Source organism: Callorhinchus milii, unplaced genomic scaffold, assembly GCF_018977255.1.
Source record: "Callorhinchus milii isolate IMCB2004 unplaced genomic scaffold, IMCB_Cmil_1.0 Scaffold9, whole genome shotgun sequence".
Lineage (NCBI taxonomy): Eukaryota > Metazoa > Chordata > Chondrichthyes > Chimaeriformes > Callorhinchidae > Callorhinchus > Callorhinchus milii.
The window spans coordinates 4,716,864-4,780,922 of NW_024704750.1; the positions used below are offsets into that span (position 1 = coordinate 4,716,864).

Below are 64,059 nucleotides of genomic sequence, written 5' to 3' on the forward strand. Positions count from 1 at the left end.
TGCAGGGTGGAAATTGCCACATAAAGCTAATGATGATTAATGCCATCATGAAGACTAAATTGCTGAAAGTCTGACATTTATTGCTCGTCACAGACCAGCTATTACAGTGCCATCCATTTATATACACTATATATATAAAAATATATATAGAATAACAGTTGGGTTAGAGTGTGTTCCAAGGCTATAACACAATAGAAGGGTTATGGCAGTGTCATGATATAGCTACGAAAACCCTGAGGTCGTGTTACAGCCTGTAACTCAATCCAGTCCAACTTTTTTTTATATAACAGGAAAATATAGCTTATTATCATTCGTCACTTCGCTTTTCAATGCTGTGATAGTGCTTTGGTATTCTGCAGAAGTTTATTTCATGAAACGAACAAAAAGAAATGGAGTTTATTGCTAAAGTCCTCCTCGCAGACTGGGTCAGTCATACAGGGAAACATTACACAGTGCAACGCAGAATTTCAGAGTGCGTTCTTCGAGTATCTATGATATGTTAATAACAAAACAACACAAAAGTTGTTATCAATGCTTTTTCAAAGCCTAATGCTTTATTATGAATTTTTTTGTTGCTCAATCCCTTTACATTCATCATCTATCTTGCCTACAACCCTACCAACCAGGCCGCTCCCTTCACTCAACAAGAATCAGTCTTCCTTCCCTATGTTCAAAGCACGCCTCAAAATCTACGTCCTTGACTGTGTTTTTTGTCACCTTTCTTCTTTTCACCCTCTTCAGCTTCCACCCCAAGCTCAGGTACCCAGCCAGCAGCGAAAAGCACTTTGAGATGTTCTCCCAAAGCAAAATGTGCTGTAAAGATGTGCATTGTATGGTTCTGCATTGCTTGTACACAACTTCCAGGTCATTAGTTGGAGGCTGGTATATGGAGGGTGAGAGAGAGAGAGATTCAGGCTTTGCAGAAGTTCTAACATTTTATGAATTGTGTGGGGGTTACAAAAAAAGTGATGTTTGCTTGTCAATATCACATTAGATTTGTTCACTCACATTAATTCTCTCGTTGCATTTTGGTGCAGCTGACTTTTAATTTGCATCAGGATGAATCTATTTATCTGGTTGTTTTTTTTGTTAGACTCTTTTGCTAAACTGCTGAACGTTAAAAAAAATACTAGTGTCAGCAACATAGTAACATCCAGTCTGTACTGGCTCGACAATAGGAGGGATCTGAGCAAGAGGCAACTTAGCACAGTCAGCAAAAGGATAGGTAACATCACTGAGCATGATTGTTACTCATGGTATTTTCTTCCCCAGGGGAGACTGCCACCTCTGAAAGCTACCACTATATCATTCCCACGGGAAGATGGCAAGAAACTAAACGGTGGCAGTGTTCATCCAGTGTTTTTCTAGGTGGGTTATTCCATCACTACACTCATGAGCAGCGGAGGGAATTAATTCCTTTCAAGGTATCTTCTTGCCCTTATTTGCACCATTGTAGGACATGAATAAGAGCAGCTTTTAGAAGCTTTGCCGAGTGCTGTGACACCATTCATCACCATGACTGCCACCTGTCTCTTCCCCTAGCTGCCTGGTTCTTCTTAAAGGAAAAACATGAGCCCTGCTGATATAAGAATATCATTAAAATGCTACACACTTTCCTTTTGTCCTAATTTTTTTTTAAACAAACAAGGTTGTAAGAAAAACAAACTTTTACTGCTTTTTCCCCCAGGACGAAAGCAGCAGATTTATAATCAGTTCGGCACATCGCTCATATAAATCTTATACAAAGGTTCACGGTTTGTAAACTCAACACTGCTTTGAAAGTTTTTCTTACCTTGTATGGCTAGATTACTGTCCCACTGAGGCCATCATGGCTATACAAAGATCCATAGTGCAGAGTTCCTGGGAGATATCAGGCATCATTGCAGATCTCCACCAGCAGTGCAGCCTATTTGTGCAATTACTTTAACTGAAATGCATGGCTTGTATTAAGATGGTTTCATTGAGCAAAAGAATAGAATTCTACCTTGGATGTTGCAAAAAAAACAATAGCGATCTCAGTCTCATCTCCTTTTTTTTTCCTGGAGATACAGACAAGAGACACAGACCACCCTGATTGGCAGTTACTGAGAATTCCAAGTAAAAATGAGCCCTGAGAGTTAGTTTAATTGACAAACCCAGTTAGAAAAAAACACACAGTGGCCATTTGGATACAGGTTCACTGGGTATGGACAGCCAGATATTAATTGGAGATCCATTTCATTCTTAATAAATAGGAGCCTCTTTGCTCACTTTGGACACAGATCCGATTTCGCATCAGAAAACCTTGTTTAATTCAGCAGTTCAGGGACAAGACATACACTATGTTTAAGGAATAGCAATGCCTCTTGGTACAGCAGAAGCAAACAGATTGGAATAGCAGCTGTCACATTGAGGCAGTGTATAATGTGATTATTCATTCCAACTGACTGATTTGGGGGTCTAATATGTTCTAATTCCAACAGAATTCCTTAACGGGAAAACCAGAGGTACACTTCCATGCTTTGTGGATTCTGCTGCAACCAATCCAGGATCGGAGCAGAGTTCCCATGACTCAGAAGGCATCTCCCACTCAGTTTCCTTATTTAAGGAATTCCATTGGGAATTGAAGCATATTGGATCTCACTGTGATGCTGGGAAAAACAAACAGGAAAATACTCAGCACTTTAGATAGTTTTGCGTATGGAAAAATCACAAATATATTTGTGTTGATCTGAATTTTAAACAAAAAATGAAAAAGAAACAGTGTCTAAAAAGAGAGTCTCATTTTTGTCGCTCCAGGTTTCCCAGCACCAATCACCATCTGCAGTCTCAGCCTTGCTGCTGCCTAACGTTTCTGGTTCTTCAAATATTTACCGCATTTACAATATTTAATAGGCAAAGCGGAATGAACAAATTCTGCTTCTAATCCAACCCGACACGTTCAATGTCCAACAGCCCATACTCTGTATGGGCAGATCTGACATCCTAATGGCCATAGAGAATTGAAACAGAGTCTTTGGTTTTATGTCCACGGTACAAAAGTAAAATTGTAAGCTTATCTGTGCTTGTGCACCTTCCAGCAGAGGTCACTGAGTTGTGATCCCTGCCTTAATTAATCTATTTCCTACCAGTGGGGAGGAGGAGAGAACTCGTGAGTCCTCCGTTGTCCTTCTCCAATTCTTCCCCAGCTGAGATCAGCACATTCTCAGCACAGACCAGGATCCAATCCTGTGACCTCTGGTCTCTGTATGAATTATTGGTATTGAAGGCAATGCCTTTGTGTTAGTGTCAGGCACTGCCTTTCTTCAAACCACTGGAGAAAACTCTAAAGAATTGAAATGGGTTATTGAGCACACAAATCTAAACGCGTTACTTATGTGCATGTGGGTTAGTTCATGGCAATAAAATATATGTTAGCTCTTTCTCCCCAACTCTTCCGGTAGTTAACACAGTAACTCTTTAAGTAATTATATTTCAAGTCATTGTTATAGACTTTGCATGATAATCTCACTTTATTTTACTTCAATTGAAATCACAAAGCTTTTGTAGTCACATATTTTGCCAATCTACCAAATGTTTCTCTTTATTCACCAGAGGATCATAGTGACTGAGCTTCACATGTCGATTAGCAAACAGTTCCTTGGGACTCCATTCGCTGCTTGACTAACAGCTGCCCTACATATGGACGTATTTATTGAAAAAATAGATTCCTCAAATCTGCAATAAATTCACTTTATCATGTCATTTATTGTCACACTAGAAAAAAGGTAGCCTTTAATCTTCATCTTCGTAGAATGAATTGGTATAAATAAACATGATTGCAGCAGAATTTTGGTAACATCTGTCATTTTTGCAGTAGGAGAAACAGATGTGCTTTCAACACAAGAAAAGCTATGTTTCTGTCCAACTTGTTCCCTGATGGAGCAGCATATGCGACATTTATGTGAAAGAGCAGTGAATTACTGAGGCAAATTTCAGGTAGCCTATTCCAACTGTACCAGCACAGCAATCATTTGATTGAAAAAATAAAAAAACATTAATGCAATAGAAGGCCATCTGTGTTTTCTTCTTCCTGTGCTCTACTGGCATCATCATAAAATCATACAGAGCAAAGGGTCAGCATGGCACCTTTTAAGTGCTGCATAATGTAATTACGTGGGAAGTCAATGGAGACGATAGTACAATCTATGCTTCTCAAAGTCTTAAATCTACTCATTTATGAAGCAGTGAATTTTTGTTAGTCTTCTCTCAGTCCAACATTTGGGCTAATTCACACCTGGGTTTGGAACAGGATTATGGTCAGTGTGGTTCTGTGGTGTTTAGGCCTCAATGCTATGAATTATGAAGGATTGGAATCTAGAATTTCATGTTCATTTCCCCGAGAACGAGTTTCTGGCTTTAGACCTGCAGTCATGGGAGGTACTGGGCAGAGGTACAGGTGCCTTCCCACAGAGGGCGGGAGGTTCACACTGAGCAGCTCTTGAGCAGCTTCCAATATCTAGATATAGAGTGGTGATGGCAGACATTTAGGGACAGTTCAACTCTTTTCTTAAGAAAGAAATATTAAAAGCTGTGGGGAACAAGCAAGTGTTGGGAATAGAATAGATAGCTCACCTGGAGGAGCGGCCACTAACAGAGACATGATAGATTAAATGTCCTTCTGTTTTATAGCCATTCTGTGGATGTACCCTTTAGCAAGGGTGCATGACATTGGGCAAGCAACTGGGATGAATCCCTTCTAAAAAGCAAAGTGCTCGTTTATCAATCTGAGGATGTGACAAAGATGAAAAGGTTATAGTTTAACAAGGAATCTAATCAGAATCTAACTGAGAACAAGAGGCCAAGAAGAGAACCTGGCCAGTATTTCCCTTCCCCCAACTCAATAGCTGTGCCAGTGTTAATCTAGCGCAGATCAGAAAGTCAGTAAAAATCATGGATTGAACATGGGACCATCTGCTCTCTGGGACTTAGCGCTGCATTGGTGTTGTGTCTACTCATTAGGGTGTTACGAGCAGCTCTTTTATAAATGGGGTCCTACCAGATCTTGAAGTGATTTGGCACAAACCAATGTTTCCACTGTAGTTCTGGCATCAGTTTTGCAAGGTTCCCACCAGATCTTCATATATGCCATCAGTAAAAAGATGGCCTCTGTTAAGGCTCTGTTAAGAGTAAACATCTCTGTGTTAAACACAGTACATGATCATTTGGGCTTATCGCCACTGATTGCAAATGGCTAAATCCGTTTCTGTAAAAGGTTTCCTAACCCATATACGTCCTTGCCATTTATGGACACTATTCAGGGCTTTCCATCAACTAATTTACATTCAGTATCAAACTTGATTTGGCAGTGGATGTAATAGATTGGTACATGGGAATCCCATGGTTATAGGGCGAAGTCGTAAAGTTATGTCATGTGCTGGAAAAAAAATTTCACTTTTTTTTTCACTTCATTTTATGTTATATCAGCTCATCAACCTGCAAATGACACAGGATCCTATAGGGTGTGTTGGATCGATGCACCTCACACACAAGTAGCACACATTGCTGCAGTTTGTAGGCTATTCAACTGAGGGAGACATAAAAGCCAATTGTGTCCTCACCTGCCATCCACACTTGCACACCTTCCAGCAGGGGCTCGTTGTGGAGTGATCAGGAAGGGTCAGGTGCTATCACAGGCAACTGAGACCAATTCATTAAGATCCACCATCTGAGATCAGCCAACTCAGCACTGACAGAGAAACAAATCTTAGGCTTTCTCGGTTTATTGCTCAAAACCAATGTTCAGAATATTTTTAAAGATTGTCTGTGCAGATCTGTTGTCAAGATTTTACCATGTACATTACTCTGGCGCCTTGTTCTTTACGATTCAATTTTAGGTGACATGACAGAGATTTTTTAGTAGCACCTGTGATAATGAATACTATTTACATTTTCTCAGTATAGTACATAGATTGAAAAATGCAATGTTCACAGATTTACCACATGGAATCAGTTATGAAACTTTGCATTTTCGTCCCAATTTTATTTTACTTCAAATTTACTTTTTCTTTCTCTCAAATTAAGCTTTAGCTGTGCAATTTGCAATAGTCTCTTCCTAGAATGTCATCGTCGTTTCTCATTTACCTTTACGAATAACCACACATTTTCTTTACATGTTGTAAAATTGTTTGGGACAAGTGCATAGTTCTTGTAACCAATTCCTATTATTCTTTATTACCCTCAGTGTTCCAATTGCCTGCCTCCTGTCTAGTGTTAAATATTTAACACTGAATATGAAGCGTCTTTTGATTCTCCCTTTCTTCAGGACAAACCATCTATTCATTTTCAAGCAATTAAATGAGCCCCAGACCAATGGTTTAGGCTTCTTCTCTCAAAATTTTTTATTAAGATGAATACTCTTCCATGCCTCAATTATCTCCTAAGTAAGCTTCCCTTGATTCGCCCACAGATTTACAGTTAAAATCATAAATCAATTGATTTTCCACTTCAAATGGTCTGGCTGGCCTCTCATTATCAAACTGTCACGTTATTAAAATGATTTTTTTTTAAAACTTTAGATTGCCTCGGAGGAGCGTCTGTGTTGCAGGAACCAGATATTCAACTGTCGAGACAACTAGAATGAAGTTTGAAACTTGATACTCTACGCTCTCCTTACCAGCTCAACCCTCCACAAGATCCATCCTATCCAGAGCCCTGCATCCTTTCCCGCACCAGGCTCCATGCAACCATCATTCCATCCTTGCAAAGCTCCACTTACTCCAAATTTTTCAGTGGATTGAGTTTAAAATCTCTGGTTTCACTTCCAAACACCTATTCTGTGATCTGCTCCACTCCCACTCTGCTCGTGCCCTCTGTTCTGCTGACTCGAACCTGCTGCACATCACCCACCCCTCAACTGGTGGCTGAGCTTTCACCTACGATACTGTCGCTCTCTGGAATTCTCTCCATCTCCCTCTTTGCTTTCAAACAACAACTTTCACTGATGTAGCACCTTCCACGCAGGGTAGTGTCTCAGAGCGCTTAGTAATAAAACCCTTCTAAAAACCGATTTCTTCATTTAGCCCCTCATAGAGCGGTAATGGAGCTGAATTTTAAATAAGGAGTTGCTCTTACTATTTTACAGTTATTATTCTTGATGAAAGTGAAAACTATTGTCATTCAGTAGCATCTATATCTGTTACAATCTGTATGGTTTTAATAGTAATAGTTGCACTTGATAACAGTGCCTTATTAGATTATCGAGTTGTCTCGGAGTGCTTCGCAGTATTGTTACTGTGTGTATTTGGGGACAAAATATTTTGTGTATTTTGCCTAATTCCTTTCACGTAGGATAATATTTTGCACTGTTTTAGAGGCAGGAATGGAAACCTCAGCAATTGGGGTGGGGCAATTCACTTAGCAATCTATGAAAAATCTGTGGTGAACACCACAGGATTTCAAAGGTCCACTGCTTCATTTTCATAGCTTTTCACTAATAAATGCTCATTATCTTCCAAAATGTGGTATTGTGAGGTTTCTGGAAGTACAGCATCTAAAAATTCAAAACAAAAATCACAAGTTACAGACCACATAAAAAAAACTTTACTGGAGTTCTGAGCAACTCCTCAGAGAATACGGTTATTTTATCTGAAACCATTTTTGAGCGTATCTACTTTCGTGGTTCAATCCAATAAATGCCAGAAAGAAATAAAGGGAAATAAAGAGAAAGAAATCTATAAACTCCTGTGGGAGGCAGAACATGACCGCACCATGGTGCTGAACTTGGTTGATTCCAGCAGCGAAGAGAGCTTCGCAAATAAACTGAAGACATACTTTCAATCCTTCTTTCCCAAAAACTCTGCTCTCAGAGATTTTATATTTGATACTTCTATCTTTAGTGGTAAAATTATATAACTTTATAAAGCTACAAATACAAGGAATCAATCATTTTTCTGGTTTCACCTATTATCTTGTTTTTTCCCCATAAACCTTACATTATTATTATTATTATTCAGTTTACAAAAACTTGTGATATAATTCTTGTGATTATAGTTCTGAATATATACTGTGATCTCCTGCATCTTTACTCTCTGAGCTTTCCCCTCCTTCCACCAACTGTTTCATGCCCCAATTGCTCTGCCTCGTCAAAAAATAGCTATTTCCATCCTGGCCTTTATATTGTTAAATACAAGAACAAGATTAGTTACATGTCAGATGGCACTGTAGATTGTTTCGCGGATGACAAGAGCTCCCAATTTTAACACCACCATTGACAGCCACAGAGGGAAGAGAAGAGAAATTCCAAGGTGAACTATCCACATTTGGTTCCTGAGAAAAGCAAGTAAATGATGGAAATTTAAACTTATGAAACAAAGCACAATGACAGGTCAATGCTCAGTCCCCCCCAAAAAAATAATGCTTCCTTTGTATGCTGATCGCTAAAAGTTGCAACCTTTTCAATGTATCTGCGTAATGGAAAATTCTACCACATAGTCGTAGTAAAGATGGCTATTTTAGCATAAGATTAAAACAGACACTCCCTCCGCCCCCCTCCCCTCAAGCACATGGGGTAAAGTTTGAGGGTTCACTCAAATATCTGGGCTAAATTCCTTCTCAGCAAAATACAGTGGTACTGCATATTAGGATTCACACAAAGTAAATTCAATCCAATGGAATATTTTATTGACCCTAAGAGTAATTGTATCAGCCTTTCCATCTACACAGAATATAGTATCATTTTGCTGTCCCCCACACCTGTTGTCAATAATTTCTATGGTCAGCAACGTAGCTCAAATTAAACAACATGTCATCTAATTAACCTGCTTCTCAGAACTATCCAGGGACTCAGCAGGTTCAGTGTGTTCTTGTTGAATAATTATTGGACCATTTTCACAAAATCTATATCTTTTTCCAATCTGCCTTTGATTGTGAGGACCAAAGCAAACACAGCTCATGACATAGCACCAGTACTGTGCACTGCAAGTTTGAATGTATTAAAAAGGCTCAGTTTTTAGTTTTCCACCCATCATCATAAGTGACAGTTACTGCTAGACTTATTGACTCACTTAAAGNAAAAAAAAAATTATTTCTCCTCCAATTTTCTTCTGTCTTTCCTTGAAGGTGCTTTGACTCCAATATCCTTCAACTGAAGCACAGTTCCACACTCACAGGCCATTCTCTTGTAACTCATCCAAATGCTCATGATTGATCTGTGACCTTTGACAGGGGCAGGCTATTGAACCGCAGGGCAACCACAGCTTAACCTGATCCCGTCCTCATCCATATACACACAAACCACAACTTCAAGGAGTGGTTTCAGTCCAGCAATGTGCAGAAACTCCAATTATTTTTTTCCCTCCTCCCCGACCCAAGGCCGTTGAGGTCAATTAAAACCCTGCCACTGCTGATATCTCTGAATTTGCCATCAATCTGAACCTGTAGTTTTTTGGTCTGTTAATGACAATCACAAAGTTAAACACTGGAGTTATTAAAGATTAATTTGAAACTGAACGTAATACCACTAGAACACTGCCTGTGATGAGTAATTTGAAGAGCACTTAAGAATGACTAACTTCCCACCAGTGGCAACCGCCTAAAAAAAAATGTAGTCACTCAATCCACGACTGTTTGTGGGACACTGCTGTGCACAATTGGCTGCCACGTTTTGCCCACAAAATATACAGCTAATTCACTTTACAGTATATTCTGTGAAGCGCTTTGAGACATCTTGAAGATATGATAAAGTGCTATATCAAATGCAGGGATTATTATTATTTTATTATTATAAGACATTTTTAGCAAATTGATAAACTCTCGTGATAAGTAGCTCAAATATATTTATAATCCCAATGTGCTACACTTCCAAACGGTTTAATTTTAACAATGTTCCCAACATTATAGTCATTAAATGTTCCTGAAAGTTTTCCCCATCTCCCCATGGATTGTGGAGATTGCATTCCATTTGTTATACTGTGTTAGCCCATAAGAACATAAGAATTTGCTGGCAAAAGAAGACCAAGGTCCATTTGGTTTGCCTTCCACCATCCTGGCAGTCGCTTGAAATGTCGTATCTCAAACTACATACTTTATCCTGAGATATTATTTTCTAGCAGAAATCTATCTAATTTGTTCTTGAAACGAATTACATTTTCTGCTTCCACCATCTCCCTAGGGAGCCTTTTCCCTAAGTTTACTACCCACTCACTGAACTAGTGTTTCCACAGATTTGTTCTGAATTTAACCCCCTTCAATCGCAGGCCATGTCCTCTGGTTCTACTGTTCGGTACAAGATAAAATAGCTTATCATGGTCTACATTATCTATTCCCTTCAGAATCTTAAAGATCACAATCATATTGCCCCTCAATGTTCTCTTCTCCAGTGTGGACGTGCCAGGTTTATCTAATCGCTCCTTGTAGTCCAGTCCCTCAATCATCCTTGCTCCACTTCTGCCTAAATGAGACCTGCTTTACTCCTTCCACACCTCCATCACAAATGAGGTTAGACTTGTTGAAGAAGGTCAAGTGGTTTATTTCCAAGCCATTAATATGATTAATTTGCCCGATCCCACTTGTAGTTTATCTGGCAGTTTAACAAATCATCAGTGATGTCTCCTGCAACAGCAATAATGTATTAGCATTGAATCAACAGAGTTGTACTCAATTTCCTGCCAAAACAATTCTAACGCGTACCCAGAACAAAATCCAGCCCCATATTCTGTCATAGTTTGTAACAACATAATGACAATTCAAATCTCCTTGCCAGTAGTTTAATGGACGCACTGAAGTGCCGTCCTGCATAGCCAATAACTTGAGTGACTGAAGGACCAAGAATCTTTCTTACTGTCTTCCGTTTAGTAAGCTACAACATGTAAGATCCCTCATTGTTATTCAATCACTTTAAAATAGGTGCAGGCTATTATAGGCATGTGGAGGGGGTTGTCACAGAGGATCCTCTTTGTCCATCTCTTTTCCTTCGACTCTCCCACTGTCCATGATTAAGTGGAGTGTTACTCCAAAACAGAGTAGTGTTGTAGCCTCAAGTAAATCAAACTGTCCAACCTGGTAACTGATAGCAGGCAATATTCAAGTTGTGATGAATAAAATGCGAAGTATATCTTAGTGATTATATCTGCAGTGGTGCTGCAGGAACACTACAATGTGCCGATACATGAAGGTTCACAGATTCAATTCACCCCACACACTCAACATTCCTCTGAATGCTTCAGTCCAGCTGCCTCAATGTAGGGAGGTGCCTGAACTCCACTCTGTGTTTTCCCACAGGAGGAAGGGTAGATAAAAGCGAGAGTCTCAGGTACAGAAGGTGCTTGGTCCAGTGAGACTTGCACCAGGGAAAAAATTGAACAAGGGGATTTCATGCTCTTTCAAAGGAAACTACATTTTGTGTCCAGGTGGTGTAGTCCAAAACATTGTTTCCCTTTTGGGAATGAAAAATATGATATGTCTTGAATTATTTGTGATATTTCTCACATTGAATCCGTTATTAAATATCCCAATATCATCCCTTTGGATTTATCTGGACCGTTGACAGAATGACAGCAATATTAGCAAGTGCTACAAATACAACGGTTTCAATGATATTCACCAGTGAACTCTGGTTTCTCGAGAACATTTTGCATAGCAAGATCTGGTTTATATGCAAGGAAGGCACTGCCGATCCTTGTCTTCATTCACAGTTTCTCCACGTGACTTATCTATAAAAATCAAATAAAGCGTCAACGGTGATGGCATGAATTCAACTCATTCATGAATTCACAGCAACTGCATGAATAAAATGGCAGCACTGTGGTTATTTATATAAAGGCACCATTCAAGGTCACAATTTCTACCTCAATTGTATAGAGCAGATTGCCTTTAGAAGTGGCCAGTATTAAAAGATGTAAGCAGGATGCTGGCCATAGATTGCTACCAAAGACCAATATTAGTGCTAACAAAAACTGTGGAGACCAAGGTAGAATATGAAGACTGATATAAAAAATTGAATGTCGGACCATTTTACCCTCTAATAAGTTTAACAATTGTCACAAGGCTGATTGGAAATCACAGGATTCAAGAGAAAATCTTTTCGCAAGAAACCCATTTGAGATAAATGGCAGTACAGCTATTCAATTCATGAACAAATACTTTTAGAATACAACTCAATGGAAGAAGCAGCGAATTTTTGATGCTTACTCATGAACACAAATCCCAGCTAGATCATTTAAACTATTCTTTGCAGATTTGATACAAGCTCTCTCATCCTCCCTTTACAGCACCTAGATGTTTCTTACATGTCATTGTCATCGTTATAATGTTTTATGAATTTCATTTTGTACAAAAAAGGCGCAAATTATGGTTTTCATTACCTTATGCTATGAGCTTCATTATTTTTAAGCCTGGAAAGTAGGTTAGAACTTGTGTAATTATTTCATTCTGCTGGAATAAGTGCAGAACTATTATTTCTATTGGTCTTGGTCCACATACGTTTAATACAATCTGTTTAAAATTCTGCACAGAATCGAGTACATGCTATACATTCCAAGCAGAATGTTCATCTCAGCCCTTGTTACCTGTCAAAGATGTCAGGGAGATGAAGGTATATATTTGCATCAATTCTGGTCTGCTCTGAAATTAAACCTCCCGGGGCTAAGGACTGTCTCACATATCCCTTATTACAGGTATTTTTACTCTTCATCGGTGCCAATTCATTGTCTTTTGGGTCATGACTTCCTGACCAGTGAGGAAAGTAATCATCCAAGATTGAGACACAATATTATTAGCAACTGAGAAATTGATCCTTCTATACCAGGGGTTTCCTAATCTTTGCAAAAATCAAACAATGACTGTATGTTGCACTGGAACTGTTAGCTGTGAAAGACTAATCTATGCTACAAACCCATAACGCACAATTCTTTAAATAATAGAACTAATTCGCGTTTCGAAGTTAGTAAGGGGTTTGACTGACCCTTGTACACAACTGTGGATTGGATGGTCTTAAATATACTTTTTTTTAAAAAAAGGGTGCGTGCTTGTGTACACATGTATCTTATAAGTAATGAAATGACCTCCTTGAGCAGATGGTGCTGTAAGAAAAAGATTTTTTGTGAATACCTCTCATTCTCTTCAGTATAGTATGTATTCGAACTTAATCATTTGCCCGATGTACAAGAGAATATCGCGTTGGAGCTATTGCATATGATCAACATACCATCAGTTACTCACATCAGGTATACTTTCGCACTCTTTTTCTTCCCTGTACTTTATGACTGTCTCTGTGCTGTATATTTGTATGGTTCCATAGACTTATTCAAAATAATTCAAATTAGTATAATTCTTGGGTTCAGATGTGCATAGGTTGCAAAAAATAGCAATGCGTCCACTCATTTTTCCCGAAATGATGTGTTGTTCTTGCCCTTTCTAATGCCAAATTATCCTCCGGTTTGTCGGTGAGTATGTAAATATATAAACCGCCCTCTCTCTCTCCCCCACCCCCAGAACTGTCAGTTACATCCAACACCAACAACTGTTGTTTATATAAAAAAAATAAGTCAGTAAGTTAATAAGTAAGTATAATAAGTTATATAAAAAAAATAAATCAGTCAGTCCATGACTGTTTGTGGGACCCTGCTGCGCATAATTGGTGGCCGCACTTCGCCCAAAAATATTCAGTCAATTCACTTTACAGTATATTCTGTGAAGTGCTTTGAGACGTCTCAAAGACATGATAAGGTGCTATATCAAATGCAAGACTTATGACCAGGGTAATAAAGTCAAATGTTTAGGTTTCTTTTATTTCATCCACATAGCAATTTTTGAGTACTGGGAATCTTATTTTTCTCTCCAAGGCACATCTTTTATACTTTGTCAGTGATCCATGCATCTTATTCATGAAAACAACAACTGTCCAGAAGGTACTGCTAAAGAAAGACATTACATAAACACACTCACATACGAGCAGGATTTCAAAGTTCAAGCTTGACACCATCTCACTAATTCCTGACTTAACTCATTTTTCATCCCTGCTTTTCAACCTTATGGGCCTTAACATAGGTTTTCGATATTTAAACACTTGCTCTCATACCTCTAGATTCTTTGCATTTTCTTTCTACATTGGTAAAATAGCTTCCTGGCATTTATAATTCTCAACCTTGAATATCCATTCTTGCCTTATTAAATTGAAAGCCATTAGCAGTTTTACTCTGCTTCACTCTGGAACTCCATCCCCCAGTGCCTTCGCCGCTTCCTCCCTTTCCTCCTTCAAGGCCGGTCTCAAGACCTTTGTCTTCAGCCGTGCCTTCACCTCCCCTCTCGACTCTCTACCCCCTCCTCGCCCCCTCCCCTCACCCTGACCATTTCCCCCCTGCTCGGGTCCCGACCCAACTGTACAGCACCTTGGGACGTCCTCCCACCGTGAAAGGCGCTCTATAAATGCAATCTTGTTGTTGTTGTTGTTGTTCATTACCAAAAACAACTTTTTCCTTCATTTTAGTTTAATTTGTTCCATGTCAAAACAAACTGGATTCCAAGTAAAACCACAACAGAAATAATCAGGATAAGAGTGGAAAAATGGGAAGTGGATAAACCCAAAGTTCCCCCAGGAGTTGCTATTTGTGACTTCTTACTACGAACAGCGTGTTTTCAACCCCCAACATAACAGACATTTAATTACCTCAGATTAAGTGTAAGGCTAACCATGTACATCAGTTATCACCACACACACGTATAAAGAGTTAAACTGTGTTAGTATTGTGCCATCTAGCTGAAAATGCTGGTAAAGAAAAACTGCTCACTTCAAATGACACTGAATCCAATATTTTTATATTCCCTGAAACTCTGAAGATGGATTAATATTTGTTTAAATATTGCTTCAATTTGATACAGATCCATATCACATGAGCAAATCTAAAGCCTCCACACATTAAATTACTTTGAAGATTAGTGACTGTTATGTAAGTACACGTGACAGCTAATCCGAGGCACAAATAGCAATGAGATAAATGACCAATTTTTTTTGACGAAAGAATAGTGACCAAGGGGAAGAGATACCATGATGCACTCCTCTTGTTTGAAGTATGTCATGGGAATTTTATCATCCTACATAACCTACTTAACACTTCACCTTCAAAAAATATCACCTTCCAACAACGTAGCTCTTCTTGAAAATTATGTAGTAGGAATATGAACCCACATCTTTTTGACTCGAGGTGAAAGTGCTATGTAGCTAACAAACTCACACATGTATTGTTTTAAACTAAAGAATCAACATATTCTGCTGAAAACCCATTTGAATACATAGTGAAATAATATTTAGAATAAAATGTTAATGTGCCAACTGCCTTGTGTATTGCCAGAACATCTGATGTATCATTTATTCATTCAAAATCCAAAATCAAGCTTATTTTATTTAATACTCATACATCTTTTATGTACTCTCACACATATTTTACCTAATTAAAAAATAGTGTTGTCAGTTTATAACAAGGCAGTCTGCCAAGATAATTACGTTATAAAGGCTCCTGCTTATTAATGCTCCATTTATGGGATATGGTTTTGCTTCCAGCAGTAGGATGATGTACAACAGGAAGCTCGATTTGTACATTCCACTCATCACATACCATCAAAGCCTTGNAAAAAAAGGACACCTCATTTTAGAGTTTCTCTAACACGTGGCTTTAACATTAACATAGAACATTGTGTTTTTTTAAATGTTATTAAAAAAGGATTCATGCTGGCTAAACACCCACATTCATTCTGCATGTTTCACAGTAATTCACCACCCAAATTGTGATAATTCATTACAAATGATGCAATATAACCCAAGCAATAAGGCATGAAACCTGAATAATTAACAAGAATAATCATGCTTTCACCTGCTTACCCATCCAATTTTCTACAAGATTATTTTGATGTACCCTATTATAACCCTAAATCCATTTAGTTGACAGTAACTTGTCAAATTGTTTTCTGAAACAATTTAGTTCTTCTGCTGCTATCTGTGGTAATTTCTCACATGTTGGTCAAACCTCTCCATAGCAGAAATATTTACTGGAGCACAATACCTCATATGTACAAAATGCTGTAATCCCTTCATGGAAACCGTTCCAAAATTCCATATTAACTAAACCGATTTCAATGCAGTATTCTTCAACCCCCTAAAATAGATTTTTGTGATATATTTTCACCATTCTCAATAAAAATTCACCTTTTAACCTTAAAATTTAATAAGTAGAATTCTGTATTTAGCAACATTTGTAACCGATGGACACAGCTGTACTCGTAACCCACCATCCATCTGGTGCAGATAGGTCTGTTATTGCCCAAATCTGATATCACGCCAGATATCATTGGATGTCCTTGATGTTCTAATACCCAAAGATTTGTAAATTAAGCTGTTGTGACTACAACACCCCAAATAACTCAGAACAGATAAACCCCCATCCTTGCCAGAATCCCTTTTCAGCGGATTTCAGACAGGCTTATAAAAGGCCATGCCTGGTCAATTCCCTTTTATTTTCCCTTACCAATAACTGAACAGAAAAGTGTAACGTGAATTTTTTAAAGTTTATTTACAAAAGGAGCATTACAGAACATTTGCTTCTCTAAGATGGGAATAGCTTAGAGTTGAGTCTCAATGGCAAAGCTTCCACTTCCACTTTTCAACTAACAGTTGTCATTCATGCTCCATTTGTTGTTGTTGCTTTAGTCCAACTGTAAAAAGAAGAATGAGGCAAGATTAACTTTGTAAATGTATTTGAAACAATATACGTAGAATTAGTAGTGTCAAACAATGGTAAACACAAACTTAGCTATATTTTAGTTTTGTTGCAAATGACTTCATTAGTTGTATGAGCATCAGCAGTTCTTCCAGCATTGCCTTCAATAATAACATTTTATCATGTCTTTTGAGTCTCATGAAGAGCTTCACAGAATATACTGTAAAGTGAAATGACTATATATGGTGGGCAATACTGCCGAGGTTAAACGCATCTAACAATTTCTTAAACTGAATGGATGCAAGATGCAATAAAACCCCTTAATAATGCAAGTTCACTTAATAATTGAGGTGCGGAACCTTAATTGCCAAAATGCAGGCGGACCAATTTCAGGTGCGCAGGTCATCGTCGACATCACTTTTGAGCAAGCCTCGACTGGTGATTACAATCATCAGACGGTTCAGATTTTATGGATTCTCTCCTGCCTCATCGCAAGACCACCACCAACGTGTTATAACATGGCTCTTGAGGATTGTGCGAAATACCCGTTTTTTTTCAGCGGCCAGGTGGCTTTAATTCCAGTCAGCCATCGTTCCCCCACTATCCCAGCTCAGGCGCCATCTGCCTTTGCAGAACCGATACTCGTGATTCCCCCCATTAGTGCAAAAAATGGATTTTACCGTTTTGTACTTTAGCTAAAGTTTATTGGGGGGTGGGGGGGGAGAGAGACAGAGAGATGCTAAAGATGGCTACTTCCCATAACATGTTGCTCCCCTGCCCCCCCCGACACATTTCAACACTCGTTTCCCGACCAGGTTCTTTTGGAGGTTTTTTTTTAAAAAAAAACATAAAATGCAGTCAATCCACTTTACAAATACACCCCTCGGAGCGCTCCCGAGATACGTCTCGTCTTTGACTGCGTGACAAAGTGCTGCGTCAAGTGCAAGGATTATTATTGTGATGGTGATGATGATGATGATGAGTGAACGGAAACGCAATTGATCGAAAGTAATAAGATTCCCCAACACGAGTTAAAAAAGGGGGAGAAGGGGAGGGGAAGAGAGGGGGTAAGGGGGGGGGGAGGAGAGGGGTAAGGGGGGAAGAGGAGGGGGGAAAGGAGGGGAGGGGGTAAGGGGGAAGAGGAGGGGGGGAGGAGGGGAGGGGGAGGAGAGGGGTAAGGGAGGGGGAGGAGAGGGGGTAAGGGGTGGGGGGGAGGAGAGGGGTAAGGGGTGGGGGGGAGGAGAGGGGTAAGGAGAGAGGGGGAGAGGTGAGGGGGTAAGGAGGAGAGGGGGGAGGAGAGGGGGTAAGGGGGAGGGGGGGAAAGAAACAGGACCCAGGCCCTGACACGTGCGCCGCCACCCCGAGGCTGATACCTTGACGAAGCCGATGTCTTTGGCGTATTGCCTGAAGCACTGTCGGCACATGTTCAGCCCGTACTTCCGGATCAGACCGTGTCGGTTCGCACAAACTCGGCTGTGGGGGGGAAAAAAAACACAGGAAAAGAGCCACGAAAAAGTCAGTCAGACAAGTACCCCCTCACACACACACACACACACACACCGCCGCCCCCGCGTGTAGTTTGGGCCTCGATTCCCAGGCGGTCCTCAGGCCGCCACCGCCTCATCGCAAGGCCGCGCCGCCGCCATGAGCTCCCGAACGCCGCATTGAACCTCCTGTAACCCGGGTGCGGGGGGGGGGGGGGGGGAGCGGTGATGGCGAGAGAGGGAAGGGCTGAGCTGAGGTCCGGCCGCTGCCGCTCGGGGTACCCACCACGAGCGCGAGCCCTGCCCGAACTTCCTGGGGTGAGACCAGTAGAGCTGTTGGTGCCCCATCGCTAACCGCCTCCGAGGATCCAAGAGAAAGAGGCCGGGCCGCGCATGCGCTATTGCAACCCCTCCGGACCACGTCGGACGCGCTGACGCCGGACGCGCTGACGCTGACGCAGGACGCCCCCCCCGCCCAGCACGACGTACAGGGAGACGGGCTGTGCTGCACTTTACTATCAATCCACCAGGTGGCGCTGTGACTTTTATCTGGGAGCCCCATTCAGTTCAAGGGGAACCTCGGCCATTTAAACACATAGGTTCGTGGCGGCCGGAGAGGGGATGAATTAATCGATTAATTAATTCAATGAGAGGCTGTGCTCAAAGCTGCCCGCACTCCTCCGCCCCCTAATGGCGGAGGAAGGGAGTTGCAGGCCGTGCTCAGGGCTGGCCCCCTGGTGGTGGTGGGGGGGGTTACAGGCTGTGCTCAGTGCTGCCCCTGGTGGTGGTGGGGGGGGGGGGGTTACAGGCTGTGCTCAGTGCTGCCCCTGGTGGTGGGGGGGGATACAGGCTGTGCTCAGTGCTGCCCCTGGTGGTGGGGGGGGTTACAGGCTGTGCTCAGTGCTGCCCCTGGTGGTGGGGGGGGGTTACAGGCTGTGCTCAGTGCTGCCCCTGGTGGTGGTGGGGGGTTACAGGGCTGTGCTCAGTGCTGCCCCTGGTGGTGGTGGTGGGGGGGGGGTTACAGGCTGTGCTCAGTGCTGCCCCTGGTGGTGGTGGGGGGGGTTACAGGCTGTGCTCAGTGCTGCCCCTGGTGGTGGTGGTGGTGGGGGGGTTACAGGGCTGTGCTCTGCGTCCGCCAATCGCAGCGGCGGTTGTGCGTTCGGGCGGCGCGCGCTCCGTCAAAACCCGGTCAGCGGCTCGGGTTCGGCTTCAGGCCTTGGCTCAGGGCTCGCAGCCTCCCCCCCCCCCCACCCGACCCCCTGACCCCCTCACCCTCGGCCTGGACGCCCTGCAGTCGGGCTCTGTCACGGTAAGATCGCGCCCTCGTCGGCCTCGGCGTCTCCGATGTAAATCAGTCTGATGGTGGGAAGCGGGAGAGCAAACGGCCGCCGCCGCCTTCCTCTTCTTCTTCTTCCTCTTCCTCCTCCTCCTCTTCCTCACCATCATCACCTCCATCCACCCGCTCCGGTGTGTGTGGTCACGTTTTTCTCTCTCTCTCTCTCTCTCTTTCTCTGAGGAATAATATGTAATAATATACAATCACATTCCTCGCATTTGAGACAATAATAATAATAATAATAAGAAGAAGAATCCTTCGTTTCACATCAGTCCCTCTCGGCCCGACTTCGAGACGTCTCGAAAGCGCTTCGCGGGAATATACCGTCGCGTGTAGTGACCGTGTGTTCTCCGGCGGCGGCGGCGGTGGTCACCGCCAACAGCCGGGGATTGAGGAGTGTTATTTTTTTGAAGGGATTATCCCCCCCCCCCCCCCCGGAAAAGCCATCCGCCCATCGACTAACAGCCGGGTTCCTGCTCGCTGTCGGGGTACGGAAACTTGCCTGAGGTTTTGCTCTCACCTCCCTCATCGGAGGGTTTCAAGCCCCACTTTAGGGTGTTTGGGCTCTCGGAGTCTAAGGTGACACTCCCGTGCATTTCGGGGGTGGGGGGGGTGGGGGGGGAGTCCTGCGGCTGAGACGTTAAACTAAGGTACTGTCTGCCCGTTCAGGTGGATGTTAAAGATCAACCATAACAGGCGACTTCCCGTAGCACCCAATAACTCTGCGGAACCATCCCTCTGACGCTAATCTTACTTGCCTTGTGACGTTCACCGGTCTTCCGCACCCCTAGACGGGAAGAGCAATAGGGAAGAAATCCTTCTCAAGTGTTTTCCCCTCTCCAGAAAAACCGCCATTAATTTGCACAACGAGTTATGAATTCGGTAAACTTGTTTTACTTTACCCAAAGAGCTTACAGTACAGTGTAATCCTGCGAAGCACTCTTTAAAATGCTTGGAGCTTACACAATGTCATCCATAACATTGTGTTCTCAGTCATGCAACTGCTGGAAGTACTGGCCTGAGTGACCAGAATATTCTCAGGGTTCTCTCTTCCCGCTTTCAGGCTTAGAGCGGACAGTATATTGAGAGGAAGAGTAATTTTTGATGTATCGATAGCATGTAATGTTAATGGCTGTCCACTCTGGCAGCATTGTCTTGTTTTTATTTGTTAGACAGCGAATGGTTGGCTTGCAGTCAGTGTAGAAATCTCCGTCGCTTCCGAGGGCACAAAGGAACCCAGCGTCTATTGAAATAATACAAATAACAGCGTTCTAGAAGGCCAGAGGGTCAGAGATACACCCCCCGCCCCCGGCTGTTCACTGAGCCCTGGTCACTGTTGTAATACTCAGCATTGGCAGTACTCATTGAGTTTCGTCACCTGATACAGCCAGCATTCTGGTGGAGCGTGTGAATGTACGTGGCCGGGATATGTGCATGTTTGGGTAATTCTTTAGGACTGTATATCAAACAACTGCTGCTCATTATTTTAGACTTTCCCACTTGCTTTGTGGCTTGTAGACTAGTGGCTCATCAGTCATGCGTGCGCAATATAACATTTCGTATTTATTTTGCTCTTAAATTCCATCTTTGCCATTTTCAGGATAAACACAATTTTGCATTTAAGCAATGCATGGTCTCTCTTGAGAGGTAGTATTTATAATTTTATTATTCTTGAAAATTTAGCCCCAAATGTTATTAATCTTGAAAATTCAGCCCCCAAATTTATAAATTAGGTGAATTAATTGGGATTCACCTTTTAATATCAGAACAGCGACTGTGGCTACAGTATCAGTTTATGGTCCAAAGAAATTGAAGTAAATGGCATAAAATGTGCTAGTACCATAATTTACTATTACTGCCTCTCTTCCCTCCCAGCCCACCATCTTGTAAATAAATGGTCACCTGGGTGGCTGCCCGACACTGGTATAACACTGGTCAATACTGGAAGGCTGTTCACACATGTGAAACGATAACACAGCATGAAAAAAGAAAACAAAGGGAAAAGTGCAAAAGATTATTTAATATTTGTATGTGCGCACGCAGCACGGAAGCTTGCACATTATGGGGTTTGTGGGATGGGGGGGGGGGGGCAGAGAGCTGAAGGCCAGACCAACGACAGTGGGGCGGGCCGGGCGTGGGACATGGCCGGAGCCTGCGGAGCGGAGAGAGCGGATAGGTCAGTGTGACACCTTGTTGCACCTTGATGGCATTGCTGGGGGAAACCACCAGGTACTTGAAGTTTAAATAGCTCATCTTGCTTTTTATTATTAGGGTTTACAAAGGCCTTGCAACACGCAAGTCTCAAGCATTAGCGAGCTGAGACAAAAATAGGCCATCACATTGAACCAACCAAATCTTTTAGTAGTTAGTTTGATACAGCCACATATTGTTGTAACCAGCTGGAATAACAAAACAGGAACTATACTACTGAACAGTGATAATAATAATCCTTACATTTAATATAGCGCCTTATCACGTCTTCGAGACATCTCAAAACCCTTCATAGAATGTACTATGAAGTGAACTGACTATATTTTGTGGGCGAAACGTAGTCTTTGTATGAAAATAGCGTGTCTAAATATACAGTTTGCATTGCGTTATAATAACAACCGTTGCATTTGATATAGCATTTTATCACATCGTTAACATCTCAAAACGCTTCACAGAGTTTTGCTGTGTTGAAGCGTTCACAGAATTATTTTCCTTCCTGTGAGCCAAGCAATTGGCTGCACATCAGAGAAAGATAGGTAAGATACCGAAAAAAGGAGTTTTAGTGTTTTTACCCAGTGCTTTAAAGATTTGGGTATGATTTCATGTACAGTTGAACGAGCTGCTCTGAAATTACCCTTCATGAGGATGGAGGGAGTGGTCACTGAAGCACTATCTCAGTGGGGCTCCATCTCGGGTGGCTTGGCAGTTTCACAATATGTAGAGATTTTCTGTATTGCTCAATATTAACTACTGTCTGCAAAAATGAATGAAATCCTCTGTGAAATTGCCGACCACTGCCAAAATGGTAAATGCCCCGGAGACTTTTGCTGGCCTAGTATCTATCTATCTATCTCCTCAGGCTCAGGGACAAACAAGTCCACAGGAAGCAGCATTCATTCCTTTGTCCCTTTTTTTGCCAAAAGTAAAACTTCCAGGGGGTCACGTACAGCCAGACCCGAATCTCTGCTCACCCAGAGTCTGGCTGAGGAGACAGATCAGTAATCGAACCTGGGACCCTCTGCTACTCTGAGACATCAAGGAGAACCGTCAGACTGCTTCAAGCGACTTTAACTGCACGGCCAACTACAAATTATAATTGAAATATACTGTATGCGTGTGTAAACAGCAGCTATGTGTGTGTTTTCTGTTCGACCCTGAGCTGTCCTTTCTTCCCCACATCCGCGCCACAACTGGCAACGCCTTCCACCACCTCCGGAACATCGCCAGACTACGGCACTACCTCACCCCTCACGCTGCTGAACCACCGGTCCTCGCCTTTATCACCTCAAGGCTGGACTATGGGAACTCTCTCCTCGCCGACCTTCCCGGACCTCCCTCCACAAGCTGCAGGTCATTCAGAACTCTGCAGCTCGTGTACTGTCCCGCACCAGGCCTCGCGACCACATCACTCCCACCCTCGCTCACCTCCACTGGCTCCCCATCCCCCAGAGGATCGAATTCAAGATCCTCATCCTCACCTACAAGGCCATTCATGGCCTTGCTCCGTCCTACCTCTCCGACCTACTATCCCTCTACCTACCTGCCCGTACCCTCCGTTCCTCTGGCTCCGGTCTGCTCCACATCCCCCACCCCAACCGCCCTACCATCGGTGACCGGGCCTTCAGCCTCTCAGCCCCGAGGCTCTGGAACTCCATCCCCCAGTGCCTTCGCCGCCTCCTCCCTTTCCTCCTTCAAGGCCGGTCTCAAGACCTTTCTCTTTGACCAGGCCTTCAGCTCCCCTCTCGACTCTCTACCCCTTCCTCGCTCCCTCCCTTCCCTCCCCTCCCCCTGACCATTTCCCCCCCCAGTGCTCGGGTCCTGACCCAACTGTCCAGCACCTTGGGATGTCCTCCCAACGTGAAAGACGCTCTATAAATGAAATTGTGTTGTTGTTTTAGATGGATGGCAATGCACGTAGACCCTGTGCACGCACACTCTCCAGTGGAATGTGTTGCAGATTGTTATCTGGATAAATAGTTGTTTCAAATTGAGTTCTCGGCTAATTCACATGGTTCACATTTGAGTCTGAGGTAGAATGCATGAACCAAAACGTGCAAAGTTAGGATTATTATTATTATACATTTATGGTTATATTGGAACTAGGGAGTTCAATTACTGCCTTAAAGCGTATTGCAACTTATTATTACCGTTAGTATACGATGAAAGGGCGGGCAAGGCAATAGGGACATTTGCCTTTTATAGTTTAGCTCTTTTTTTCTAACCAGGATTTCTGCCCTAAATAGGAATTGACGATTTCAAGAGCAGAACCGACCTTAACAAAGGCATTTGTAGGAGTCCTGTAGCTCAGTGGTTAGAGCACTCGCTTTGCAAGTGAGAGACCTGAGTTCAATTCCAGGCAGGTCAGGGCCAAACCTCGGGCAAGTTTCCTTACTCCACACAGAGCCTAATAATAATCCCTCCAAAAACAAAAACAATAATAAATTGGTCATTTTCAATCTACGACTGTTTGTGGGACATCGCTGTGCGCAATTGGCTGCCGCGTTCGCCCACAAATATACAGTCAATTCACTTTACAGTGTGTTCTGTGAAGCGCTTTGGGACGTCCTCCCGACGTGAAAAGCGCTATATCAAATGCAAGGATTATCATTATTATTATTCTCTCTGAGGTCGATCTATCTATAATAATAATAACAATAATATAATAATAACAACAATATATCAGACAAGCTTCACGTTAGATTTGTGTGGTTATTTTTATTGATTAAAAACGGTATGTACAGTATTACTGGAATAATGCTTGCGCTTAAAACATGTCTCACTTGAGTTGATTTAGAAACGTTGGTGTGTGTGTGTGTGTTGGTGTGTGAGTGTGTGTGGGGTGAGTGTGTGTGTTGGTGTGTGTGTTGGTGTGTGAGTGTGTGTTGGTGTGGGTGTGTGGGTGTTGGTGTGGGGGTGGGTGTGTGTGTTGGTGTGCGGGTGTGTGTGTTGGTGTGGGGGTGTGTGTGTTGGTGTGTGTTGGTGTGTGAGTGTGTGTGTTGGGGTGTGTGTTGGTGTGGGTGTGTGGGTGTGTGTGTTGATGTGTGTATGTTGGTGTGTGTGTGTGTTGGTGTGTGTGTGTGTTGGTGTGTGGGTGTGTGTGTGTTGGTGTGTGAGTGTGTGTTGGTGTGGGTGTGTGTGTTGGGGTGTGTGTGTGTGTGTTGGTGTGTGAGTGTGTGGGTGTTGGTGTGTGGGTGTTGGTGTGTGTGTGTTGGTGTGTGGGTGTTGGTGTGGGGGTGTGTGTGTTGGTGTGTGAGTGTGTGTTGGTGTGTGGGTGTGTTGGTGTGTGGGTGTTGGTGTGTGGGTGTGGGGGTGTGTGTTGGTGTGCGGGTGTGTGTGTGTTGGTGTGTGGGTGTTGGTGTGTTGGTGTGTGGGTGTGTTGGTGTGTGTGTTGGTGTGTGTGTGTTGGTGTGCGGGTGTTGGTGTGTGTGTGTTGGTGTGCGGGTGTTGGTGTGTTGGTGTGTGTGTGTGTGTGTTGGTGTGTGAGTGTGTGTGTTGGGGTGTGTGTTGGTGTGTGTGTGTTGGTGTGTGTGTGCGCGCACTTGTCCCCCAACCCAACAAATGGTTATCTGTGGATCCACTTCACGTTGATGTGCAAAACAAAACACAGACACAGAGAGAGGGAGAGAGAGAGAGGGAGAGAGCTGTTTGTGATCCCGGAAGGTGTTGGTGCTTTCTGGCTTCTGTGTGTGTGTGTGTGTGTGTGCGTGTGAGAGAGAGAGAGAGAGTGAGTGTTGTATGTACTGTACGTGCGCCAACTACTGATCGCCATGGCGGTGTTGGGGTGTCAACACTATTATATATGTGGCTGTGTGTTGTGTGGAGGACAATGCGCACTTCGCACGGACTGAGCGCCTGGAACGCTGCGGGTGTCCAGTCACACACACACACACACACACACAGCACTCGACCGACTTAACTTCACTAACTAACTAACTAACTAACTGTTGAGGGTAAAGCACCAGATGTCGCACGTTTTGAGAAACGTGGGTCAGTCGTCGGTGACCCCCGTCTCATGTTGATCCCCATCCCCTCCCCATCCCCTCTCCCCCCACTGCAGTGTTACAGCGCTGAGATGGTTCAATGGAAACATAGTAACGTCACGACGCAAATTCTCAGGAAATTCATCCTATTTTTTTTACACACACACAACACACACACAACACACACACTGAGAGCCACTGAACTTCATCCCAGTCGGCACTTTGCCAAGAAAAAAAAAAGCCACAGCGTTTTCCTGCGGAATCTTCTTGTTGTGTGGGGGGGATTTTTTAAAAAAAAATTTATATAAAAAATTGAAATACATATAAATTTTAAAAAAAAGTTGAGTTTCGGGGGTTATTTTTTTTTGGGGGGGGAGACGGGACACCGTAATTGTTATTGTTTTGTATAATAAAACAAATCGTTGGTTTTTAGTCGAGTAGAAAAACTCGGAAACGCATGGGGTGGAGTGTTAGTTTTTTTTTGGGGGGAAGGAATCGTTGCTGTTTGTCGTGGGGGGGGAGTGAGGTGGGGGGGAGTGAGGGAAGGTGGGGGAGTGAGGGAGGTTGGGGGGGATGGGGAGGGGTGTAGTGGGCGAGGGTGGGGGGTAGTGAGGGAGGTTGGGGGGATGGGGGAGTGAGGGGGGATGGGGGAGTGAGTGGAGTAAGGGAGGGTGGGGGGGTAGTGGGGGGTAGTGAGGGAGGTTGGGGTATGGGGGAGTGAGGTGGGGGTGGAAGGGGGAGTGAGGTGGGGGTGGAAGGGGGGAGAGTGAGGGAGGGTGGGGGGATGGGGGAGTGAGGTGGGGGTGGAAGGGGGGAGTGAGGAAGAGTGGGTGGGTGGGGGGGAGTGAGGGAGGGTGGGGAGTGAGGGAGGGAGGGTGGGGGGGAGTGAGGGAGGGTGGGGGGGAGTGAGGGAGGTTGGGGGTATGGGGGAGTGAGGTGGGGTGGAAGGGGGAGTGAGGTGGGGGTGGAAGGGGGTAGTGAGGGAGAGTGGGTGGGTGGGTGGGGGGGGAGTGAGGGAGGGTGGAGGTGGGGAGTGAGGGAGGGTGGGGGTGAGGGAGGGTGGGGTGGGGAGTGAGGTGGGGGTGGAAGGGGGAGTGAGGTGGGGTGGAAGGGGGGAGTGAGGGAGGGTGGAGGTGGGGAGTGAGGGGGGTGGGGGGGAGGGGGAGTGAGGTGGGGGGGGGGGAGTGAGGGAGGGTGGGGGGGGAGTGAGGGAGGGGGGGGGGAGTGGGGGGAGGGGGGGGGAGTGAGGGAGGAGGTTTGGTTGTGTGCAATTGCATGAGCCCAGAGAGGTTTATAGCGGGTGGGCGGGCGGGGAGGGGGGAGTGAGGGAGGGGTCTGTCTGCTTCCCTGTGTGTGACTCGGTGGTTGGTGCTCCGCCAATGACCGGGGAAGGCGCGGTGTGGGTGAAGCGGAGCGCGAGCGAAAAAGGGGGTACAGTCGGGGGGGGTGGGGGGAGCGGTGAGCGTGTGCCCCTCCCCGGTGAAGCTGTGTGACCCCTCTCCCCCCCCCCCCCCCCCCCGCGTCTAATACGACGGGAATGTCGCGCGTCCGTCTGACCGACCAGAGCCATGTCCTCCCAGTGGGGCGACCATCTGGAGGCAGAGAGACGATGAAGCTCCAGTGCGAGGTGGAGATCGTCAATCGGTCGCTGCCGACCTTCGGCTTCAGGACCCGCGGCAGAGGGACCCGCGCGGTGCTGTCCATCGGCAAACACCACGACCGGGGCTCCAAGACCAACCCGGTGACCCCCCACCTCCTGGTCTGCACCTCGAAAGACAAAGCGGGGTGCAAGTACAAGGTGAGCGCCGCCGACCTCGGGTATTCCGCTGTTGGTTTTTTTTTCTTTTTTTTTTAAATTAAAAAAATTATTTATTTAATTTTTCAACCCCAAAAAAAAATTATATTTTTTTTAAAAAAAATTTTTTTTTTTGTTATTTTTTTTTTTGTCGTCCGTCTGTTTTTCTCGCCGACCGCTCCGGGGGCAGCTGAAGGAAAACGTGGAGCAGCTTTTCACCAAGTTCGTGGAAGAAGGAAAGACGACCATCAGGTTGAAGGAACCGGCGCTGGACATCTGCCTCAGTAAGGTAGGGGTTGGGGAGTGGGATTATTGTCTGCACTGTGTGGGGGAAAAACACACACACAACACAACACACACCACACAACACACACAACACACACACACACAACACACACACACACAACACACACACAACACACACAACATACACACCACACAACACACACCACACAACACACACAACACAACACACACACAACACACACAACATACACACCACACAACACACACCACACAACACAACACACACACAACACACACCACACACACAACACAACACACAACACACACAACACACACCACACAACACACCACACAACACACACACACACAACACACACAACATACACACCACACAACACACACAACACAACACACACACAACACAACACACACACAACACACACCACACAACACACACAACACACACACACAACACACACACAACACACAACACACACAACACAACACACACCACACAACACAACACACAACACACACACAACACACACACAACACACACACCACACAACACAACACACACCACACAACACACAACACACACACCACACACCACACACACAAGACTTGTCTTTCAGAACGGGGGGCGGAGTTGAGGGGTGAGATCGATAACTTTCACGACCGGTTGATCCGCGTGGGATCGATCAGTCGATCAGCACGAACCCCGTCCCCCAAATCAAGAGGAGTCCCCGTCCCCGTCCCCCACACACAGTCGGGATGGTTTCATGTGACCAGGACTCGGTGGTGGGAATTCGGAGGCTCTCAAGTCGTCCTCTCTGTGTTGGGAAAACTAATGTCACCAAACTGCAAACTTCCATCGAAAAGCTCCAACCCATAACGCTGCTCTGGCAGCAACTTTGGATTTTTTTTTCATTATTTTTTATTATTATTTTTATTTTTTTTAACCCCCAAAAAAAAACCCCAGGACCAGGTGAAAAGATTTTCGAATGGATCGACACCATCCATCGTTGGATCGTAGTATTGTTTGGATTCCGATAAAACCAGTTTATGACATTGGCTACGAGTTTTGTTTCAGTATTCATGTTCTTTTTCTCTTTTTTTGGTGGGATCTTGGATGGTTGGGGGTGGGGGGGAGTGGGGGGGGGGGTGGGAGGTTAATGTTGTTTTCACCAAATATCCAGGGGTGACTTCACCCTCTACAGTGTCCTGCCAAACCCAAACTTTTATGCAATATTTCGCCACGTTCGTGCAAGCTCAGTACTTCTATGTGAAAGTATTTTATATGAAAGTTGGAAGGGTTCGATGCCTTTGATTTTTTTATCTTGTTTGGTGGCTTTTTAAAAAAAAGGACCTTAGCGTAAGTTTAACAAGTTTTCCTTCAAGGAATCTGCAAGTACGGTATTTGTTTGCGGTTGACTCGGACTTGAGCGACTGGGAGATTCAGGTTATGGACTCTGATGCTGAGTGAGGGAGTGCGACTGAGGACAATCCTTTGTTCAATATCTGCTTCACAGCGGTTACTTGGCCAGGATTTGAATCAGCAGCAATATAATCAAGATATGACATGAGCCCTAATCAATCACAGGCAGAGAGAGTTGTGATGTCAATGGGCAGATCACATGTAGGTGGTCTTTTGTGTATCGTCCCACAGCAGTTTGCACGAAAACTTTCCTGGCAATTCTTTTTTGTTATCTGACCAGTTTAGTTGGCTGAAAAAATTGCAGATGACCCATTCCGAGTCAGTGTTGCAAGTTGGTAGGTTCCAGAATACATGGGGCCTAGAGTGGGGTTGTGGGGCCTCGCCTTGATTTCCCACATGGACAGAAGACCCTTTTCTGGTTGGATGAGAGTTGCAGGGGAAGAGAGGGTTGTGGGGGTAACCTTGAGTAACTTTAGAGTAGCTTCTGATGAGCAGCTTAAGCGTGGCCCCGACAAGGGACCTGGGAGAAGGTTGCCTTGAAATGCTAAATCGGGTGGGGACATGAAAGAAATGGGTGGTGGGAGGGGGGTGATGAGTGTCCTGTAAGTTATTCGAAATATGTTTAAAATACATCAGACTTTATTTTCCTTTTATTGTATAACTGTTCATGGAAAGCAAGAGCTCCCCTATAGGTGATCTCACTTCATTAAACCATGCCTCTTCGGCGAGTGATGCATGCTGGAGTACAATCTCTTTCTTTCTTCTCCACTTCCAAAGCCCCCTCCGCCCCAAAAATGTGGACACGAGGCCAGTTGTTCTCCATTCTAGCAGCATTCCAGGGATCCATGTTTGGTGCTTCCTAGTTTGCCTGCCTCAATATGCATTGTGTATGGTGCATTTGTAGAGTGACTTTCACGTTCTCCTGAAATTACAAACGTAGTTTGCTGTTATCTATTGAGCCACGAGGAGATAAACTTTCTTTTAAACTTATTCTGTTTGAAAACTTTGTAAAATTCTTTGCGTGCAGTTGGCCTGTTTCTACTGACTGAGAAGAAATGAGCATTGCCTCTTAGTAAGTTGAAACTGACTGTGGTTGAACAGAGCGTTTGCATGGATATGGAGCATTGTCTCTCCCACTCCTCAGCAATGCAAGAAAACAGAACAATTGCAGCTGCCTATTCAACATCTATGTTGATATTATCTCCAGATAAATTGGTCAGTCACTTCATGGTGTTTTGGAGACTTTGCTGTGTACGAAATGGCTGCCACATTTACTCACAAAAAGAAGTCAGTCTGGGCCAATAGTGGCCAACATTTATGGTCGTCCAACAAAATACATTTTCTTGATTGAATATTTCTTGATTTATTGCACCTATCCTTAAAATTGCCCTCAGTCTCTCACAATATTGTGAAAGCTGTGGCTATATAATCCTTGCTGAACAAAATGCTACTCCAAACAATAGTAGATATTAACACATACTATTGTTAATCTTTAAAAATTGCCAATGCGTTTGAAAACCCTCTTCAGTCATGAAGAAAAAAGTCATTAGTGCTATTTTAAGCTTCTTGGTGTTACTGAATTTGGAGCTATTACTTGTAAAGTTTCAGTGTTACTTCCTTCCTCCTTAGCACAGCATTAGTTCCAAGTTCTAAACACAACTGAGTGGGAAAATCAGGCTTGGCTTTGGCTGCAGAACTTCCTATTTCAACTAAATGTAAATATTTTTGATAATCCCACAATCTGGCAGATGTTTAGATTATTTTGAAAAACGCTGTTGTCAATGTTTTTTTCATCTTTGTAATTATGTTCAATTACAAAATACTATCTTGCAAATGCTTATCAGCATGTCCCAGGCACTTGGGAGAAATAGCCGACTTTCTACCAGTTATTTGTGGACATTTGGGTAAATGATCTGTGCTCTTAAAGGTACAGTCGCTGTTTGAAAGATGGACAAGCCTCAAATTTGTTGCATGTTTCCAAAGCATCCCATATGGATACTTAGGACTGCTTTGAAATTATGACTACCTGTTTAGCCAATTTTTTTAGGATAGCATTAGTTCCAAGTTTAGAATTTGTGGCTTCCCAAGTATTACTATACATCAATTACTTGATAACAATGGCTTCTGATTCTGAGAAGGCTATTTTAACTTTCCTTCTTTCAAGGCTATAAGTTATTCTGAGGTTCAGTTCCAGTGACACCTGTAAGGCTTCTGGTGCCTTCTCCTAGTTGCCATTGTTAATGTGTGAACTTAGACAATAAGTGTTGGCAGACTTCCAATAATGGAGACATTAAACCGAAGCCCAATCTCGTCCTTATCCAATATTCATGCATTCATATTTCAGCATTAGGTCATCAGAGAGCAGTTAGGAGCAAGAACCTAGCCAACTATGGAGTCCTGTAGCTCAGTGGTTAGAGCAAGTGAGAGACCTGGGTTCAATTCCCGGCAGGGTGAAACCTTGGGCAAGTTTCCTTACTCCACACGCCTGATAATAATCCCTCAATAAAAATAATAATAAATTGATCACTTCAATCCATGATTGCATGTGGGGACCCTGCTGTGCCCAATTGGCTGCTGCGTTTCGCCCACAAAACACACAGTCAATTCACTTTCCAGGATATTCTGTGAAGCACTTTGAGACGACTTGAAGACATGAAAAGCGCTATATCAAATGCAAGAATTATTATTATTAACTGATTTGCTCTATTTTCTTCTCCCGCTTTCTCCTCTTGTCCCAGCAACTTAAGGTAGGTCCCAGTTAATGTAGGCAATAACTTGAATGGCCAATGGTGGATAGAAAGCCTGTAGAAAATGATTTCCTAGTATTTCATGGGCTAGCATCAAAATAAAGCAGTGCAGCAACTCATACACCTTTACTAAACACTAATGTTAGATTCTCTGATTGTCACACATTCTCCCAATATATAGTTCAGACACAAAGCTGATTGAAGTGCTTGACCTTTTTAATTTGTGGAATTGTTTTAGCATGACCTGACCTGCAGGCTGCCTCCCTTGAAACTGTCCTGAAACCAGGACTCTTATTCAGTGGCAGACTGGCTGAGATCACGTGGCCCTTGGCCGTGACAATCAAAGATTTGAAAGGAACATTGCCTCATTGATTTACTGTAGGAAGATTAAACCATCTTAATGAATTAGCATAGGAATGTGCAGTACAGGAAAAGACTGGCTCAACCCATTTTTGGAAAATAACATGCAATCTCACATATTCCTGATGCAATATATGTGAGAGTAGCATCCAACAAAATGAGCAACTGACTGATCTCTATTAAATTCTTAACTAACTCAAACTGTAACTCCCAATGGGACCTGAAGAGAAAGAAAAATTGTGAGCAGTATTAAAAAAATAAGAAATATCAAATTGTACTTATTGACATCACAGAAATTCCACAAACTGGTAGCTGGAAAGACTGGGATCTAGTATTGTATTGTTTTAAAGTTAAATGATTTATTGCTTTGTCATGAATGAGGAACTGCAATAAAGATAAATGAAATTTACCCCTCGGTTACTGTGATAGCACCATTTACAGTCTCTGTAAAAAGAGCTTGAAAGCAATAATGCTGTAGGAAAAATTGATCTGCTGAAAGTAGTAAATCGAAATGGAGTCATGAATTTGTTGGTTACTTTGGCTACTTGGATGTAAGGAAATTGTACTCCCCTCCAGTTACCACGCCTGTTTTGCTTTTCTTTATACAAAAATTGGTGTGAGGTTGCTAATCAGCAGTGAATATACCAGACCTACTGTACCATGAATATACCTTTGATATTTACCATCATTAAGTAGTACATCGTCTAGCGTGTCCCTTGTTTCGCATTTTAATCTCATTAGTGTTAAATAAATTCTATTGAGCTTTCACAGAGCATCATTAGCCCTCTTTATTTTTGTGTGTGATGAATCTAATCAGCTTCTTAACACGCATCTGATCAGATCTCTTGTTATTTACAGACTATTTTAAATTGTGTAAAATATCGGATACTGCTTATGTTCTGTTCATTGATGCACATCTATGTTGTGGTGATGCGGGCTTCCAATCTGAAGTTTGGTAGCTCAGTCATTTGATTAAAACCAGGACGTCTGCTTTCATAGACACACTCAGCCGTTCACAACGACAAGCATTTGTATAGTGCGTCTCATCTCAAATTATAATGTACAGAATAAACTGCTTACTGATAATCTTATTAGTGTTGTATTACTAACGTGCCGCAGGCTGGGACTGGCTTCTGTTTCTTAACATATGTTCCATTTTATAAATAACCAGCAAATTACAATCACACTTCAAGCAGAGTCGGTGCAGGATGCACACTAAACAGCTGGTTTTGTTCTAGAATTATGTGAATGTAAAGGTCGTTTATATTTTCATTAGCTTCCTGTAGGTTATAATTTTCGCGCTCTTTGCTAATAGATGTGATTCTCTTCACTGTATAATGATTAGCGTTATCCTGATCCCGCAAATGTTTGTTACAGAAAAGGATTATGTCCCAAAGGTTGGTTGTAATATTGATTTCTGTTAGTGAAGGAATCCTAAACCATGTATTAAGCAATCTTGCAGCGATCAGTTGTTTTAATTAGAGGAGAATTATCTGGAAACTGCACAACTTTGTAGAGCAAAATCAAATTGTGTGTTCGTGTTGATAAGTGAAATGTGATGTGTAATATTCCTAAAATATATCTTATCCCTTTCCGCAGGCAGATGCCAATAATTTGAAGAACTTTCTTTCTGCTTTAAGGCTGGCTCACCGAGGTAGTGAAATAGACACTATACTATTGTCCAACCTGGCTCCAGCTAAGACCTCTGAGGTTGAAAAGCCAAAAACCAAAATGGTGATTACATCTAGAAAGGACTATCCCCTCACCACAAACTTTCCTTACTCTCTAGAATTTCTGCAGGTGTCCTACTGCAAGCTAGCCCGTGTGGACATGCGCATGCTTTGCCTTCGAAAACTACGGAAGCTGGATCTTAGCAATAACCACATACGAAAACTGCCAGCCTCGATCGGAGACCTTGCTTGCCTGTCTGAGCTTGTTTTGCACAATAATTACTTGGAGACATTCAGTGTTGCATTGTGTAACTCCACTTTGCAGAAATCTCTACAGTTTTTGGACTTGAGCCACAACAGATTGCGTGCTCTTCCTGTCCAGTTCTGTCAACTAAAAGAACTTGTTCATCTAAAACTCGATGACAATGAGTTAATCCGGCTTCCTTTCAAGATCGGTCAGCTAGATAAACTGCGCTTCCTCTCAGCTGCACGCAACAAATTGCCTTATCTTCCATGCGATTTCCAGAGGTTGTGCCTTGAGAATGTGGATCTGTTTGGAAACCTCTTTGAGCAGCCGAATCCTCTGACTCCAACAGTTCAGCTCCAGATCCCAATGACCCTGTTAGAGATTGCAGCAAGAGCAACAGTAAATTGCAGGTAAGCAGATCTAAATTAAAATGTATTGTAGATCCAATAGGTATTGTTTTTTTTATCAGTGTCACATCCTACTAGCCTGAAAGCAGAATTGCTAACCTTTCAACCGGTTATATATTTACCTTCAAACTTCATTGATGGTGACCACTGGGATGGTGTCCTCAGTTTGCTAGGTGGAGGACGTCCCAGTATCCATAACTGCTCATCACAACCTGAGCTGAATCGCAGTTGTTCAAAAGTTGTTTAATTTTAATACTTTTCACAATCTAATACGTAGACTCTGAGCTCCATGAGATCTTTAAAACGAAATTAAATGTTTTTTTACTTGAGAATACAAAAAGGTTTTTACTTGGCAATACAAACTTTAAAAGAATAAGTGCATAAATTCAAATTTTGAGCAAAGTTTTTGACTGATTTTACATTAAACTAGATCTGGATCTTAAGTACATCAAGTGATTTCTACTCATGTTAGACACCCACCCAAAATGTCTTTATTCAGCAAAAGTGAGTCACTTTTATTATAGGGTGAGGCTTGGATTCAAGTTCACAAATTTACTGAAAATTCCAGAAGCTGGAATCCAACTATGGAATTACTTCAAAATCATTATCCATATAATACCGATAATGGAGAATTTACATACCAATGATTCAATGTACTCCTCGGAGACTCTGCTGTACTGATGATCTCAATGTGAATGTGGCCATTTAGAATAACTTGAGACAGATAGATGATCAGCATGTTTATACAAATCACTGTCACAGATTATTAAACGTCTATTAACTTTACCCAAATTATCAATTATTTATTCAAATTGAGGCAGATGTTTTTTCTCGTTTGGTCTAAGTAATTGGTGTGGGAATGCAACTCCAGCTTACGTTCACCTTTTTTTTTGTAGGCAGCAGGAACCTGTCCAGTAGAAAATAACCTGGCTGTTTTGCATTTTCTATCTTGGACGTGTTCACACTTGACTTGTAAGTTCAAGTAACACCTACTGTTTTTTGTTAACCATTTACTTTGTTTTATATAGAATTGGTTATGGGCCACACGTACTTCCAGCTCACCTGTGCCAAGATCTGGATTCGACTAAGACATGCCTTTGCAGAAGAGCCTGCCTGAACTCTTTCATCCAGGTCGTTATAAACCTGAACTTACACCAAGTTTCACATACCGTAGTTCTTGTGGATAACATGGGTAGCACAGAGGCCCCAATTCTCTGTTATTTCTGTTCACTAACCTGTTACTCAGAGTATCTTGACAAGCACCAACAACGCAACAGGTGATCAATTGCAGGAGATCTCTGAGATGTGTAGCATTTTTGGATTTCATGTGTTAATTTAAGAGGTAAGCAAAGACCTCATAATACCTGATGCCTGCATATCCAAATAGCCGAATTGATGCATACTCTATAGCAAATGAAGTTGGATAACGTATATATATTTAAAGAGATCGCAGAAGCTATTTGGATGTCGAAGCAACAACTGAGTATTGCAGTCTTATCAGGACAAAAACTTTACTTGAAAGAGTTTACATTTTAAGTCTGAGTTGAAATAATGTTCAGCAGTTTTGGTACTGTATTTTGTAATCTTTGAACACTTTTTGACCTCAATATTAAACACATTAAAGGAAATCTACATCAGTGTTCCAAACGTGCTTGCAATACTTTTATAAAAATGTAAATGGACCTTGAAACAGTATATAAAGTATTTTAAGTCATGCATATTAGAAATGAATAAAAAGAGTACAGTGATACTCAGTATATATATTGCCTGCCTTGTATTTCTATAATATTGTTCAAACCAGAGGTTTGCAATTGTCATTTTTATTGACAAAACTGTAATGTGCAAGGAACCCTTTCTTGTGTATGTGGCATCATCATCATCCGCAGACATGGAGTTAACTTCCACATGTATGCGGATGACACCCAACTCTACCTTTCCTCCTCTACTCTCAACTCCACGACCACCGATGTCCTGACAGCTGACTGTCCGACATCGAGTCCTGGACGAGAGACAACTTTCTTCAGCTCAACGTGCGAAAAACCGAGGCCCTCCTGATTGGCTCACGTCAGCGCCTCCGTACCTCAGGCGCCGACACCATCAGCATCCAAGGCTGCACTCTCCACCTCTCAAAGCCGGTCAGGAACCTCGGCGTTTTGTTCGACCCTGAGCTGTCCTTTCTCCCTCACATCCGCACCACAACTGGCACCGCCTTCCATCACCTCCGGAACATCGCCAGACTACGGCACTACCTCCCACTCACGCGGCTGAAACCCTGGTTCACGCCTTTGTCACCTCAAGGCTGGACTATGGGAACTCTCTCCTCGTCGGCCTTTCCGCCACCTCCTTCCACACTGCAGGTCATTCAGAACTCTGCAGCTCGTGTACTGTCCCGCACCAGACACCGCGACCACATCACTCCCACCCTCGCTCGCCTCCACTGGCTCCCCATCCCCCAGAGGATTGATTTCAAGATCCTCATCCTCACCTATAAGGCCATCCACGGCCTCGCTCCCTCCTACCTCTCTGACCTACTATCCCCCTACCTACCTGCCCGTACCCTCCGTTCCTCCGGCTCCGGTCTGCTCCACGTCCCCCGCCCCAATCGCCCTACCATCGGTGGTCTCCCTTTCCTCCTTCAAGGCCGGTCTCAAAACCTTTCTCTTTGACCGAGCCTTCAGCTCCCCTCTCGACTCTCTTCCCCCTCCTCGCTCCCTCCCTTCCCTCCCCTCACCCTGACCATTTCCCCCCTCCTCGCTCCCTTCCCTCCCCTCACCCTGACCATTTCCCCCCTGCTCGGGTCCTGACCCAACTGTGCAGCGCCTTGGGACGTCCTCCTGACGTGAAAGGCGCTTTATAAATGGAATCTTGTTGTTGTTGTTGTGGCATTTGCATTTTCATTTAATAAACATTAACTTCATACTTTTGTATCCTGTGTCCCCTAAAATCACACCAGGCTGTGATTAGTGATGATAAGGCACATTTTGGAACAATGAACGTGCATAATTTTATTGGATTTATGTTTTACTGTTTCCAATGTACGATACCCAAATCCCTCACCCCTCCCTTAAAATGGAAATACATATGTTGAGAATTGATTTGACTTTGGTTTGTCATAGATTATTTTTCTTATTCTCCTATCACCTGAAGGCCCTGAGTCATCCTGAGTACCTTACCCAAGTTGCTCATGTACTGTTTACACATTTATGAGTCTACCCAATATTGTCCTAAGGCTGTTTGACTGAAGATCAATCGCAGACAGACAAGGCCATTCATGCCCTCTATCTCTGTATCCACGCAAGCAAAGTTTTCAGTAAGGGTCAGGGAAACTGGCTGATTAGTTCCTTCTTTATAGCTCAGATATGTTGAGGCCAGTGTTACAATCATTGTCTTAGGTAATTATCAGCTAATTCAGCACAGACTGGAGGTCAAATGTGCAATGTTCTATTTCTGTTTGGTTCAGTTACATTTTAGCCGGTGGCCTTTCACCAATTGAGCCATCAGATGAGTTTGATTTATAATAGTTTCAAAACATCGGTTTCTGTTTCAAGCTGTAGCTAAACTAGGATTTCATTGTGTAGTGGGTTTCTCAGCGTAGATCAATTCTCCAGTGTAACTGGATGACAGTGAAGACTTTCATTCCTCCCATCAACTATCCATCATAATATGGTGCTCCATCTAGTGGTCTAAACAAGAACTGACAACAACAACAACAACAACAGCAAAATTACATTTGTATAATGCCTTTCATGTCGGGACAATGTCCCAAGGTGCTGGACAGTCCGTCAGTGTTTCAGACATTTGCTCACAAGCAGTGTGATGTAGTGACTGAGCTTGAATTGCCAGCCATTTAGTTAAAATGAACTCTTGATTATCCAGTTAATTCTTATTGTATTTTAAAATCAATTTTATGATGCAGAAACAACAAATTGGTCCCCTAAATGATGGATGTCAGCTTTGTGCCCACTACTCCACACACTGAGTTTTGTATCTTAGCTGGTTCCAATTTGCTCAAGGGACAAGCCCATCTTAATTTTTGGTCTTTTGACATTTTGTGCATTTGCACAAGGGGCTTCACCAGAATAGCAATAAACAGCAACTTGTAATGGCCAAAGTGGATGATGTGTATTCTTTTTTGGTCTTTACCTCTCCTCTGAAGACTCAGGCTAGAGGATTGATCTCTAAACCAAGCAGCCATTCTTCCATGACTGAGCCTAGATCATGAATGTTGGGATGCTATTCAACCTTGGGGCAACAGAGCTGAGCTAAGGGGCGAAATTCCATGGATGTCTGAATGCATGTGTAAATTGGCATATTGTAAGCTTAACCTATGCAGTGAATCACATAAAATACCCAGGAGTTGGAATTTAAAGTGCTAGAAAACCAACTGTCAAAGAACAGACTTAATGACATTTAACGTGTTGCACGTAGCTATCTGAATAAACATTTTATGGCAGCAAGCACACACATCCAGTTGTGTGGAGCAAGCTAGAGATATCTTTATATTGCAGCAAATTGGTGCATTAAATGGTCAGCTTATTATGTTTACTGTGAAGACAAAGATAACCGTGTATAGTATAATTAGAAGCAATGGATTATAGGGTTCAACTATGTTTATTGCGTGTAGTAAACAAGCATATCATCTTACAACCTTTTTGGATCCAGATAATCTCATGCACCATAGGTTGCTGCGATACAAGGAACACATAAATACGTATAATATTATTTATGAAAACAAGTTATTATGAGAGAAAATAGATGGGCACAGGTAAGTTCCCCCATTTTGATTTCTACATTGTCGCCTTTATCCAAAAAAAGTGATGCTTTAATGCTAAATTTACTGAACATGATTTTCTACAATGTATTTGGAATCGAACTAGTGTTGACCTTGAGCTTACTGAATAGGAAGATTTTCATTATGGTCTATTGAACAGCCTTAAAAATACCATGTGCTCTTTCAGGATACATTTCAAGTTTGTATCTAGGTTTGTTAGAGAAACAAAATTAAATATTAATGTGTTCAGTTATAAGAATCTCTGAACTGGTAAATCCTCGTTATAGAACCTCCAAAAATTAGGGATTTCTGATTTGGGGGCAGTGCAAAAAGGAGTGTCATTTTGTTTCATACATTTTCAGGTTTCTTACAAGAAGTTGCTTTGTGTTAATATATCACTGTGTTGGTAATTATTAGCTTTGCAACAGTTCAGAACAAGTTACATTAAGTGTTAAAAGTTTAATTGTTGATATCCTTCAGNAAAAAACAAACTGTCCTTGAAGGGATTAGAATAAACAAGACTGGATTGTGCACAATATCTTTTCATTGATTATGAAATTGTCCTGTACGTCTATTGTGAAATGTTCTCTAGAACTGGTCAACAACAGTCCACACAGATGGAATTGATGTCCGACTGCCTGAGGGCAAATTTCCTACAGTTGAATGTGAACAAGACTGAGGCCCTCCTGATTGACTCGTGAAAGACGCTTTACAAATGTAATCTTGTTGTTGTTTATGCAGCTTTCTGAGAGAAAAACATAAGAAGTTCATTAAAGTTTCTCCCTTAAATTTATAGCGGCTGTATCGTGTATTTTTATATTCTTCCTTTTATTTTTAGGACCCCGGTTCACAACCCAGATTGCGAAGAAATGCACAGACTGTGTTCACTTGTAATTAGCCAAACAGATGTGCATTGGAACGATACAGGTTGATTCCACTATTTGCCCGTTTGTAGGTATCCCTTTCAGTGTCAGGGTTGACAGAAACTGAAATACATCGGTAGCCCAAAGTCAACCAAATACTTGTCCCAAAAGTATCCCAATATTACAACGATAATAATCCTTGCATTTGATGTAGTGCTTTTCACATCTTCTAGACGTCTCAAAGCGCTTCACAGAATATGCTGTAAAGTGAATTGACTGTATAGTTTGTGGGCGAAACGCGGCAGCCAATTGCGCACAGCAGTGTCCCCACAAACAGTCGTGGATTGAAAATGACCAATTTATTATTGTTTTGGGTTTTGGAGGTATTATTATTAGGCTCTGTGTGTGTGTGTGGAGTAAGGAAACTTGCCCAAGGCTTCGCCCCTCTGCCTGGAATTGAACCCAGGTCTCTCGCTTGCAAGGCGAGCGCTCTAACCCCTGAGACCCCTTACGGGACTCCGCAGATGCAATTGGCTGCCGCGTTTCGCCCACAAAATACACAGTCACTACACTTCACAGAAAACTCTGTGAATCGGCTTTAAGTCATCTGGACGACGTGATGAGGCGCTAAGCGCTATACCGAATGCAAGGATTATTATTATCATTATTATATCAAATGCAAGGATTATTATTATTATTATTATCATTATTACCTTTGGCCAATTTAGGTTCGTGTGTGTGTGTGTAAAATAAAAACTCTTCAAAGCAAAAAATAACATAAGTTAAAAAAAAAGGAAAAAAATAACAACACCCCTTTTTTTTTCGCGGGGGTTTAAAATGAAACGTTTTTTTTTAGGGCACAACGTCCAAAATTAGGGCACAACGTCCAAACCTGTATTTTTTTCCTCACACGGCCCGAATCAGGGCGCGAACTCGCCCCACTCTGACCGACCTGCGCTCCCTGCGCGGGCGCGCGCGCGCGACGGAGGGCGAGGGAGCGCGCAGACTAACCCGACAGCAGAGGGGCGGGGCGGGCGGGCGGGGCGGCGATTGGCATCCGGCTCGTCCAATCCACGTCCGCCTCGTCGGGCCGGCAAACCAATCAGATACGGCCGAGGAAGAAAGGGGCGGGGCGGGGAGAATCAAGATGGGTTGGCGCGCGGCAGCCGGCGGCTGAGTGGGGAAGGGAAAAGGGACGATCACGTGCGAGTGAGCGCGAGCGAGGAGAGGGGGGTAACGGTTTAGAATGTCAGCGGCGGTTTGAACAGATGGCGGCGGGTGGAAGAGCGGCCATAGCGGGGGGAGGGGGAACGACAAGAGGTGGGCGGTGAGAGAGAGAGAGAGAGAGAGAGAGCGGGAGTCACCGGGCAGCTCATCCGGAGGGCGGGAGGGTGGGCGGACCATTTGTGGTGGTTTTCTTCCGGGGAGGGAGAGAGAGAGAGGGGGGTCTATTGTATGTTATATAAAGGAAGCCGAGGTGGCCGTGGACCTCGGACCCGAGAGCGATGTGGTCGGTGAGGCCGTCCGGGCCCGTGTGGTAACCAGAAGCAGAAGAAGAAGAAGAAGGAAGAAGCAGCGGAAGAGGGAGAGGGAGAAAAAAAAAATCGGGGCGACACCTCGGCGGGTTCTTGACCGCCCTCCTCCATGGGCCCCGATGCGGCGCTGCGAACCATTTGGGGAAAGGAGGAGGAAAGGCGGAGGGGGGGAAACCCCACCCCCACCCCCGCCGTTCTGATCGCTCCTGATCAGCGAGGAGAGTGTGTCTAACCCTCCCCGGCCCTCCCCCTCCCTCTCCCTCCCTCCCTCCTCCGGTTGCAGCGCTCGGGCTTTTGCTCAGGCGACTGATCCATCTTATTCTTGTTATTAACATGAGGTGTCGCGTCTACAAGAGGAAAGTGTTGCTCCTGGCGCTGGTGGTGCTGGTCACCGGCTTCGCCTTTTGGACCGGCACCGGCGGCGGGGGCGGCGGCGGCGGTAAACCGAGGAAGAGCCCGGAGACCTACCCGAGGGAAGATGAGCCGTCCAGACACACGCGAGTCAGCCACGCCGACGCCCTCAGGAAAGCAGCCAACGAGTCCACGACCCCGTCCACGGGCAGGATCCGGCCGCCAGCCGAGGTGGACAACCTGACGCTGGTGTACCGCGGGGTCGTTTACCAGTTGAACTTCGATCAGACCGTCAGGAACCGGGAGAAGCCTCGCTCGCCCGGCGACCTGGTGCTGGTGGTTCAAGTGCACAACCGGCCCGACCACCTGCAGCTTTTGATCCATTCGCTCCGGAGAGCCAAAGGCATCGAACGCGTCCTGTTGATCTTCAGCCACGACTTCTGGTCGCCGCGGATCAATCAGATCGTGGCCGGCGTCGACTTCTGCCAAGTCTTGCAGATATTCTTCCCGTTCAGCCTCCAGCTGTACCCGAACGAGTTCCCCGGACACGACCCCAAAGACTGCCCGCGTGACCTGAACAGGAGGGACGCGCTGAAGCTGCGCTGCAACAATGCCGAATATCCGGACTCCTTCGGGCATTACAGGGAATCCAAGTTCTGTCAAACCAAACATCACTGGTGGTGGAAGCTGCACTACGTCTGGGAAAGGGTGAACGTTTTGAAGGATCATAACGGGCCAATGCTGTTCATTGAGGAAGACCATTATCTGTCCCCGGATTTCTATCTCGTCTTTAAAAGCATGTGGAGCCTGAAAACTGAACACTGTCCAGACTGCGACCTGTTATCCCTGGGGACGTATACCCGTGTCCTTGATTTCACTGACAAGGGTAATAAAGTGGAAGTAAAGACATGGCGATCGACAGAGCACAACATGGGTATGGTCATGTCGAGAGATACATATCAGAAAATGTTAGAGTGCACAAATACTTTCTGTGAATATGACGACTACAACTGGGACTGGACTCTGCAACAATTGACTGTATCCTGCCTCCCTCGGCATTGGAAAGTTATGGTTTGTGAAGCTCCTCGCATTTTCCACGCTGGTGATTGTGGATTGCATCACAAGAAAGCTTGCATGCCATCTGTTGAAAATGCTAAAATTGACAAAATTATAAGTACCAACATGCAGCACTTGTTTCCAGAGGCCATGGTGATAAGTAGAACATATCCATTGATTGCAATCTCCCCACGTGTCAAAAATGGAGGCTGGGGAGACATTAGGGACCATGAACTTTGTAAAAGTTACCGAAGGCTCCAATAATTATGTGATTGTTTTTTTTCAAAGTGCCAGATATCATTTTTAATTGTTACTTTTTGGGGACTGTTACAGATCAATTATGTAATATTTGATTTTCAAGAATGAAAACAAATGGTTGACCTGAATTGCTCAATGGGTAAATGCACTGACCAATGTGATTCTGAGCCATGAAGTGCAGGAAATTTCAGTTGTGACCACTGATGTGTGCTGTGTGAGCTATCTCAATCTGGGTGGCAGTAGAGGGCTGCAATTGGCCCAGTATCCTTTGGGCAAGGGAGAGGGGGAGAAAGGGAACCAGTCTTTCTATTCCTGGGTAATATCAAGTGACCCCAGTGGAAAGTCTGCATAGTATGGGTGTATGGGCATGATTGGGCTTGGCCTTGATACCATGTGATGAATAGCTCCTAGTCTCATTTTCTAGATCCACACAGTAGAGTGGTGATTGGAGATGAGGTACTGGAGGGTTGCCGGCACTTACCCCAGTATAAGTCTCTGCTTCAGCAGAAGATGGGGAATAAAAATAGAAGTAAGAACATTTGTTTTGAAAGAAATGAAAATATTGCAAGAGATAACATTTTCATTCTCGACTTGTGTATGTTCTGGTGACTTATTAAGGAAAAAATCATAAGGGTCGATGGAACTGTAAAGAATAAAATGACAAAAGCAACATTGTTTTTTCTCTCTAGTTTTATGTGAACGCGTTTCATTTTTTCAGTCCTCACAGGAGGATCCTTTAGAAAGGTTAAAAAAAAGTAAGTAGCAATCTGTTTACACATCTTATATTCTAAATAAGTGCAGCAGAAACATGTAAATCAGAAGTAAATAGGTACCTAAGAAGCTGAGCACAAATAGTTAAGATGAATCCACATAGACTGCTGCAAATTGAGAAATTCCTTAATTTGATGGAAAGAGAGTAGCGTTTATCCTCTGGAAATATGAGATTCAAAAGCAAAGGGCCTTTTCAACCAAATATCTGATGATATTGTGAGCAGAAATAAAACTACAAAATATTAGAATCCAACATTTATCATATTTTGCGCTAAGTTTTCACACAGTATTCACACAAGGCCACAATGAGTGTTTTTGAAAACACTGCACATATTGGTAGTATTACATTAAGATTGTTCAACATATTTTAGAGGATTTGAACATTTAATTTTCAAACAAATAAGATGTAGAGGACATTATGTTAAATTATCTGATCTGAGTCCTTAAAAGAGTAACCAAATTTATTGGCTCATTTCATACTGCACTCAATCACCAACTCTGTAACTGCATGAGCATCAACTAAAACATCAGGGATTTAATATACAATAATAAATTGAATAGGTTCAAACTGTTGTAAAACAATGCTTTAAACTAAAACCCTATTAACAAATTTTCAAATATTAAAGTATCAAATATTTAATTAGTCTAATTCAAACAGTTGTGTATTCTGAAAGGAAAGTGCAGATTGTGTTCTATGGTCACGAATAATCTCAATACTTCCATCAGCATTAATTTCTTTCAGGATAGGTGGTGGTGCCATTTGCTCAACTTGCGCACAAGACATAGCTTCGTTCTGGTCACCTGGAAGATCATCTTCATCAAGTGTAGCTCCGTCCATTACACATTGTTTAAAACGGACTGACTTCTGCTTTTTACCATTAGCAAATACTGGATCCACAGTTTGTGCCAAGTTAAGTTCTGAGATTTCTTTGGGTGGTGTTTCAGTTTCAATCTTGCTCATAAGTTTTTTTTCATGAACAGAATTCAAAGTCATTTGATTCCTCTCGTGTCTTGGACTTTCCAAGCCGTTTTCCTCTTCTGAATTGGTTCCCTGCTTCAATTGACTGATATTCTCAGCTAATTGGTTTATATTAATAGATATACTATTCATGAATTCCTCTGACAAAGATGTATCTTTTTCCAGTTTGTTGCTCACAGCTGTTTCTGAGGAACTGATTTCCTTTTCATTTTGCTGAACGTTAATAGCAGCAGAGGTATTAGAAACAATTTTACAAATTTCATCCTGGTTAATTCTGTCCAGTGTCTCAGTAAGTTCATAGTCTTCAGTGTCTTCTTTCTCTTGTGACTGAAATCAGACAAAAATAACTGATTTTGAATTTGAAACACATTTGGAGATTATCAAAGTATTTAAATTGTTATCAAACTCTGTAAAAAGATAAATTTGTTCTTTCTTACAGTATACAATACCTACTCAAAATGCTTCAACATTAAAGTCTTAATTAGAACCAGATACTGGATACTAACGTCACTTTAAATAAATGCTAGTATCTATGAATTTCAAGAAGAAAATTATCAGGCCATTTTACAAACATTGTTGCAGACCTCCAGTTGAATGACTATCACAATGCATTATTAATCATTTATAATAAATGATAATAATCCTTACATTTGATAAAGCGCTTTTCACGTCTTCTAGACATTTGATAAACGCTTCACAGAATAGACTGTAAAGTGAATTGACTGTATATTTGTGGGCGAAATACGGCAGCCATTTGCGCACAGCAGTGTCTCACAAACTGAAGTGGACTGAAGTGACCAATTTATTATTGTTTTTTTCTTGAGGGATTATGATCAGGTGTGTGGAGTAACAAAACTTGCCCAAGGTTTCACCTTTTTTACTGTAGTGTTCAGTTTTTCTAACTCTGGGAATAACATTGGAAACTAATCAAACTACCTTGCAGAAATTCTATTTTTGGAAGTAAATGAAGGCATCTAATTTATCCCTAGATCACAGAAACCTTTTAGCTTTGAGAGTAGGCAGACATGTTGATTGCTCACAGGTGTCCACCAGGATCATTCTCATACTAGCAGTGTAATACTCAAGCACCTTTTCTCCGGGGGTGGGAAGATGAACACCTGTGAGTATTTCTTTTTAAAAAGTTCAGATCTGGATCCATACATACCTTCAAATTGATAACAAGGCTGCTTTCACTGACTTCTGACACTTGCAGAATTACTGCAGGATGCTTCTCAGCGGGCTCCTCTGCAACTGGAGGCTCCAAGGAAGTACTCAGGAACTGATCTACATTTTCTGGAGTTACAAATAATTTCTTCTAAACAGAAAAGACATTTTATGTTTAAACATAGAGCAGCCAACAAAAGCATTATAAATTAACTTATATTACATTTTCAATATAATGAATGTCTTTTACAATTTAAAAAAATTCCAGCCCAATTATTTGTTTAATAAATAATATGTAATGTTATTTGATTTGCTCTCATTTGACAAAGTGATAATTTATCTTGAAAATTCAGCCTTAATGTTTGAGAAACTGCTCTAACTAGGCTTGTAATATTTTTTTCCCACTGTCTCAAGCTACTGACTTCACACAGGCCTGGTGCCACTGGAGGCAATGGTTACCACAGCAACTTAATTTTAATACTAAAAATATTTTTTGTTTCCATTTTGAGTTCTGAAGGGAGAAGGAGAAATTTGAAAGTAAAAGTTACATTTTGGTCATGAAGAATGACGAGAGGAAGAGAGGAGGGTTACCTGTAAGCAACTGCAAGACTCTCCAGCACAGAAACTTTGCCACAATCCTTGACTCACAAGAGATTTTGTTAACACCACTGCGGCATTGTCTTGAGATACACTAAAGACGTTTTTTGTGGTGTCCAACTGATATTCAGTAGGAAACTGAACAAACAGGGAATATAAGGTGTTACACTCATCTGTCCCAAATGTGACATTACATTCATGAGTACTAAGTACTAACTTCAAATTATCTTTATCAATATGTTTCACTCGTAGTATAAAGGTAATGGAACCTTCATCCTGGTCATAGTGGAAATCAGGACACACAATTTTAGTTTCCTCTGTACTGTCTTTTGAGTCAAGCTCTGTATTTCCAGATGAATGTACTCCTGGATTATCATCTGACAGTTCATTCACAGAACCATCACCAGACCTTTCCAAAGAACCAAGAAAGTCTTTATCAATACAGCCAACTGCACCATCTTCCAAGATGTTCTTTTGTTCTTCAGAATCTGCAGGAATGAGTAGACCTGCTTCTGAAACAAATTTAGGAAGAACAACCTCACCATTTGTCACCTGAAACTTGCTGTCTGCCGCAGATGGAATTATTTCAGCAACAGATTCAAGGTGACTTTCTATGTGGATAGTTTCCAGCTTTTCATTCTTCTGAGACAGTGTTCTTTGCTCCAATCTGGAGTCCTGCAAATAATTAACAGATTCAATCTCATATTCTGGGTTTCTAGGGGTGGCATCCTCCATTTTTTCTTTTTTAGAACACTCATCAGATTGAAATACTTTTGATTCTTGTTCCAGCGATTGACCACTGATGGACTCATTCCTATCTTCTGTTTTTTCATCCTCACTAACATGACATGCCACCATTTCTGGAGGCGATTTGTGTTTCAAGGCTAATACTGGCAGAGTAACAACAAGCTGCCTCTTGGACTTGTTAAATTTAGCTGATCCTAGATTTTCATCCACTGGATAGGACAGATGCAAGTCAAGCTTGTAACTAGGTTTCTGAGACTCTAAACACAACTGTTTTTCTGTCACATCTAAACAAGCATCATCAACCGATTTGAGCAAAGGAAGATCGATGGTAATAACTAATTCTTTTGGTCTGGTGCTTGGGACAGCATCACGAGCATTTCGATAATCTTGCACGTCAAAGTGAGACCTGTAAAGAATAGAATATTTCGGTTCTGTGGGTTTGGTATGGTCTTCAATCTTATCATCCGTAGTTGCCTTTGAACTCCCACTTGTTTTCTTCTTTTCTGCATCACTTCCTGGGGCATCTTTTGATTTGGGAAGATCAAAGGGGTATGGAAACCTTAAAGGATCGTTTGGATCTTCTGAGGGCTCTTTGGGACCACCAGGTAGGGGTTTGCGGATGACAGCCGCATACGACATCCCTTTGTATTTTGCCTTTAAAGTCTTGAAGTTCCTTTTGTCCAACTTCACATGCAGTTGCTTCTCTATGGCCTCCATGGAAGTTTTATCCACCATTTTTTTAAACGTTGCATTCTTATAAGCCATGTCCAACGTGTCCGGATGAAAGACCACATCGTAAATCGTTTGCCTCCCGCCGCCTTTAGTTAGCTCCTCCCTGCCCGGAGTGAGACTGTAGGGGAGAGACCAGTGCTGACCTGGAGTCCCCTTCTCCCCCTTTCCAACCGTGTAGGAGGCCTTGCCAATCAGCTCGTTGCTGCAGACATTAATGAAGCATTTCTGGTCTCCGTTCACGCTGCTTTTCAGCACATGGCCCGGGCCGGGGTGCACGAACTTGATGTCGACGCCCCGGTCCCTTTCCAGCTGAGAGATTTCCTCCTCGTACTTTTTCTTATTTTCCGGGTTGGAGATCTCCTCCACGTACTCGAACAGCAGCTCCTTGAACTTCTCGTCTTTGAACGCCGCCCTGAAGCGCTCGACTTCATCCCGAGTCAGGTCCAGGTCCTCCCGGTTGGAGCGAGACGCCATGGTAACCGCCACCCGGCCTCAGCACAGCCGCCCGCGCTCCCGCCCTCCGCCCCGGACGCACATTGATGCCGTCACAGGCGGAAGCCCTTTCTAACCAAACGAACGATCAAGACCTTTCTTCCCCTCCCAGACAAAAAAAAAAAATCCCGAGCGATCCCATCCTACAGCGCCGCCAAACTGCTGCTCGTCAAACTGGGAACCTTTCGACCGCCGAAAATTGCGGTGGCGTTTCGCGGACTATTTTGTTTAGGAGTGACGCAACAAGGATGCGACGGGGCGGCGCAGGGATCGCCCAGGCGCGTCCCGAGGTGAATGGGTCCCGTTGCTAAGGCGACGGGGTTTCAAAGGCGAGGCGCCGGCAACGGTGAATGCGATGCTTTCAGAAGCGGACAGAAGCGGTTGGAGTCTGGAGGAGGTATCAAAGAGCTTCGCAGGTTTATTGCTGGAGTCCTGCAGCTCAGGGGTTAGAGCGCCCGCCTCACAAGCGAGCGACTTGGGTTCGATTCCCGGACGGGGCACAACCTCACTCACGCGCCTCTCTTGACCCGGCGGCGAGTAAGGAACCCGGTCGTTAGTCGGGGGGTTAATAATTCCTTCACACACACAAAAAAAATTGGGTCACTCCATCCCCGACTGTTTGTGGGGCACCGCTGGGGCACGGTCGGCAGCCGCATGTCACCCACAAAATATAAATCCACTCCCTTGACAGTATGTATCTGTGAAGCGCTTTGAGCCGTCTAGAAGACAATGATAAGATGCTCTTATCAAATGCGAGGATTAATATTATCCGACTGTTATCAAGTGTAGTGACTGTGCGTGGTGTAGGACGGCAGCTCTTCCCCCGGCACCGAAGTGGCGTTTCAGTCCAGAGCTTCAACAAGTCCCGATAATAATAATAATAATAATAATAATCCTTGCATTTGATATAGCGCTTTTCACGTCGGGAGGACGTCCCAAAGCGCTTCACAGCACACACTGTAAAGTGAATTGACTGTATATGTATATGTCGATGTGGGGTTTGAACCCATTAACGTTCTACCACAAGAGGCAAGTGTGCTCCCTAACCCCCGAGCCAGGCTGACTTTTAAACCATAACAGGAATGGGTTGGGAGATGATGGTTGCAATTCATTGTGTAAAATAAAGAGTGTGGGGAAAAAAAGGCCGGAGAGAAATTGTGCGATTGCTGGTCAGAAAAAAAAAAGACCCAAGGGTTATTGTGGTGAAATCTATGAAGGAGATTTGATAAGGTTGATCCAAGGACATTGTATACGATTGCAAATGGTTCAAATATCGGGGAATGCAAGATAAAAATCAAGTAAAAGTCACGTGGGACAATAAATTTGTAAAATATGCCACCAGGAAAAGGCCCTTCATCAAGACGTTTAACAAAAATTGTGTGTGTGTGTGGTGGGGCTTGAGAAATAATTATTAATAACAGAGATATTTAAACCAGAGTTTTAATTATTTATTAAAAATACCAATACAATAAATCTAGATTTATCAGAACATTTTCAAAATGTTAATGTGCAAGTTTAATCAATTTTCCAATGTTCTTGTAGGAATTCCTCTTCAAAGACTCTGAAGTTTGCTAAAAATCAAAAAAATCAAAATTAATTCAAAAGGTTCTGTATAAGTAGTTTGTAACTGTAACCATCATAGTATAAACAGGTCAGTCCAACATAAGCAATTGGTATAATCAATTTTTTAATATTTCATAGTAAGAATGAAAATGTTAACTAACTTCCAGTGCACAGTGTTATTTTGTTAACCCAAGTTCCAACTGAAAGATTAATATTTATATCAATGCTCTATTACCTGTCCTCCACAGTTCTATTTGAGGGGTAGTACACCTTAAAGGAGAATCCACTCCGTGGAAATGAACCCTGAAAAGATAAATGAGTTAATATTTAATAATAATCATTGCATTGATACAATGTCATTCAAGGCAGATAGACACCTTAGAGTGCTCCACAGCATTTACTGTAAAGTGTAGTCACTGTGTATTTTGTAGGCAAACTCAGCAGTCAATTTCGCACAACAAACAGCCATGAAGAAAATAACTGCTTTTACCTAAGGAACTGCTGGCCAGGACAACCGACACCCGGGAAATAATATAATAATAATCCTTGCATTTGATATTGCGTTTTTCACGTCGGGAGGACGTCCCAAAGCACTTCACAGAACACACTGTAAGGTGAATTGACTGTATATTTGTGGGCGAACGAGGCAGCCAATTGCGCACAGCGATGTCCCACAAACAGTCGTAGATTGAAAATGACCAATTTATTATTGTTTTTGGAGGGATTATTATTAGGCGTTATTTTAAGTTAAGAAATTTAAGTTAAATTTAAGAAAGATAAATTGTGCAATTTCAAACAAAAAAACATTTACTACAAGCTTGTGTGGGTTCTGTGATTAAAATATATGAATGACTAAAAATAATACAAATGTAAAGAAACTCCCTGTAAGTATACAAGACAAAGTTATATTTATTGTGTTAGTACTAATTCAGTCAGATTAGGATAGAAATTTTACACAGGTGATTCTTACTGGATTGATGCAGATGCAGTCTGTTAGAACTATGTTGAATGGATCATATTTGTCAGCAAAGACGATCATGTCTGGTACTGGATACACACGAAGAGCATAATCATAGGCCCAGTAGACAGGGCTGACATACAGTGGCAGGGGTGTTAGATGTCCTTGTGATATGATAGTCTTCACAAACTGCCATGAGAAAGACAGACAAAAATACAGTATTACCAAACTTACTCTTGTTACGGGTACAAGTCTCTTGAGGCTCAGTAGATAAGCCACTGTTTAATGTAAAACTCTGCTACAGGTTGAATCCCCTTTTGAATGAATGTAAAAGATATGAATACAGACATAAATCTTTTATAGTAACTTGAGTTGGCAGTATTCCTGAATTAACAATTAGTGTTCTTAAGGCAATGCAACTCTTATTTCCTGTCTCCACTGATATTTGGCAAGGCAACAATAAGTTTGTCATTTTTCAAACTCATATTTATTAGTAGGTACATATTAGCACAGCCTGGTTGCATAGCAATTGACTTGAGCGCTGAGGAATGGATCCAAATCGTAACTTTGAAAGCACAGTGTTTAGAATTTGTTTGCTATAATCCTCTTGGTCAAAGGAAAGAAAAACAGGCTAAATGCCTTCCTCCTGAGAGATTATATACAATCAGAAACTGGGGCTAAATCTAAAATTACTAACTATCTTTCTATTAACATAACTGGATAGAAGTAACAATATAAATTAAGAGGGAGAAAGAATCTAAATAAATACAATATTTTTATAACTTATAGTTTCCCTGCCTCATCATCCAAGACTCTAATCAGTCAATGTATTCTCCTTGCTTCCAAACATTACTGCTTTTACTTTTTTTATATAACAATAATAGTTATATAATAATCCTTATATTTGTTATAGCCCCTGTTGGGAGAACATTTACCAATTGAGCCTTTAGGTGAGCAAACTGGAGGATATAAAGGATATTATATGGAGAATGCTTTCAGTTATAAAGCACAAGAGGATTGAAAAGGGGAGAGCATCAAGAAAATAAACGGTCATGTTAATATGAGTAAAATACTTGATGGCTACTCACATGATTTGGAATATCCAGGTTACTGCTGGGAAACCGGATGCAATTTCTACACATTTTGTTAACCATGTCTTCACGGACAATGATGATCTCTTGTGTACAGTACTGAATCCTAATGGTGATAAACACAGAAAAGCTCTCAATCTGTACACCTTGGCACACTGCAGCATTTGCTCAGTGAAACAACCACTAAACTGTAAAATAAGACAGTCATGCAAGAATTTACCTGCAAGGGTTTGTGGCAAAGACAGAAAAGGGAACTCTCTGTCTGAATTCCTCTGTGATGAAGTCAGCAATTGGAGGTCTTTAAAACAATTTAAAAAGTCATAAAAGACTCTAACATTGTTCATGAATAAAGTATCTTGTTTACATAATCTGGAAAGTGAGGTAGTTATGTTAAAAAAGGTACATTTTTGACTTTGGCATTTTTCTTCCTTTCCCTCCTGATAGCATAGAATCCTTCCCTTCTTTCTACTTGGTTACAATTCCACTGTAGTCAAATTGCATTCCAGTTATCCCACCTATTTGTCCATTATAAATGTGTGAGCCTTAATAGTAACACTAACTGAGTTTCCTCAGCTGTTTTGTCCTCACCCACCATTCACACATCCACCATTTACCTGGGTAAGATACAACCAGGACCTGGGTCTTCAGGACCAGGAACAAAAACAAAACGGCTACTGTAAAGGGAGAGAAAGAATTTAAAGAGTAATTTACATTCCATTACTGATTACAGCATAGTTATTATACAATAAAGTATAAGTATGGTTGTATCATTTCTAAAAGTATATAATATTCAATGTAGCGCCAAGTAATAATGTTTTACATCTTTAATTATGAACAAACTAATGACAATTTTACTATAATTTTTCTAAAGATGCAAGGTGGCTCCAGTTTAGGGTTTGTTCAGTCATTATTTGGAGAGTATAAATGGCTCAATGGGTAAATGAGCCACATTGAGTCTTCCAGACACATGAACAAAACATTTCACAATGCTAAATTTTACAACTCAAAACAAAAATGTCATGTTATACAGTACTTACTTCTTATGGATGTTCGGATATTCACAAATCATATCTGCAAGCGCTTTCAGTGATTCTGAAAATTATAAATAAAAGTTGGGAGTTCTCAATAAACATTTAATTAACAGTTTATAAATCCACTGATTTCTGTGCTCCTCACCTTTCAGCGATTTGATCTGATTTTTTCCATAGGGAGCAGATGAAAAGTTACCGCAGAAGATGAAACAGGTAGGTGGCATAGCAGAATAACCTGCAGAAAACAAGAGTATAAATTAACATAAAGCATATCAGGACTTTGCTTTGACAGACAACGAAAGCAGGGAAAAAAATTACCATTATTATAAGTCAATAGAATACAAGTATTTAGTTTGAACATCAGACGTTTCACATTCAATAGACTGGTGCATCTTCTTGTTAAAAGGAATTGGTAAAAGTCTTATCACTATCAATGCTCGCAGTAACTCTCTCCATAAGTGGCATGCAACAAAACAGTTACCTGAAAACATCATATGAAGTTTCTCAAGTACTTCCACCTGGTCCAGCCATACATCTGAGATAAAAGCAAACATGGCATCTTCATTTTCTCCCTCTAACTGCTTTAATTTTGCAGAGGATTTCACTGACGTAGCAGAGGGCCCACCAAAAAAGTTGATGTTGCCATAATAATTCCTGCAAGAGAAAGAGTTGAGAAAAACATCCCAGGTATTTCCATACACAATAGCAGGCAATCATGGTTTCAGTGCATTAATGATCGATTTGTTGTAGGAGGAAATACAGGAAGGGGGATGTAATTGCAGATGCTGATTGAAGATAGTCTGATAACTTACCGTGTAACAGTGGAAGGTTCAGTAGGTGGAAATCCAAATGCATTCACATGGAAAACACCATCTTCATACCATCCTGGAAACAGATGTATAAACTACCAATTATTTAATGAACAATTGTAATTAATAATTCTAATGCAGTGATCAAAATTGTATACTTTAACATTGTACCAATGAGATATTTGAAATTGTGAACAAAAATACAACTGTGAACAACCCTAACTTTTCAGGTATTTTAAAGGAAGGGATTTGAAATCCTCACTCACTTTATCTGAAATACATCTACAGGGTATTAGTGCAAGTTTCCAGAAATCTTCAGCATAGTCAAATAGAATTCTTAGATTCATAAATATGTACAGCACAATAGCAAGCTATTTCTTGTGTGGATCTTATTTAAATACGATGCTCTTTAAAGCCACATCAGGATTTTTCTGGCTTCTACTGAAACAAACGGAAAAAAATAAAGCTCCAAGGAGTGTCAGCATGGTAATGACATCTAAAGGTATTTCTGCCTTTGTAAACCTCTGCAAGCACTGTCCAAACAAAAGCATTCTGTATCATTACCTTCTGTAAGAACAAAGCAGGATTCTGTGTACAACCCACTGTGGAACTGGTGCTTTGGAGTTAAAAGAAATTACTGACTTTGAAAAATTGATCTTTTAGGATTATAAAGTGCCTTATTTACAAAACATTTTAAAAATCATGAATGGCTTCTATTATATATTTAATGGTACACACAGCGTCACAAAACTGTCTGAGGAACTAAACAGAGGTTAGGTATTGTTCTTGTGCTGAAAAAGCAAGAAAACAATATAACAAGACTATTCTAGCCTGTTAAAACTTTGCTGAAGCTCAATATCCCATCTTACACTTTACAGTGTGTTCTGTGAAGCGCTTTGGGACGTCCTCCCGACGTGAAAAGCGCTATATCAAATGCAACGATTATTATTATTATTACTAGGAATCAAACTGAGAGAACCTAAAATGATTTAATAAACCCTATGGTCAGCAAAATTAAATTCCTCCCATTATTCTAGGATTTTGCATTCATGTCATCCTATGCGAAAAGTGTTCTTTAAGTGCAAGTTCTTCTTCCTGTGGATTTAAATCCGGATTCCAACGTCACCAAATAAAACATGATTTCTTTATATTTGCACTTGAGTCATAATATACATTTTACTAAGAAAATGATTTTGTTTTCATTGCTAAATAATATCTTAGGGATAAAACAAAACCTGTCAAAACCCACTTTCACTGCTTACTCATGAGGTACGTTTGTGTGTACGTGGAAGCAAACACTAGTTCATTGATAATATTTTCTGACTGATCTTAAATGATAACTACTTATCTGTTTGTTTATTATTTGTCTGTTTTTACTTCTCTTTTAAATATTGTGCTTCAAACTAAATTATAGAGAGCACATAAAAGGATATGGCTTTGCTGATGTCAAGTTGAATCGTCCCAGTTGGATCTTCAAGAAAATACTTTCCCTGAAGCAGGAAATACAATGATCATTCAGCATTATCAACAACAACTTGATTATATAGAACCGTTCATGCAGGTAACATATTGAAGTGTTTTCACAAATTATCAAATGTATTATTAATAGGTTAGTCATTTTTGTTACCCACAATGGATTGTCACAGGATATATTAAGGATCAAATAGTATAGACCACATTATCATAAATAGAACACTCTACCTCTTTAAGCTGTGTTATCATCCCCAGAACAATGATCTCTCCCATCTTTGCTGTGTTGCCAAGAAGCGTTTCTATGGTTTTTAGCTAAAAAGAACAGTTGCAGCAGATTATGAACAAAGTGAGCATAATAACCACAAAAATGTTTTCTTTAAATGGATTTATGCAAACCAAATCCCAAACTTATCAAAGATAAGGATGGTGACTAGGTACAGCACAAATAGGAGAAAAATGAAATTCAGTTCATATTAACTGATTGAATTTGATTCCAACTGTTTGATTTGTATATTATCAGAATTTCCTTAAACATATTTATAAAGAAGAAATTTTTGAACAATATTGGAATTCCCACCTGAAATTTATTCCTCGTCTCATCGGGATTTGATCCAGTCACAGGAGGTGTAAATAATTCATGTCTATGTGTTCGCTGTAAAAAGAAAATGATTAGATATAAATTCTATAGCCCCTCTCTTCCTATTTTAAGGTCTCTGCTGAAGACCTTTATTTTCGACCGCGCCTTCGGTCACCTTCCTCTCCATCCCCTGGATCAGCCCCGGGATCTGTTACTGTGAAGCACTCTGAGACGCCGTCCAGCATGGACGGCGCTATATAAATCCAAGTTGTTGATTCCAAAATTCTCTCATTCTCTACTTTTCCTCAAAAATACTGTGTCTTAAACTAAAGCTTCCTTTCTCAAATCTCAATGTAGGTTTAGTGACGTTAAATAAGATTAATTTTCTGCTGGAGATTTCAAGAGCCAGTGATATTAAAGTAATTTTGTTGGGCTTCTTTGTAGCAATAACCCATGTTGTGCCAGATGCACACAGCATAGAGGGTAGGAATATATAATTTACAGTCCAAGGGAATCCTAGAATAATTTTAACTATCTTCCAGGATATAAAGCATGGTAACATGGAGTTCATGATAGTATGCAGAAGTTACTGTCTGATTCCAATTTAACTACAATTAAATCCTTGTGAAGATGGTTCAGATTGCACCTGTAGAATTTGTAGCAATTTATAATTTGTTTAGACAGAGTGCATATGGGATTTAACTCTCAAACAAACTTATTTTTTATTCCTCATTTGTGAGATGTTTGTAGTGAAATAAAGTGGTTGCAGATTAGAATCAGTTCCTAAAAAGGGGAACATAAAAGATGTACATAACGTACAACATACGGTACTAACTAGCAAACCCCTCAATCACATTCGTCTCCAATAAATGTGCAAATTTGTGCCTTTCAATAGAGCATTCTGCTGTGTACATTACAATTTGTGGTGTCCTGTAGCTCAGTGGTTAGAGCACTCGCCTCGCAAACAAGAGACCTCAGTTTGATTCCCGGCAGGACGAAACCTTGGGTAAGTTTCATTACTTCACACGCCTGATAATAATCCCTCAAGAAAAAAATAATAATAAATTGGTCACTTCAATCCATGACTGTTCGTGGGACACTGATGTGCGTTTCGCCCACACGTTTCGCCCACACAAAAAAAGTCAATTAACTTTACAGTATAGTCTGAAGTGCTTTGAGACGTCTAGAAGACATGAAAAGTGCTATATCAAATGGAAGGATTATTATATTCTCACTAAATTATTTGATTTTTGCCTTACCTGCTGCATTATAGTGTAGCGTTCACGAAACAGTTCTGCTTTGTCCTTAGCAGTTCCAAAGAGCCTTGGGGCACTGTGCTCAGTCATCGCAAGACTAAAGAGCATGAGAGAGACAGACATAGATACATATGGTTTTAAACAAGTGAATAACTATCATTCTAACCAACTTTTTAAAAACAGTTAATGAAACAGTTCACATTAAAAAAAAGTTTGAATGGCCCAGGAAGACAAAGGAATTTTATGCCCTTGTTTTGGTAAAAAAAACTACAACTATCTACTTGTACTTCCAATTTGTTCTTTATTTTATTAAAACAAATTATATTCTTTTTATTTGATCTTCCTGTATTATATATCCCATCTATGGTAGAGAGCAGACAATCTATGTTACATCTCTGCTCTATTACTAGCCATAAGGAGATTACTCAGTCCGCTTTCTGTTCCTCCCTGTGGAAGAATCCACCTATATCTAGATGAGGTGTGGAATTTGCTACACCAAGAACCACAGACATAGGCTGACTCCATGGTACCATATATCACAGTGCTAACGGCTATAATATTGTTTGTGCGTCAACTGCACAGTTATTTAACTCGGTGGTTCTTGTACCACTTATCTCTAATTTGTCTCTAATCCTTTTCTGGGCATAAATATTAATTTAAGTATTACAGTCCTTAACAAAATACAATGCACCTGAGGAGTCTTTGGTGTAACAGATTACTCACAAAAGGAAACCGTGCTTGCACATAAGATTAAAAACATCATTGTTTGTTTCAAGGCACCACTTAATTACAATTAATTAATTATGTGTAAAGAAGGGTAAACAAATGCAATGCCAACTTGGAAACACTCACTTAATACTGCTATTTAGATCAGTGAGAAAGATTTAAACTTTTCTTGATATACAAAATATAATTCAGGTGGAAAAACATGTAGTTTTAAGATTTTACAAACTAAATGACTCCATAGATGTTGTACAAACTGAAGACGAGGAAAAAATTCTTGTATGAATGAACGAAAAAAGGAAAAAAGTTGCAAACTCACGGTAAAAACTTTTTCCTTTCTGGATTGTAGATAAACCGAGGGACGTCAAACGCTCCGATTATATTAAAAACGTGTTCCCTGTGAAAGTAAGTGATAATCTTACCAAAACTCATTGCTCTAAAGAATGTCACACCTTTGTATTTTGTTTTTTCATGAATAAATATACATTCATGAGCTGAATATTGTCTGCTCCCCAATTCCTGCGGACACTACATTCTGTTATGTTACTTAATAGGAATTTAGCATGGACAGTAAGTAGTGTGATAATTTTCAGTATTTGATATATATATAATATAAAATACAGCAGGTAGTAAATATTTTACATCTTCCTTTATTGGTAGTCCTTTATACAGCAAATAACTTTGCTGAATAAAGCAGTGTTTTTTTTTAAATCAAGTTTTGAAAATTTCATAATTGTTTTATTCTGAAAACATAGTTGTGATGTTTAATGCAATGCATCGTATAAACTTCTATTTGACTTACATAGTTTCATCACACGTCTGACTGCATTCCTGGACTGCTGCCTCCACCATCGACTGTTCAATCATGTTGCATTTCACTGAAATGTAGAAACACACAAATTAAGCTTTTTTTTAATTACTTAGCTATAGCCTGGAATAATTGAGACTGGAAATGTGTAGGAAAAGCTATCATTCAAATGAACACTTTTAGAATAAGGAATTTATATAATTTATGTACTGCAAATCATAGCACCATGGAAAATCCATAGAAATCTACAACACAGAAGAAAGCCATTCGGTCCAACGTGTCTGTGTCAGCTCCCTCATGAGCAATCTTTCAATCCCACTTATCTGTGCTTTTTCCATAAAATTCCTTGCATTTGATACAGCGTCTTATCACATCATCAAGACATCTCAAAGTGCTCCACGGGAGTGTAGTGAATTGACTGATGTATTTCATAAGTTTTCACTGCATCAATAAGAACAACTGACCCCGAGATTTTCAAATATGAACATGGAGAATTCCAATTGGCGAGTGCAAGTGTTAAAATTAATCTGAGAATTTTGCTTTACTGCATACGTCTTGGAAAATTAATTTCATCAGGAGATGAACCGCAGCTTAATACCGGTTTCAGTTTCAAACAATGGCAGCATCTGAGCATTAGGTTTGCAAGATGAACAAATCCGAGGCGTGACTGGCGATTACTTACGCGGCTGCTTTTCAACAGCATCGACGATCCGTTCAATGGCATCCTCCAGCTCCAGCTCAGCGACCGACTCGAGCACCTCGACGAGATAGACTGTGGCGTTGCTAATGCAGAAATTAAAAGAACGACAATTTTTCTACGCAACTAACTTCGCGATGCACTGCAGCAGCGTTGCGACTCTCCCCGTGCAACGCCCAGGCCAGGGTCCGTCAGCAACAACAACAACAACAACAAGATTCCATTTATTGAGCGCCTTTCGCGTCGGGAGGACGTCCCGAGGCGCTGGACAGTTGGGTCAGGACCCGAGCATTGGGGGGAAATGGTCAGGGTGAGGGGAGGGAGCGAGGAGGGGGTAAGAGAGTCGAGAGGGGGAGCTGAAGGCTGAAGAGAAAAGTTAAGAGCCTCGCGAACAGAGTTAAGAGGAAAAAACGATTTACGGTCACAAGTGTGGAGATGGAGAGAGATGAGAGAGGAAGAAAGCCGACCACAGAGGCGGGACAGCTTCCCGCGCAAAATGTAAGCAGCCACATTGTGAAGGGGCCGGTGTTGGTTCCTTCGCGAAGCTTCCAACACCAACCAACCGGGACATCAGGACCGAGCAGCGCCGCGCCGCGCCGCGCAGGGGCAGTGTTGGCGTTCAGCCCATCTGCCATCCCGACACAACTCCCCGAGTCCGGTTGCTGACTCGGGCCGAGCCGGGCCGGGCCGGGCAGAGAGGGCGGGGCGGCAGTGTCCCGGCGCGGCGACACTTACGATCGCAGGAGCAATCCGTGCATCTTAAAAGCCGCCGAAACCCGGCCCTTGATTCTACCCGCCATCGCCGGGGGGGGGTTTGGCGCCAAATGTGCGCCACTTCCGCACACGAGGGGGGCGGGGCGATGGGCGGGACTAGGGCGGGCGGGGGGGCGGGGCTAGTGTGGGGGCGGGGCGAGGGAGAACGCCACACGTCAGACAACAACAACAACAACAACAAGAAGATTCCATTTATAAAGCGCCTTTCACGTCAGGAGGACGTCCCAACACCACCACCAACAACAGCAACAGCAGCAGCAGCAGCGACCACACCGGCGGTGACGGGCGCCCCCCCCCTCCCCCCGGAGACAAACGATCCGCCCCCCTTCGACGCGACGGCCTCGTCCGGCGGCGGAGACCGCCTCAAGGCGCCTCGGAGCACGTACACCGTCAAGTCAGAGCGACGGCGTTATTTCGTAGGCGATCGCTGGCGGCCAATCTGCCCACACGCAGCAATGTCTCACAAACCCACCGCGGGGCGGGTTTGGTTTCCGGGGCATTGGCCGGGCCAGGGGTTGCTCCCTTCTCTTCCTAAGGAGGTGCGGATTCCAACAACAACAACAACAACAAGATTCCATTTATAAAGCGCCTTTCACGTCAGGAGGACGTCCCAAGGCATGGTATTAAAAGATAAAAGTAGCCTTTGCTACTGGAAAATCGCCTGCTGCACAGTTGGGTCAGGACCCGAGCAGGGGGGAAATGTACATTTGTATAGCGCCCTTTGCACAGGATAGCATCTCGGAGTGATATTTTAATGGCTGGGGCAGTTGGATCTTGCGTGACTTCTGAATCTGAACTCGTGATCGGGGAAATTGATTAATTGGCATTGTTTCTGCTGTGCTGGGCACAAAGAAGTAATCATCTTGTTTTATTTCCCCTGGGATCTTGTTCTCCATTACAAAGTGGGAATTTGTAAGTATGTACCCAGAAAATATTCAAACAATCGGGGTTTTTTTTGGGGGGGGGGGGGTCAGTTTTTTTCCCTCAAATTTCTCTGTTCCACTGCTGCCAGTCATTTTTTGGCTCGTCAACAAATGCCAATTATTTGCATGTAAGCATTAACTGCGAATGTTAGGCTATTCAACAAATGTAGGGCATCATGACCAAACCCAATCTTGTTTTCGCGAGACACACATTATTCTGAGTGTTAGTCAGCGGAGTCACTTCAACGGAGAAGTGAACAAAATTGAAGGAGGTGGGTAACCTGATAAACAGCATCAAAATATAGATATATTCCTGTATTATTTACAAAAACACAAAAGATGAATATCTGGAAATCTGCAGACAATGGACTGTGGACACAAGTAATATTTTTAACAATGGAATTCTTTGTCAGAATACTTTCAAATGTCAAAGAATTCAACATAATTGTTTTAGAAACTATAGCATTAATAGAAATTACATTTAAATAAAAATTATTTACGTATATTTTTTAAAAATATATCAAATTATATTTAACTAAATGGGAAATGGTTCACTTTCTTTTTTAAAAATAATCTTAGGGTTTTAAATAACTAATTTAAGTACATAGTGTAAACCATCTAAATATAAAGAAAAATCATTTGAAGAGCAAGATTGAAAGTACACGAGATATGCAATTGACAGTACATATAGCTTGGCCTGTTTCATTTGCCATAATACTTTGGTCTACCCTGTGTGTGTGTATATCAGATGTAAAATTGATTAGCGAGGGTTCATCCAGTGCACCATAAACGAGACAGACTAAGAATCACAAAAGAGGGGAAAAACACAGGGAGAAATGGCAGAAGCTGATGCGACTTTAGTGACAGAGGAGAGGAGCGGTCGTTGTGCAGTGCTGGATGGAAACCACCTCTATGATTGGGGTGGCTACATAGTAAGCTTCAAGCTGCAATAACCCAGCCTGGAAACTGATCAAGATAAACCGTCCGACCCCTAACCTTCATAGAATTACACAGCACAGAAGGAGGCCATTCGGCCCATCATGCCTCTTTGAAAGGAGCTACTGAAATCAACCTCACACCCCCACACTCTCCCCATAGCCCTGCAAACTTGTCCACCCCAAATAATTATCTACTTCTCTCTTAAAAGTTGTTATCGAATCAAATGCCTTTCAAGCAATGCATTCCAGATCCAAATAACTACAGTGTGAAAAAATTTCTCCTCACCTCCCTTCTGTTTCTTTTAACAACTATTTTAAATTGGTGTCCTCAAGTTTCCGACCCACATGCCAGTGAGAAATAGTTTCTCCTTGTTCGCCCTAAACAATACCCTCATAATTTTGAAAACTATATCAAGTCTCCTCTTAACCTTCTCTGCTCCAAGGAGAATAATCTTTGCTTCTCTAGTCTCCTGATAACTGAAGACCCTCATTCCTGGTACCATCCTGGTAAATCTCCTTTGCATCCTCTCCAATGCCTTGACATTTTTCCTAAAGGATGAGTAACCCGAAATAAATTAATTAAATAACCTGGAACCATATGCAAGGAAAAAAAAACTAAATTCTAACTCCAGGGTTTTGCTTCTTTGTTCACCTTATTTGCTCAGCCCAAATTTTTTTTCAAAGATACAAAGTTAACAGAAGGTTCAAGTGGAATGAATATGATGTTTAAATAAACCCAGTGACATGGCCACTTACTGCAGGAGCAAAGACTCCATAATTGTATTTGTCTGGGGTCCAGCAATTATTTAAACATTGCTTCGCACCGATTACTTTACTCCATCATATTCATACAATAGGCAGCTTTAAACATTTTCAATTGGAAAGGAAATTATGATTCTATTTTTAGGATATTGGAATTGCAGCTGTAAAGAATCTAAGGGAGGGAAGTGAACGAAATAGAAAGATAATAATAGCCAAAGAGGAAAGTTATTGGTCTCTGATTGAAAAAAAGTAAAGTAGTCCCACAACTGCTTAACAAACTGGCACTGTTGGATATGAAATCATGCTACTAAATCACCCAGTTTGACAAGGAGGACCATAAAATTGATGGAATATCATTTAAGAGGTTTCCTGTTTCTTGCTGATGTATACAAAAAAGGAAAGATTTTCAATGCTCTCCCACCATCTGAAGCTGGCGATTTGTGTCTGGTTTCAAATGCGCCAGCAGACTCCCATTAGCAATTATTTATGTGTGACGCAAATTTAATCATATCCATGCTTGGTGTTCACATGTGCATTTGTCAACAATAATAAATAATCCTGGCATTTGATGTAGCACCCGATCACATCGTCGAGACACCTCAAAGCCCTTCACAGGATATACCGTAAAGTGGGGTGACTGCATTTTGTGGGTAAAATGCAGCGGCCAGTTGAAAACGACAAGCAATGAGCGACAAATTTTATTTGGGGGATTATTGTGCAGGACACCAGGAGGAACTTGCTTCTCTTTTCAAATAGTGGCACGGACTCTTTA

The 64,059-nt window shown here is 42.1% G+C and overlaps 5 protein-coding genes and 1 long non-coding RNA gene across 6 annotated transcripts; 3 read left to right on the forward strand and 3 right to left on the reverse strand.

The window, feature by feature from the left end:
• Positions 1-16,496: 16,496 nt before the first annotated feature.
• On the reverse strand, positions 16,497-18,570 carry rps29 (ribosomal protein S29). Its single transcript, XM_007888365.2, has 3 exons — positions 18,438-18,570; positions 18,041-18,140; positions 16,497-16,662 (listed from the first exon to the last, which is right to left on the reverse strand). Exons 1-3 carry the CDS (start codon positions 18,497-18,499, stop codon positions 16,654-16,656), a joined length of 171 nt encoding a protein of 56 aa, XP_007886556.1. The 5' UTR covers positions 18,500-18,570; the 3' UTR covers positions 16,497-16,653.
• An 8,619-nt stretch (positions 18,571-27,189) lies between these two features.
• Positions 27,190-36,345, forward strand: lrr1 (leucine rich repeat protein 1). Its single transcript, XM_042338136.1, has 4 exons — positions 27,190-27,476; positions 27,664-27,762; positions 33,864-34,591; positions 35,617-36,345. The coding sequence occupies exons 1-4, from the start codon at positions 27,216-27,218 to the stop codon at positions 35,867-35,869; spliced, it is 1,341 nt and encodes a 446-aa protein (XP_042194070.1). The 5' UTR covers positions 27,190-27,215; the 3' UTR covers positions 35,870-36,345.
• A 5,673-nt stretch (positions 36,346-42,018) lies between these two features.
• mgat2 (alpha-1,6-mannosyl-glycoprotein 2-beta-N-acetylglucosaminyltransferase) lies at positions 42,019-44,092 on the forward strand. Its single transcript, XM_007888363.2, has one exon. The coding sequence runs from the start codon at positions 42,091-42,093 to the stop codon at positions 43,426-43,428; it is 1,338 nt and encodes a 445-aa protein (XP_007886554.2). The 5' UTR covers positions 42,019-42,090; the 3' UTR covers positions 43,429-44,092.
• A 343-nt stretch (positions 44,093-44,435) lies between these two features.
• Positions 44,436-48,925, reverse strand: dnaaf2 (dynein axonemal assembly factor 2). The gene is made up of 3 exons (XM_007888362.2): positions 46,928-48,925; positions 46,338-46,487; positions 44,436-45,499 (listed from the first exon to the last, which is right to left on the reverse strand). Exons 1-3 carry the CDS (start codon positions 48,884-48,886, stop codon positions 44,834-44,836), a joined length of 2,775 nt encoding a protein of 924 aa, XP_007886553.2. The 5' UTR covers positions 48,887-48,925; the 3' UTR covers positions 44,436-44,833.
• Positions 48,926-49,195: 270 nt separating this feature from the next.
• On the forward strand, positions 49,196-54,171 carry LOC103175350. Its single transcript, XR_487462.2, has 3 exons — positions 49,196-49,301; positions 53,725-53,760; positions 54,143-54,171. It is a non-coding gene; the product is annotated as an uncharacterized LOC103175350 (long non-coding RNA).
• Positions 50,343-60,711, reverse strand: pole2 (polymerase (DNA directed), epsilon 2). The gene is made up of 19 exons (XM_007888361.2): positions 60,626-60,711; positions 59,876-59,976; positions 59,188-59,263; positions 58,705-58,782; positions 57,666-57,759; positions 56,407-56,481; positions 56,058-56,141; positions 55,790-55,846; positions 54,921-54,969; positions 54,360-54,432; positions 54,029-54,201; positions 53,693-53,782; positions 53,554-53,608; positions 53,131-53,190; positions 52,737-52,814; positions 52,514-52,622; positions 51,438-51,614; positions 50,703-50,770; positions 50,343-50,475 (listed from the first exon to the last, which is right to left on the reverse strand). Exons 1-19 carry the CDS (start codon positions 60,688-60,690, stop codon positions 50,457-50,459), a joined length of 1,581 nt encoding a protein of 526 aa, XP_007886552.2. The 5' UTR covers positions 60,691-60,711; the 3' UTR covers positions 50,343-50,456.
• Positions 60,712-64,059: the final 3,348 nt, after the last annotated feature.

Coding starts and splice junctions, on each gene's coding strand:
- rps29 (XM_007888365.2), bottom strand. CDS start 18,499: ATGGGGCACCAACAGCTCTACTGGTCTCACCCCAGGAAGTTCGGGCAG. Junction 18,141..18,437: donor GGGCAGGGCTCGCGCTCGTG/GTGGGTACCCCG, acceptor TCCCCCCCACAG/CCGAGTTTGTGCGAACCGAC.
- lrr1 (XM_042338136.1), top strand. CDS start 27,216: ATGTCGCGCGTCCGTCTGACCGACCAGAGCCATGTCCTCCCAGTGGGG. Junction 27,477..27,663: donor AAGCGGGGTGCAAGTACAAG/GTGAGCGCCGCC, acceptor CTCCGGGGGCAG/CTGAAGGAAAACGTGGAGCA. Junction 27,763..33,863: donor TGGACATCTGCCTCAGTAAG/GTAGGGGTTGGG, acceptor CCCTTTCCGCAG/GCAGATGCCAATAATTTGAA.
- mgat2 (XM_007888363.2), top strand. CDS start 42,091: ATGAGGTGTCGCGTCTACAAGAGGAAAGTGTTGCTCCTGGCGCTGGTG.
- dnaaf2 (XM_007888362.2), bottom strand. CDS start 48,886: ATGGCGTCTCGCTCCAACCGGGAGGACCTGGACCTGACTCGGGATGAA. Junction 46,488..46,927: donor AGTCTTGCAGTTGCTTACAG/GTAACCCTCCTC, acceptor TTTTCTGTTTAG/AAGAAATTATTTGTAACTCC. Junction 45,500..46,337: donor GCCTTGTTATCAATTTGAAG/GTATGTATGGAT, acceptor GTCTGATTTCAG/TCACAAGAGAAAGAAGACAC.
- pole2 (XM_007888361.2), bottom strand. CDS start 60,690: ATGGCGGGTAGAATCAAGGGCCGGGTTTCGGCGGCTTTTAAGATGCAC. Junction 57,760..58,704: donor GAAAGGAAAAAGTTTTTACC/GTGAGTTTGCAA, acceptor CATGCTCTTTAG/TCTTGCGATGACTGAGCACA. Junction 54,433..54,920: donor CTGCTTTGTTCTTACAGAAG/GTAATGATACAG, acceptor ATCTGTTTCCAG/GATGGTATGAAGATGGTGTT.